Source organism: Durio zibethinus, chromosome 12 (genome assembly GCF_047325235.1).
Source record: "Durio zibethinus cultivar Kanyao isolate XHJ-2024 chromosome 12, ASM4732523v1, whole genome shotgun sequence".
In the NCBI taxonomy this organism is placed as follows: Eukaryota; Viridiplantae; Streptophyta; class Magnoliopsida; order Malvales; family Malvaceae; genus Durio; species Durio zibethinus.
This window is the reverse complement of record NC_143173.1, coordinates 18897170-18958117: the sequence shown is the minus strand read 5'-3', so window position 1 is coordinate 18958117 and position 60948 is coordinate 18897170. Positions and strand designations below refer to the sequence as shown.

Below are 60948 nucleotides of genomic sequence, written 5' to 3'. Positions count from 1 at the left end.
ATTTTAACATGCATTTAAATCAAATCAAACGAAATAAATCTCAAAATCTTACTTTTAATCGATGAAAGACCAAAAAACACATAATTTTGAAGTTAATTTGATGAATTTAAAGTTAAGTTGAGTTTGAGATTGAAGAAAGCAGAAGAGAAATGAAAGAAAAAAATGTTACGGGTATGAAGGAAAAATCAATTGTTGTGAAATGAGGTGTATTTAGTAATAATATGAAATTTAAGTTTGAATTTGGGATGTATATAGTGGTGGGGAGTATAGAGTAAAAATGTGAGTGTAAATAGAATTCCACTTCTTTTTTTGTACACACCTTTTTGATTGCATATGTATTCCCAAGATATTTAGCAATAAGCTTATCATGCAATACAAAGGAACAAACAATCTTGATCCTTATGAACTCGGAATTTGACTCAATTAATTCATATAATGGCTTAAAAAAATCTAATCGATCTGAAATTAAAATCTTAATATTATAATTTTTTCCATTCCATTATGAAAAAAGGATTTGAACCTTTTTTTTCAATAAAGAAAATCATGTCATCAAGTCAAATGGAGCCTAAAATGTGCATTAGGAGAAACTCAGGCCTAACAACAATCACCAGAAGAGTGTTATAATCAACCTGTGGTTGTGGAGTTTATTTAAGTTATAAAGGTCCAAAGAATGGATTTGATTCTCAACTCTTCAGCATAATGTTAAATTGATTATATGTATCTTGAAACCTAACAATCACAAAAATGAAAATCAGAACTAAGCAAAATATTTAACTTCATCCTAGAAGAATTTGTGAAAAAGCATGGAATAGAAATTAATTAGCTGAAACTTCCAGATAGAAAAACTCTTTCAACTGTTTGATAACATAAGCAAAATAATCATAATCTCAAACATCATAAACAAAACACAGTGTGATTCCCAAAATACAATATACTAATTCTAGATGACTACCCAATTCAGAGAGAAGAGAAATCAAACATGAAAACTCTCAGAAATTTGAGTTAATAGAAGAAGCCAAGTACTTTTCCACCAACATTCTTTCTTCTGGCTTCTTCATGATCCATGATTCCAGCAGATGTTGTGAGCACAATATAACCAAACTGCAACGATAAAACATATAAAATGTATAAAAAAGAACTCTCATTTGAGTTGAATAAACCTTCCATAAACTTATGTCAACCATCAAATCATATATAGTGGACTATGAAAATAAAATTAAGACATGCCACTCAATAGAAAGACAAAATAATGATGTATAAATCAAAGCGTATTTCCACCTTCAAATAATGGAATAGTTAAGGTGGCTGTCAACAAAACGGTCAACAGGTATTGACTTGGTGGCCAAGATGTTGACCAGATGACCGGGATATAACAATAACAAAATTAAGACATGCCACTCAATAGAAAGACAAATAATGATGCATCAATCAAAGTTGTTTCCACCTTCAAATGTATTTGTTTCTTAATCTTAGAATATACTACTATTGAAAGCCCTTCCATAAAAAACATATCTTATGAAAACATTATACACAGAGATTAAAATGTCAAGAAGTTTCTAAGCTAACCTGTCTTGAAGGAAGTAACCTAGCAGTCCAACCCTCAATTTCCTTGACTCCAACATCAAAACGAGGACTGATCACGCCGCACTTGTTCAGCCTTCCATTCAGTTCAACCACAATTTTACCAGCTCTGTGATCATCAACATACTCAAACTCTCCAATGTAACCTGCAACGCCAATAAAAAAAGTTAATGTATCATCAACTTCTTATTACCATAGATCAGATTAATACTTGAAAAAAAGGATAGAGATTATATAGAAACAAACCATGCTTCTGCATGACCAAAAGGAATTTGATGATAACTTTTGAGGAAGGCCTGATCATGACCTGTCGTTTGCCCCTCTTCTCTGCATTGTACATGCTCTTGAGTGCATCGTTCAACACGCTGACCCTCACCATCCTTCCAAATACAAGCTGCTGCTGCTCATTTTAATCAACAAATTAAAATTTATTTAGAGTTCTTTTTTTTTTAAATCAGCAACAAAACAAAATCATACAAAAAGCATATCATTCTTCCAGGTTACTTCTTGCATTATCTTCCATGAAACACCAATTTCCTATAATATCTTATTCAAATAGAAACATAAAAACTGAAGAATTTCGTTTCAACCAAAACCCACTTTTTTTCTAAGCTAGCATAGAGGCAAGCAGAGGAAAAAAGTTAAGGGCACGCATTTTAGAACATCACAAACAATGGGTTCCTAACTTGCCGATAAGCCCCAAAAAAAAAAAATCGTTTCAGATTCATTTTTGGACATTGAATGTAAATCAATAACATTCACCAAGATCAAAGAAGAAGTTTGAGGATCAAAGATTGGAGAAGAGATAAAAAAAAAAGAAAGAAAGAAAAGAGCGTTTACCGCACCTGAAAGCAAAAATGGCTGCTGCGTAGAGGGAGACTGAAGAAAGGAGCAATAGGAAGAACAAGCTAGGGTTTTTTGTTTTTAAGGCGGCGAGGCGGTTGCTAGATAGTAACTTTTTGGGGTTTACGTGGGCCTTGGAAACTAGGCTTCTGCTGTGGAGACACGGGGAAGTCAAGAAAAGCTAGGCCCAGTTAACCTCTTTGGGCCCGAAATAAAGCAATTGATTAAGCAGGAAAATACAAATATCTTCTATTTACATTTGTTTATTTTTATTTTATGTTGGGGAGGATTTGAACTTGAGCAGAGGTTTTTTTTTTTTAATTATAAAAATATTTATCACTGAAATTAAAAATTTATTATTCTACCAGGCAGACAAAATTTTCACATGACTATATTTATGTAGATGAAATAATAAATGATTTGTTTTAAAAAAATTAAAAGAAAATTAATTTATAAATAATAAATAATAAATTATTTATTATAAATTATTTGAATTATAAATAATAATTGATTTATTATAAATGATTTATGCAAATCATTATGTAGGGAATAGAAAATGTATTCCATAAATGGCAAAAAAATTGTAACTCATAGCTGCGTATAAATTTATTAATAGTTGTGTTATTTTTTTATAAAAAGTCAAAATTTTAATTTGACTAAAGAATATAAAATTTTTTTAAAATTATAATTAAAAATATTTAAGTTTTTATTTTTTATTATAATTAATTAATCCCTTAAACATTTATTTGCATTTTTGAGCATTTATTTAAATTAAAATTTAATGCTGTTAATTTTTTTATAAATTAAAATAAAATTTTATGTGATTTTAATAAATAAATAAAAATTTATCATATGATTTAATTAATATATGTGAAAATTAAATAAAAATAAAAATTTTATTTTCTTTGTCTCTCTGTACGAGATCTCTATAAAGATTTTAATTAATTATAACATAAAAATTAATTAATTAAATTTTATTACATGACTAGATTTATTTTATTTAAGGGTTCAATTAAATTAAAGTAAAAATTAAAAATTCAATTGATTCTAATAAAATATTAAAAATTTAAATTATTATTGAATTATAATTGCTTAAATTTTTTTGGATGCTTATTGTACTTTATCAAAATGATAAAATTAATTCCTTCACTAAATACAATAAAAATTGAATCTTTATACAATAATAATTCGTATAATTTAATAAAATTTATAATATGAGTTACTATTGTCGTTATTGTAGTTAATGTAGATGTTGACATTTTCGACGTGATAATTGACTTTGTACATGTGATGAACTTTTTTAATACACTTGGGCATTAAATCTGACGTGAAAAAAAAAAATTTTTTGGTTCCACTTGAGAAAAAAAATATTAAGGTGGTAAATTTTTTTGTCCATTCACTTAGAAAAACCAATCTATTATTTTTTTATACAGGTGGTAAAAAATTTAACGCCACATCAGCATTTTTTTCCACCGTGGATTTTATCTTTTTTTCTCTTTCTTTTTACCCGCAGGGGGTCATCTGACCTTTTATTAACTATAAAAGATATATTTTTTTTTTATCATTTCATCTCATTTTTGTAAAAAAAGAAAAGAAAAGATTCAACTCTATAAAAAAAGTCCCTTCTTCAAGCTTGAAACCCAGAATTTGGTCGCTTTTCCTCCGCCGACTGCCACTCACTGACGCCGGTTGAACCCTCAAAATACACCAAACGGTTCCTTTCAATATTCTCTTCACCTTGTCTATTTAGATTTCCCCAAAAACCAGCAAATCTCCCAAGATCTAAGTCAAGAACTGGCGGGTTTCGAAGCCAAGACCACCCTCCTCCTAGGCACCAAATCCCACCAGCTTTCAGTATTACCCTCGCCTAGATCTCCTTCCTCACCCAAAATCTGGCCTAAAAACCAACCTAACCCCCTAGAGTCGAAAATCCCAACGTTTTGTGGAGCTTTCTTTTTTAGTCTTCGGCGCTGCTTCTCCCCACTAGGGGATGTGTGGTTTTTTGTTTTGTATTTTTTTGGTTTGTTTTGGTTTTTTGTTGGTTTCAGGTTTTTTTTTTTTTTGGGATTTTGGGACTGTGGGTTAGTTTTGAGTAGTGTTGTGTGGTGGTTCTGATGGTGTGTGCTGGGTTGTTAGTTGCTGATGATGGTGAGTGGGTTGGGGTGGTGGTCTAATGGATTCAGCTATGTGGTGCGGCTATATGATTTTTTTTTTTTTTTGGTGGTGGATGGTAATGCAAAAGGCTAGACGATGATAATGATGGTGGTGAGAGTTCGGCTTTTCGGTGGAGGCAGGAGATTTCGTGGATTATGGCAGGGGCGGATTAAGATGCTTCTGGTAGAGTTTTTCTGAGTCTCAAAATTGGCCTGAATTTTTGTTAAGCCATGGTGGAAAAAAAAGGGAAAATGCTGATGCGGCGCTAAATTTTTTAACACCTGTACAAAAAAAAAAAAAGACGGATAATTTTTTTTAAGTGATCTCACAGCAGCATTTTTTTTTCAACTGGATAAAAAAAAAAAAACGTCAGCATTTGATGAAGTTTACCGCATATGCAAAGTTAACTGCCATGTTAGAAAAATCAACATCCACGACTGCTACATTAACGACGATAGTAACTCACGTTCTCAATTTTACTAAATTATGAAATTGTGCGGATTGTTATTATATAGGAATTTAATTTCTATAGTTTTTAGTGGAGGACTAATTTTACTATTTGGGATTAATTTTATTATTTTAATAAAATATAAGGAGTATTTGTATAATTTGATCATTATAATTCAAAAGTAATTTTTGGCATTTTTTTAAAATTTTAATGATAAATTTAATTTTTAATAATTTTCAATAAAAAATCATAGAAAAAGAACAGTTGATTTTTTTTTTTTGTTTATTGTTGAAATTAGAATAGACAAGTTTATTAGTATTTTAGATTCCTAGCGTGAATGCTTCATCTCTTGTGCCAAAAACAATTCTTTTCACCACCACACACGAAACTTCTCGATTCACTTTCCAACACCAATATTCTCCATTTTCAATCATGACGATGCCGCTTTTAAACCGTCGCTAAAATTAAAATCATTAGCAACGAAAAAAAATTACAAAAAAACCCAACCACAAAGAAAAGTTATAGCTAAAAAGCACCGCCCTTTAGCCAATAAAGTTAAAGCTAACCCTTTAGCCAGTACAGTAACCTCTTCAACTATCTTCTTTGTTTCTCATCTTTGACTTCCCATTCTCAACGCCCAATATCAGATCAGATCAACTCTATCTATCTATGTAATTTTTATAGAGGAAAAAGAATATATACAGTAAGGATTTTCGTTGAGAGAAATTTCAAATAAAGGCTTTCAGACCAATCCATGGGTTCTTTCAATCCAACCAAACCCAAGGTTTGATCTTTCTCCTTTTAAATTTTCTCGAAGAATAAAAAATCCTTTCTGGGTTTTTCTTAGATCTGTCTTTGCAATCGATTTCTGGTCTCTTTTTTTTTTTTATGATCTTCCAAGCTTTATGGTTCTGGGTTTTTAGGGCGTACAAAATTGGTTCATAAATTTGACCTAGTAATTAGGGCTATTGCTCAATTTCTGAATATTGGGAAGTTATAGTGTTTGATAAGTGGAAAGATGCAATCTAGAAGAAACGAGGAGCATGTTGAACTATCTCCGACTGTTAAGTTGCGTAGTCAACACAGGACTGCCGCTGAAGTGGGTACTCATGACCCTTATCCTGTTTCGCGTTGTGAGGTGATGAATGATCGGTCACCTCCACCTCGTGGACGGAGGAGTTGTAGTCCAAAAACCCTAGATGTGTCTAGGAGGGGGGCTTCGGTTAGGGATCGAATGAGCGGATCGATGGAGGGGAAGGATTCGTATGGTTGGCATTTGGGTGGTGGCAGCACTGAAAAAGCACGGTCAAGATCACCCGCATATGAGCAAATGCGTAAAAGGCCTCATTTTGATGATGAGGGATTTGTCAATAGAAAATATGATTATGTTGCGCATGTCGGTTTTGGTGATAATACAAACTCCACAGTAAGGGGTTCTTACAGGTATGATCATGGTTCTTCTAGGATGTGCAAAGAGAAGGACTATATGAAAAACAGAGTTACAAGTGTTGATGAACATATGATGGGTCAGAAATTGATCCCAGTGGAAGATTTTGCTAAAAGAGTGCCACGTCGGTTGCCACAAGATGTGGGTCCAAGCTTAAATTATGCAGAAACTAGTGGACAGTTACTGTTGTCCTCAGGTGGTATTGAGCATCGAGAAACTTTACCTTCAAATAAGGGGAAAGTTATGAATTCTTACAAAGAAGATAAACCCATGTTCCATTCTCAGGATGCTGCATATGGTATGGTGGCAGCTTCTCACTCAAGGGACTTGTTGAGCACTCCTCAGCTTAAGGATTTTGCTGGAACATCTTCTAGTATCCCTAGGACTGAGCTTCTGAGTTCATATCAGGATGATGCACCCTTGCCTGTTTCTGATGAATATCTTAGGAGCAACAGGAAGCTCACAGAAACTGTGGGATATAATAAATACAACCGAAGGCCACTTACAGATTCTGTGGGAGATCCTGAAGCTGCTAAAAGGAATATGTCATTATATCAGCAATGGACAAATAGTCCGAGCAGGGCTGAGTATGAGGAGTACCTTTACAGAAAACCTAGGGCAATAGGAAGTAATAATCATGGATATCTGGATGAGGACTTAACAAGGATGATGCCTTCTCAATCTCAAGTTAGCTATGAAGATGCTTCAATTGATTATGGTCATAGAGACATGTCAAAACCAAAAATTTTGCACCATGTTGTAGAGAGGATTGATAATACAAATGATTCTTATGGAAATTCAAGAAAGGGCATCATATGGGATGATCATACTCTGCAACCAAACTACATAGATATGAGAAGATCATATGCATCAATGCAAGGTGGGGAATATTTGGGTTCAGAACACACCTATGTTGAGTCTGGAAGAAGACTACCACAAGATTATGAAATATCACATTTGGATGCATCTCACAATCGTCAATTATCAAATTTGAGATCTGATTATGGTTTTGGTAGAGGAGTAGGTCTAGAGTTTCAAAATGAAAGATTGATAAATTCTGATGCATCTGAATTTGATTCTGAGCAATGCAGACTTGGTCTAAGAACAAAGAGAATGGAGGAAGAGCCTGACATGTTCTCAGAGAGGATCCTTAAAAGGAAGTATCTTATGGAGGAAGATGTTGGTAGGCCCAGTTCAAAAACTATTGTATCTAGCAAACTTCATTCAGCTGGTGACTTTGGAGGTCCATATGAAAGTGAAGAGCAGATTGATGAAGATAGGATTGCTTTACATGCATCTAGGACAAAAGGATATGGCCACAATGAATATAGAAAGGTTGGAAGGACATATGATGGGCAAAACCATCATGGAGATTTGGAATTGGATGACTGGTGTACGTCCCAAGGTTCTTTGGCACATTCACAAAGGGTTCCAGTCAGGTTTTACAAAAATAGTGGTAAATATATCAAGGGAAATCCCAGAACTGGTTCTTTTAACTGGCATACTTCACACAACAATGACAGAAGAAGTAACCTTCACAAACAAAACAAAGTTTGGAAAAGAAATGAAGATTATGATGAGGATATAAATGCGAATGAAGGTGACATGACAGAAGATTTAGTGAATTATGCAGAGGTTGAGCTGTCTGAGGATTCAGAAGAATTTAAGCAATTGGTGCATGAAGCGTTTTTAAAGTACTCTAAAAGGTTAAATTTGAACCAGTCTGTTCGTAGAAGATACAAGGAGCAAGGACAAGCTGGTAGTTTGTTCTGCATCGTATGTGGTAGAAGGTCTGTTTTCTTTTCTATGACATGCATTTTAAAGAGGGGTGGATGTTTTCATTTATTTCTTTGTTCGAATGAGGAGTTTCCTAGTGCCTTTTAAAGCTGCAATGAAGTAATCATGCACAGGCTCTATACGCTGTATTAATTGGTCTTTCTAGGACTTTTTTATGGCCGCCTGAACATTTTTGAAACTAACAATCTCATTACTATTATTTAGTTATTTAACTAATGAAATTCAGATTTTCTTCTTCTGGTGATACATTCTGTTTTTTAAATGGTAACTATGACCATATGATGGTTTCTCAGAAAGAATTTTATTTCAGGGTTCAATACCACTTCCTTTGCTTCTGAGCAGAAATACACCGACCTAAGTAGATTAGTGTCTTAGTAGTGATGATTTACTAACAATTTGCAGGTTTTGTATAATGTATAGTGGACCATCTAGTGAATTCAAGTTGGCAATTTAAATTTGGTGACTCCATGCGACGGTAGATATTGTGAATGCTTTTATGCACTAAAAGAAGAAAAGTAGAGAGGAAAGTTCAGAACATTTTAAATGTTTTTGAGTTTTGGCTTTTGTGGCCAAAAAAACAAATGCTGAATTGGCTAGCTTGCCGTGTGATGGGATCAAGACTTGCGGTTTTATCAATTTAAGCTTTATAACATTTTATATAGAAGCGTATCCAGTGAGATTGGAACTTTTCTGCTTTAGATGACATTTGCCTGTAAGTAAGCTAACTGCTGAAAATTGATTGATCTTGATATGTCAAGTGGAAACTTCTGAGGATTCCTCAAGTGTGCTTAATATGGACAACTTCTTGACTTCATTGTGGGTGGGACTTTTAGCATTTCTTGCTCATTCATGACTGATCTGTGAGAAATAGCTGATTGATTTCAGCAACAGGCATCTAGGACGTTTGGTTTGAGCCTAACCTGTTCATGCTCCTTAAGAATCCTTGAGTGTTGTTAAGGAGCAAGTTTAGTACCCTTGTGTCTCATAGAGGGGTTTTAGTAGTCTGAATGTAAGACCTATTAGAATGTTGTCATAAGGATTTCATTAGGTAATTTGAGTAACAACTTGAGTGGTGAGCTATTTGTATGTGGCAGATAGGATGATAGTGAACCACTGGCAGTCAGATATGCTGCTACTTACTTTTAATGCGGGGGGTCCTTGGTGCAGCAGGTCAAATGGAGGTGTAGACAGCCAAATTAATGAGTGTGAGATAAAGCTACATAATCTGTATCATGCTAGAGGTCAAACTGTTTAAATTTTGTGAACAACTTTGTGAAAAACATGTATTAATTTCTCTTGCAGTGGTTTCAGACTGCGATTTCATGTAGCAAGCTAATTGTTGATCTTAATTACCCATCTTGGTTCTGATAGAATCTCTCTCCTCTCTCTCAGTATTCGTGTGCATGTGTATCTTTTTTGAAGTTATTTTTGTTAAAGCATTTGTGAATGCAGTCTACTTTTTTGAAAGAAAAGTCAGGTTGCAGTCTAATATGATGCTTTGCTTGATTAGGGATATCAATTTTTATTTTTATTTTTTTTTTTTGTTCTTTGTCCATGCTTATATATGTTAATGATATGGTCCTTTATATGTTTAGAAAATCTTAAAAAAAATTAGTACCCCTGTTGGATACAACCATATCTGACTTTTGAACTGGGTTGAACAGCATTGGATATGTTTAGATATGTCACTTTTTGACCCAAGTAAAAGGTAAGGATCGGTTTTGAGGTACACTAGATGGTAATTGGATGTTACTGTCATGTTCTTGATTTTGATTTGAATCTCTCTGAGGAGGATTTTGGTTGTTTACCTTCTTTATGTACCTGAGAAATTTTTAATGGCTGTGAGAGCATCAATATTGTGAACATCAAGATTAATTTTTCTTTGAATCAGTATCTCCTCTTTAAAATTGATTACCATTGATGATTCTTTCTCTCACTATTATTCTAACGTCTGTCCTCTTACAGCTACTCAAAGGAGTTCATGGACACCCAACGCCTGGTGAGACATGCCTTCATGTCTCACAAGGTTGGGTTAAGGGCACAGCACTTGGGACTTCACAAAGCAATATGTGTGTTGCTGGGGTGGGACAGCGTGGCACCTCCTGACACTATAACATGGGTTCCCCACGTCTTGCCTCAAGCTCAAGCTTTTGCTCAGAAGGAGGATTTGGTTCTCTGGCCTCCAATTGTTGTCATCCATAATATTTCCATGGCAAATAACAATCCTCAAGAACAGAAGGTTCTTCCGATTGAAGGGGTGCAGGCCTTTCTAAGAGGTGAGTAGTTGATTGAAAATTTTGCCTGATAATTTAGTAAAGCGCTTAGTGTATTTAGTTTGTATTGTTTTAAGAGTGGAATAGAAAAATTGGATGTTTTATGCTGCTAATATAACAAATAAAAATGACAAGAAAAAAAAAAGGTTGACTTGAATCAGTTTGCCAATGTGCACTATGAATAATTGGAGTTAATCATAATGTTAAAAATTTTCTACTTATTGGTGAAGGTGAAGGACTTTTTTTTACCAGAACACAAGACTGATAATTTGTTTCTTTCACACATTGTCCTTTTTTTTTCTCTTCTTTTTCTTCCTCTTGTTGGTTCTTGGATGATGACAGGTAAAGGCGTTGTTGGGGGAAAAATCACCGTGTGCCTTGGGAGGCCTGCAGATCAAAGTATTATGGTGGTGAAGTTCTTAAGCAATTTTACTGGACTGGCAATGGCAGAGAGACTTCATAAGTATTTTGTTGAAAACAAGCGAGGGAGAGTGGAATTTCACCGAACAACATCAAACAATGGCAAAAGCAGCATTGAGGAAATGGGCATACAGGGTGACAAGTTGGAGGAACAGCTTCTGTATGGTTATATGGCTATTGCAGAGGAATTGGACAAACTTGATTTTCATAACAGGAAATGGAGTCTGGTAAAGAGCAAGAAGGAGATTCAGGACTTAGCTAATGATCCTGTTAAAATTGAAGAGAGGTGACTGTCTAAAAAAAAATCAGAGGCCGAGGATAGTGCTCTTGTTAGATCTGAATTGCCTCTTTATCTTATCCTTGAAAGAGCATTTATGTCTAAAACAATAGTAGATTTGGTCAACCTTATTTTCTGCTAGCTTTGTAATCCTAGTATCCTACCACTATTAATGTAAACAGAAATAATTGCGATGTATTTTTTTTTCTACTTTTGGGGGTGTCTGTGGTTAGATCTGAAAATTTATGTATTTTTATCGTATAAACTATCAATAATTTATATATTTGTATTATATTTTATATAAAAATTAAATATTACAATTTATGTAAATTAAAACATATGAAATATATATTTTTGCTTTTGTTAATTCAAATTTTTATTAAAACTTTAAAATGAGTGATATTTTTTATATTAATTTTTTCTTGTATTTTAAATTATTAGATCTACTTGATGTCTTTTATGTCGTACTAAATATTTGTGGAGACATGAGCATAGGAGAAGGATTCCCAACCCTTTTTCTCTCCAAAACATGCCTAGGTTCATACTCAGTCTCAAACCAACTTGAAAGAATACAATGCCTGCATGCATGTTAATTCAGGGGTTGGTTTCATTTCGTAGTTTATAAGTGTTTTTTTTTTTTTGTTTTTATGCTCTTTAATGGTTTTGACATCCAATTTTCTAAATATTTTATCATGCCAGCAAATAGCGGGAAGGAGAAAATCTTCTTCACCTTCTCATCTTTTGCTATTACAAATCCTTTCACTCGCAAAACAGGAATGGTTACATTGTAAGAGTAACTTGTAACAATGTTTAGGGATTTAGGTCAATTTATTACTTTATTATGAGTTCATATTGAATTTTATCATTATATTTTAATTTAGTTAAATTTTTTATTTTAGATTTTATTTATTTTGGACATAAAGATTGATGAATTGTTGCCATTTGCATTAATATATATTTAAATATTTTAATTTTGTTATTTTTTAAAAAATCAATAAAAAAGAAAGTATGATGATAAAATAGACTCTTTACACTAATAGAATAACTCCATAAAATATTTCAATTTCATTACTTTTTTTTTTCAAATTAAAGAAATGGAAGATAGAATGATAAATTTTAAATTAAAGCTTTAAAATTTAATATGGAGTCATAATATAATGGTTAATTTCACCTTAATTCCCGATTTTTATAATTATAAATCCCATCATACTTATTACTACTATTTTTTAGAAACGAATTATTACTACTTTTAATTAAAACTACAATCTTTCTTCAAATAAAAGAAAAAAAAATACAATCTTCTTTTTATTTAGAAATTTTTAAATATATTTTTAACATATTTTTAAATACTTAATAGTCTTACTTTATGTTATATTCTAAGTAATATTTCCTGATATTGATATATGTTTCCTGAAAGCGTTGACATGAAAGTTTTCCCTTCCCTAAGATATCTAACCAAAACATTATTGTTTAGGATTTTGTTGAATTTCAAAAGCTCGAATTTGAAGTTTAATTTAATTAATTTATATAATTAATTTTAAAAAATGATATTTTACAAATATAAAATTTAAATCTCAATATTTGTAACTTTTATCATTATTCTCAAATTGCAAACATTTTATAATAAAAAAAAAATCAAGCATTTTACAATTTTGCTGTATGGCATATTTACTCCAATATTCATGTTACATAAGCAAGAAAAAGTCTCTCATTCCAGAAGTAGCTCTTTGCTATAGTTGTTTATTAGATACAAGCTATTAGCTATAGAGCTAATAATCTGTGTATTTATGTTATATCTATTTAATATTAAATATTTGTAAAATATAAAAACTATCATATTAAAATTTATATTGATATATTAAATACAAAATATATTCTTTTATTTTTATTCAATATATAAATTATTTTTATTAAAATTTTAAATTATATTACTTTCGTATTTTTTTCACATAATTTTTATATCGTTTTATCAAATGGTGTTTAACATTTTTTTACTAGTATTTTATGTTATGTATGTATTTTTTGAACAGAAGCATGACATTTAAAGCTGAAAATTCTTGATTCTTTACGTGAAAAAATAGCAATAGATAATAAGCAATAATTATAATATTAATTATTTTTTGCGTGAAAGTAAATTTGAACGTTGAATCTTAATTTTTTTTGGACATGGACAACATCTCACTAAGAAGGTTTACATATTTTATTTCTTTTTCGCTCTTTATAAATGAATATTAAAGAAGAGAACACAAAAAATGTGGTAACCAATAATAACTGTCATAACGTATAAATTCGTAAATATATCGTTAGATATAATTTTAAAAGTCATTACCAATTTCGTTAAATATAATAATTTTACAACAGTTGTGACTATATATATACCCAATCCTTGAAAGTATAATTGCGATGTATTAGTCTAAGGATCTAGCATTAAATTATTTATACTACTTCAAACAAATCAAACATTAGGGATACAACCAATATATCTAAAGTTGTAAGGATGACTTGAAATAGGTGGTGTTATGCCCTAGATATTTTAGAATAAGCAAGTAAGGAAAAGGAAAAAGAAGTAAAAATAATAGAAACAAGGAAAGGACTTCTGTTACAATGCATCTAATAGTATAACACAAATAACCAACGACAGAAGAAGAAGCCTACAAGTTTTTAAAAATTATCAGGCATAGTAAATATAGTGTAGTGGACTAACTCAACAAAATGCCAACAAGAATTTCGTTGTTGTATCTATTGCGAAACTTTGAACCCTATAGAAATGCGTTACTGAAAGTGCTAAACCAAGTTTATATGGACCATGATATTTCAATTGAGAAAGTAGACCATCTGGTGGGAAGTATAATGGCCTCAAACTTTATAATGTTCAACGATGAAGAAATTTTGTCAAAAAGATGAGGTAGCACACTAGGGTGCCTTCAAGGTACTCATAAATAACAATATCGTCTCTTTTTTTTAGTGTGATTGAACTTGAGCAACTATATCTCAACACCTTTAGGGGTATTTTTTAAATTACCCTGTTATTTTTTTTATGCTCTATAAAGAAAGACGATTAAAAACCAAATTTATGATGTGACTATGTAATGAATACTAGAGCAAATTTCTTTTAGGAATAAATACGGGTCCTATTTAACTGAACACACCATCTTGCAACTGAGTTAGTAAAGCTGTCATAGAATACATATATCAATAGCTTTTCATCACTAGTATAGACGATCATTTTTTGACAGTATATAGTAACATAGGTTATCAAACACCGAATACAGTCATACTTATCAAACTCATGGACCTTGAATTTTGACGGGATTAGAACATCTAAGACCAAATAAAGGCTAGATGTGTACATGGAACCATAAAAATCCATTTTTTCGATAGGTTCAACCTTTCTTCTAACAAGTTCATCTTCTCTTTGGCTTTTGAGTTCTTTGAAGTCTCAATTGCCTTCAACTTTAGCTTCTCTTGCTTCTTTGGGTTATTTAAGTTAGGGGCTTGAATTGATTTAGCTACTTTTTGCATAAAGACAAGATTAATAAAGTTTTAAAATTGCTTCTATGTTGATGCAATAGGCATCTTAAGATAGGTATATCCTGCAAGAAATGTAAATTGTTATGAAAAAATTCCTTGAAAAGCCTAGGCCTAGTGGGTCCTGAAGCCATACGAGTCTGAAACTTATGTCTCGACTTGTGATAAGTGGTATCAGAACTTGATTTTAGATTTGATAGCAAAATCTAATACCAAGTGGTATTAGAGCTTGGCTTAGGTGGTGACCAAAACTATTGAGTAAAACACCTTGCTCTTACTTTACTTTCTATTTTTTTTAGCCTTAGTTCAAGCATTTTCTATGCCTTATCTTTTGTAGCATTCTGGGCAACCAAGCCTTATAGTCTTAAGTGTCCAAGCTCCATTTTGAGTTCAAGTTGATTTAAGATGCGAAAAAGTCCATTTTTGGATCTTGGAACAGCGCGAACTTGGAGCTTAAGTCTCAATCCGTGACAAGATACTCAGAAGGATATAAAGGATCGACAACATTTTATGATGGATTGTCTTATGGAGTGGAATATTTTTCTATAACTTTCCCTTTATTCAACTTATTCAAAGCCTTTAATATTTTGTTTAGTTATCTTTTAAGCTCTTTTTGGACCTTTTTCATTTTTTTAAGGCAATTAGCATTCTCTTGCTCCATGTGTCTGGCTAGGCTTAAGTGCTATACTAATAGCGAGTGGGTTGAATTAGAGTCTTTGATGGTCAAGCTATCTTTGTACATTTGTTACTACAATTAGCATGCTTATGTTATTAAGTGTTTATGTAAAGAAGTTTACAAGAGTATCCTAACTTGCTTAAAAATCTTATATGTATGAATAAATATATAAAATGAATGCTTGACATATAATAAATTATGATGCATAAACATATGAATGTATACAATGTATGAAAGAAAAAAATGGATGCATGTACTAATGTTTGCCACATTATGATGCATGGTGAATGCATTTGTTAATGATGTTGCATTAAAGTCTAACATATAACAACTTAACAATAAATAAGAGAGTAAATAAAATTTTCCAACCATTTATAAGGTTGATACAAATGAAACTTAAAAAGTCCACTTATTTGTCCTAACTAGGATTACATTTTAATGATGGGTGGATATGACTCTAACCTAAGGTTGGTTTCTTATGTTTTACTACATGTGGTTTGAATTGACAATATAAAGGTTACCATATTGTTTCTCACATCTTTGTCTATGACTAGTAAGGTACCCCAATTTTTGTCCATCATAGGTTATATTTAATTTGAATGGGAGTATTATACTCTCTCTTAAAAGACAAAAATCTTACAAAAGCATAAGTACTCTATTTCCTTCTAAAAGATAGAGCTCGAGTATAAAGTTTATGTTATGCAATGCATAAAAATGACATAATAATGCATGGTTGAAAATAAATAAAATATAAAGAAAAAAATCTTTAAAGAAAATTCTTAACTAATTAAGTTAGGCTTCGATAATGTAAATTCATTTATTGGCTAGACTTTCGACTATTCCTCAATGGAGTTGACACCAATATTTTTTGTTTAATTGTGATTAGCTACCTAATTAAATTTATCTTCCTTTAGAAAGAAGTTCTAAACTTGACTCGAGTATCTTGTAAAAAAATAGATTTAGTCTATTGAACTAGAATTAGATTCGAAAGTATGATTATGTGTGAAAAAAGTTATAGCACCTCATAACGCTCATTCAATGGATGATACCAATTAATTTCACGTTATCTAATTCTCAGAATCTTACTAAATAATTAATTATTGAAAATAACCCTTAAATTACTCCAGTATGTTAATAATTTTAAAAAAATGTCTCACCTAGAAATTTACATGAAAATTGCTATTTGCAATGTTTTTAATAATTCTATCATCGAAATTGCAAAATCAATTTTCATTTTAAGAAAATATCTTCCAATATGTTAGACAAATTTTTTGTCAAAAAAAAAAAATCCTTCAATATGTTGATAGGATTTCAAGAATTTAATTTTTAAAATTTATTTTTAAACTTATGAAAATCTTACAATATGTTGGTAGGATTTAATTTTAAAAAAATACTTAAATTTTTTTAAAATAATTACCAACCTAAACAAAAAAAAATATTGTAAATTTTAGAACACATTTCTAATTTAGACAAACAAATAAATAGTAAATAAAATTACTAAAAATAACAAAATTAGACTGTTCAAAGGATGGTCAATAAGTCCGATTTAGTTCGAGCAGCTCGGCCTGGTTAGGGTAGGCGGGTACATCTTTGTTTGGTTAGTGGAAAAGGAGGTAAAGGAGGATTGGTGGTGTCCTAAGGTATTGGCGGACTAGTACTGCTGTGCAAAAATGAAGTATTGATAGACAATGGTGGTCTATAAGGAGCGTATATCTTTGTTAACTCTTACTGCTGTGCATCGTTCTCCCCGATTGCTTATTCTTTGTGAATTGTGTTTGTAAAACTCAATCCCTTAATTTTCATTGTTGATGTTATTTTTATAAGCTATCAACCCTGATTATGACAAGAGATCAAGTTAAAACAAGATTGAACTTCAAAAATTTTGCATTTATCTTTGAAAATCAACCCAGAATTCTATTTTCAAAAGAATACCACTCCATTTCAACAACTTCATAATTATCTTGCTTATCTAATTTTTCCTTTTTTTTTTAGAAAATAAATAACCATTTAACAAAAATACTAACAAGTGAAACACATATTAAAAAGAAAAGAAAGAAAGTGGGGCTTATCAAGTAAAGCTAAGCCTAATGTAATAATCAAAACCCAAACCCACATTGATTATCTAAAGCCCATTTAGAACCTTAAAGCCTAGAACATTATGAATTAATATCTCAAAAATAATCCAAGACTCGAAAATATTTCAAATGATCCCGGACAATATAAAATTGCCTATAATGATAGAACAACTCTAATTGAAATGGAGATCAATGTGAATACCCAACTATTCAAGATGTACAAAACTTTTATAAAAACAAAAAAGAGACATTAAATCCCCTTTTGACACAATGATTCATGCACAATCAAGTAAAAAAGGAACATGTTTCCTCATCTCCTTTGGAAGTTAAGGAACTTGATTCCATAGGCAAAGACAAATAAGAAGAGAAGGACCCAGCCAATATGGGCTATAACAACAGCCGGAAGGAAATTATAGTCAAACCCTAGGTTTTTCACAAGGAAAGCTTTCACTGTCATTGGAAATTCTCCTGGTATCTCAACAAGATCAAGTTTATCTCCCAATTGGGAAGTCACGAGGCCATAGATCGTCCATGCCACTGGAGAAGCCCAGTAGTACCACCTCCACCAAATTGGAATTTCCTGCAAATATTCAAATGATAGAGTTCAGTTTTTTCTCGTCATATAAGTTAAGAAAAGATAAAAAATGAAAGTTTAGCATTAAATTGAAGTGAAATTAAAAAAATAAGAGTGAAAATTAATAGAACGTTTGACGAATAGTTCAGGAATAAGCTTGGTTTTTTTTTTTTTGTTTATTAAACTTAATAAATGAATATAAATAATATTTTAACGTTTGTTAATCAAATGAACAGATTATGAATATAATAATACTCATTCATATTCAATTCATTAACACCTGAGTATAAAATAATAGAATGTTTGACAAATAATTTATGAATATGCTCGATAACTATTATTTTTTAAATTTAACAAATGATCATGAATATTTTTGTATTTATTAATTAAACAAATACATCACAAGAATACAGCAAAGGTAAAATATTTAAAAATAATATAGCGTTTAATGATTGCTTTTGTCTTTTAATACGTACCGTTCTAGGGATAAGGAAACCAGAAAAGAGGTTCCAAAAGCTTAGAAAGAAGGACATAACAATGGCAGCAAATTGATGATTAGGAGTAACGGCTACAAGCAGCATCCCATAAAGTGTGAAGTACATGAAACACATCGATATGAAGTAGTAGAACAAAAAGAACTTTCCAACATCCTTGTGAAATCCAATCATTGTGTAAAGTAGTAGACTATATACAAATGTCTGGACTGAAACATATATTGCCTCTATTGCTACCTGCAAGACATAAAACAATGTTGGTTATATCAACTACATATGCTCTTCTGTCTTGAATTTCACCCTTGAATTATATTTAGTGTGTATTTAAGGAATGAGCTGTCGATTATTTTATCAATTTGATGCAAAGATTTCAGCTTATGCATTTACCTGAGCAAATGCATAAGGCAATGGTGAATACATTCTTGCTGCTCTTTCACGATAAAAGACTGTTCTTTCAATTGCCACAACCGATTGCACTGATGTAGTGTTAATGGCTCCCAGGAAAAGGACAGCAGCGTACATAGCTCCCAGCAAATTCATTAGATCTTGTTGCTTGTGTCTGTTCCAATTAAGGTTTACAAAATTATCCTACATGAAGTCCAATAAACTAGACATGAAATTATCCAATCCCACAGATATATGTTATTGGCTTCCCAACGAACAAGAAGAACAAGACAATGTTATGACAAAGTAGAATTACATAATATGACCAGCTGACATCGAATTTGATGCTTTCTTTGAACAGTTTTTAATGATTTCCAACCTTCCTAGAAAACTAGCAGAAGTGTAGAAAAAAACATGCCCACTTATCTGGTATCTTTAACTACTATGCATTGTGTTAATGGAGTATTAACTGAAGAAAGGAGCAGAAGCACAAATGTTTCGGAAAACACTGCACGTTAATGCTAGATTCTTTGATACCAAAGTTCAGTCAAGGTCATTTTCAAAGTATTGGGTAACGAGAGAAGACCATTTGTATCTATAGTATTTTTCGAGTGTTGAACTGTAGTTTGTTTATTACCACAATGATAACTAAATGAGAATTTCTGGACTTACATCTTATCTCCTTTCCCCCAGCAAATCATTCCAAATATGAAACCAACAAAAAATGTCATGAAGAATCTGATGGCATTGTATTGTGGGTTCCTCCAATACGAGTGGTGCTGCTTCCAGAAGCAGGCTTTGCATTGAGTAAAGAAGTCTTGAGAGTATTTAGTAGGAAAGTGAAGGTCCTTAGTTCCAGGGACTGGGGTGCTTAGATCTTTGATAAGTTCCTCGTTCTTGCTGGTAAAATTACAACCTCATTTCAGAACCGGCAGAGAGAAAAATGGGGAAAAAAATAGGGTAAAAAAAGGCAGGAATCAATGAGATAGTAGCTTCAATTTCAGTTACCTATAAAGTTCAGATTTGGCATAAATTTCATTAAAATCTACATCAAGTTGAGCCTCAATAGCAGTGGAACTAATTTCCAGCATCCATGAGGCAGGATTGCAACCTTCTTTGATCTTGGGAACCCCTGGAACAGCCTACAGAAAGTTATTAGACGTAAGTTGTGACCAAGACCTCAAAGATATCTAACACCATTGTTAACATGTGTGGAGTGTGAGAGAGAATTGATTCTCACTTCGAAGTATTCTATAAGTTTGTGAGAATGGCGACCAAGAGGTCCAGCGTAAATAGCTTGTCCTCCTCTCTTCATCAAGAATAGCTGCAGTCAGAAGGGAAATTAGTAAGCAAATGAAATGGGAACAAAAAAAAGCCAGAGGTGGGAAAATTTAAGAATACCTCATCAAAAGCTTCAAAAATGTCTATGCTTGGTTGGTGAATTGAGCAGACCACAGTTCTTCCTGTATCCACTGTATTTCTCACAGTACGCATGACAATTGCTGCTGCTCTAGCATCAAGGCCTGATGTTGGTTCATCCATGAAGATGATTGATGGATTAGCAACCAATTCTACAGCTATTGTGAGCCTCTTTCTCTGTTCAGTCGACAAGCCATCAACTCCGGGAAGGCCAACTAGAGAATTCTTGAGAGGATTTAGCTCAACCAACTCCATTACTTCTTCAACAAACATCTGTTACACAAATCAATTGTAAAAATCTTTAACTTTAAGCTGCAGCTAGACATAGTATATACTTTAATTGACACATAAGAATCGAGAGGATTGAAGGATTGTATGCATTTCATGATGAGTTGACTGAGCTGCTTTGAGAAGATCAAATACAGTAATAAAAATCTGGGTTAAAAGAAAAACATGCCTTTCGTGTTTGTCCATTAACATCCTTTGAAAGACGAAGCCAGGCAGAGTACACAAGAGATTCATAGACAGAAACATGTGGAGAATGGATATCATTTTGTTCACAATAACCGCTAACCCGAGCAAAAGTTTCTTGGTTCTTTGGGTAGCCAGAAATGCTGATACTTCCTTCGATATACCCACTGGTTTTTCTTCCTGCTAGCACATCCATCAAGGTGGTCTTTCCTGCTCCACTAACCCCAACTAATGCTGTTAGCACACCAGGCCTAAAAGTACCACTTACATCTCGCAGTAATTGAAGACGAGTCTCTTCAATTCCTTGGATCTTCATTTCCTAAAGAGGGTGCCCAATTTTTACTATCAATATAGCAATTTCCTTCTTTGGAAATACATATTGTAAAAAGTAATCACTATGAAGCAACATGGATCAACTGTTGAAAAAGATTACGATACAGTCATAGGACAAAAGTGAGAGGTTGAATGTGTTTCACTGCCAATACTTCTGATTAAACCAAATCTTTAGATCTCATTTATTGAATGATATTCATATTTGTCGTCTCATGGTAAAATTGCTTGACAGAAGTAGAAGTATGGAGAAAGGACTCACAGCAGGCATGTCAACATAGTAATTCACATGGTCAAATGCAAGTGACAAGGGTTGGAAAGGTAACACCATTCCTCTCCTTGTAGGTGCTTGGTTTGCAGGACTAACAATTGGGTTGTCAGGTTTATTCTTCACTGCCATATCTGTTCCTGCAATCATTCACTTAAGCCTTTCACCACACGCCAAAAACATGTCTGATTGTAATACTTATTCTTCTCGATATGTAAATGTAATGTTATCCACATGCTAAAACCACAAAGTAATGAGCCATCTTTAATAATTGTATTTTTAGTATTGATAATTTTCAGAATAGAAGTGTCATGTTAAAACATGTCAAACGTTCAAAAAATGGAGCAGTTGTTGGTGAACGCATTTCTATGGATTTCAATTTATGTTGTCCATCGGAAGATGAGTGCTTCTTGCTCTTACTCTCTTCATGTTCATCCAGAATAACAGATTTGGAATCTCCCAGAGCTGCATTTGATTTTCAAATTATTTTCAAAACTGGAATCGCACTTTACAAATTAAAATGAATATTAGCATGAGTTTGGTAGCTCACGATTCAAATAGGTCAATGCCGCGATAAAACAGAGATTAAAAAGCAGAGAAAATCCAATGAGTGCTGCAACACAAACCCAATACATGAACTCTTCTGTATACATGCTTCTGGATTCGAGAAGCATCTTCCCTACTGTGGTGGATTTATTAAATGGCAAATGAAAAGGCTGCAATAGTAAAGTAGGGAAAATATCAAGATAAACTAGTTACATTTATATTCTGTCTAATAATAGAGACATTATTTGCATATTCTTAGGAGATCTTACAGCACTCCATCTTTTGTCAAGAAATTCGGTGATGACAATAGCATTTTGTCCATACGACATGGGAGAGGCGTAGTAGCCCCATATCATCCATGGCTTGATGTCATCTGTAAAAGAAGATTAGAAAACTCGCTATGAGACCAATAATATCAATAACTACAAAGCAACCTGAGTATCTATATCTGTCATTAGTCATTTTACCGTTCATGGAACCATAAACAAATGCATTGGACCAAATATGGAACTGGCTCATTTCAGCTAGACAAAAGTATAACCAATTTAAAGATAAAAAGTGCTAACCTTTGGCAACAACAAATCCACCAAGGACAAAAACAACCAGCAGGGCAAAAGTACCAAGTGTGCTAGCTACAACCTGTGTTCTTCCAACTGCAGCGATGAAGCGGAAGAGAGAGAGGGCCATTTGGTGAACACTGAAGAATGCCAAGAATTGGCGAAAAAACCTGAAACGTTGTTGATGTGTCAGTGAATACACTTACAGATTGACATAGGCCACAGGCAGTAAAATGGTAACTGTAGTTCTGTGTAACTTAATATTGTGCATTCCCATACCTGCTAGCAGCTGGAGCAAAACCGATAGTGTAATATGTGAGGAAGATCCATATCCCTGACTCTAGCAAAGAAAGGGGGATCCTAAGGACCCAAATGGGCAAGGCAAAGGCCCATGCTGGATAGAACAAGAAAGCCCTCTGTTTAAAGAATACTGGAAGCCTAAATATGGTCAATGCAAGCTCTGCCGATCCATTAAACATAACGTTAGTGAGACTGAAGAATAGAGCACCATAAAATTTTCCTCCGTTTGATATCTGACCAGTCTTCATTGTTGTCCTAAAAAACACTGTGAAAGCAATGACAGACATAATGGTGATTTGGGTAGTCTTGAATATATATAGAAAAGAGTTGCGCTTCATCAGTAGCCATTCTCTTGAAAAGCAAGCCTTGAAAAGTTCCCAGTTTGAGATTCCATATTTGTTTTTCACCAAAGCAGCTGGGTGAGTTCTAGACTTATCATAAGGAATCCTAAGTTCATCATCAAGCTTTTGACCAATGTGGAAAGATTTGAAATGCTCCACGAACTCAAGTACAGATATATATTGATAAGGTTCACTTTTTCTGTACCAATACTGCTGCTGGTCCTTTCTGGAAGTAACTTCTTGTAAGAAATCTGCTACTCCTTTCCTTTCAGGACATTTGAATCCCACACTTTCAAAGAATTCAAGAACATTTTCTCGTGGTCCTTGATAGACTATCTTACCCTCAGAAAGCAAGATAATGTCATCGAAAAGGTCATAGGCTTCTGGTGCAGGTTGCAGAAGAGAGATTATCATAGTTAAATCCATGATATGAACCATCTGCTTCATAAACCTTACAATCTGCAAAGTTGTAGAGCTATCTAAACCAGTTGAAATTTCATCCATGAAAAGAGCTTTGGCCGGTCCAACCAACATTTCTCCTGCATTTTGTATAACTAGTTCCGTTTAAGCTATTCTTACAAAAGTGAAATGGCAACAACAAGGACTTTTACAAATGACAAAATGCTCCAAATATCAAAGAAACACTAAATAAAATATATGGTTGATGTCATGGTGTACTTATTATTAAAACATGGTGGGCAAATATCCTTGAGTAATACTTAAGTAGAAAAATAGTTCAAGTCCCTTCACATTTTTCTGTCTGCAATTAGTTTACCTGTAGTTACACGTTTCTTTTGTCCACCAGATATGCCCCTTCTCATTTCATCACCCACCATAATATTAGAACATATATCCAGTCCGAGAATCTATTATCTCATCATAGTTAAGAAGTTAATCTTCAGAATATTGCTGGGCAGGAAAGTAAAGGACTAGAAACTAGTAAGAAATGGAGGCCGCAATGAACAAACCTTGAGAACATAATCAGTAACGAGACTAGTCCTTTGGCCAGCCATTGCTGTAGCTTTCATGAAAGCATCAATCTCAGGGTCTGGTTTGATCCCTGCTTGTTTTTCTCGCCTCGACAACTCAGCCAAAAGTTCATATCGAGTTCCAACTCCCAAGCACCGCCCTGAGAAATCAAGTGTCTCCCTAACAGTCATCTCACCATTGTGAAGGTCATTTTGACTTATATAAGCACTTGTCCTTTGAGGGATAAATTCGCAAAATTCATGACCACAATAAGTGATTTTTCCTGATACCTGTTCAAAGATTGAAGATTGTTCATCAGTCCAAAAACAACTTCATTAAGGATTTATTACAGGAACCAGCAATCAAAATGCTAGAAGAAAAACATAAATTCGGATGCAACTTCAGGAATGGATTGAGCAAGGCAAGCGACAAGGAAAGAAAGAAACAAATGAGTTTTTTTTTTTTGCATGTACATTAACAAATATATATACAGAATTTGATAACAAACCCTTGAATCAGTGTCTGTCTTCCCAGCAAGTGCCTGCAGCAATGTAGTTTTTCCAGAACCTGGAGGTCCTAGAAGAAGTGTCATTCTGTATAAGAGAAAGAAAATGAATTAAATTGTCAGGAAAATTCGAATTAATTGAAGTCCATCTAAAAACTCGACCTGTCAAATTAATCATCTTGAGAAGTGAGAAGTTTGCCATGCCGCGGATAAAATTTTTTATTTTGTTATCTTTATTTATTGTATGTTTTTATAAAATTTATTAGAGAATTAAAAAGATAAAAATAAAATAAAATGACATGTGGATATCTTAATTATTTTTTTATAAAATTTATCTAATAAAAAAATAAATACAAAAAATGAAAAAAAAAAAAAGCTCACAAAGGATTCTACATTAACACTATATTGAATAAAATATTAATTTCTTAAATTAAAATAAATATGATAAAAGGGACATTGAGATAAGTATGGTAGGGGATATTATAATAATAATTTTGGCTAATGATGGTAGAAAGACATTTTTGTAATTATGATTATAGAGCATTATAATAACTTTGACCAATTATTATAAAAGTAATATTTTAGTTATTATATTAAGAGGCATTATAATAATTTTTAGTTAATTATAGAAAAAAAGGTATTACAGTCGATTTAGATATGTGTCATTCAATTATCAAGAATATAAGGGCATTATGATTATTTCCAATGGGATCATTCTCATATAATTGTATGAATGTTAAAAATGAATATGTAATTATGAAGCAATAAAAATGATATTTTTGTAATTATGGTATAAGGGTATTATACTAAAATTTTTTAAATTATCATATGAGGGGTATTACAATTTTCATAATTATGAAAGGAGAGGCATTATAGTAATTTTGACAAATGATAGTAAAAGGGCATTTTTGTAATTATGATTGTAGGGACATTATATTAACTTTGGCCAATTATGGTAAGAAGGGTATTATAATAAATATGTTAAGAGAGGCATTATAATAATTTCAGTTACTCACAGAAAATGGGTATTACAATCAATTTGGATAAAAACAATTCAATTGTCAAGTAATTAAAAGAACATTATGATTATTTCTAAAGGGATTAATTTCATATTATTGTTAAAATTTAAGGTGTAATTATGAAACAATCAAAAATGATATTTTCATAATTATGCTTAAAGGATATTATAATAATTTTGGTTAATTATAATATGAAGGGTATATTTGTAATTATGATAGAAAGACATTATATGAAGTAATCAAAAGGATATTTTTTATAGTTATGGTTAGAAGATATTATAGTAATTTTAGACAATTATAATATGAGAAGTATTTACATAATTATAGTACAAGGACTTTTTCATAATTATGATTATAAAGTATTATAGTAATTTTGACAAATCATAATATGATGGATATTTTTATAATTATGATAGTAGAGGCATTGTAGTAGTTTTGGCCATGATGGTAGGAGGGTATTTCTCTAATTTTGTTTAGGGTATTACAATAACTTGGACTAATCATGGTTAAAAGGGTATTAGTAATTATGTTAAGAGGGGCATTATCATAATTTTAATTATTCATAGATAAAGAGGCATTGTAATCAATTTGGATTCATGTAATTCAATTGTCAAATAATTAAAATGACATTATGATCATCTCTAAGGAGATTAATTTTATATTATTGTATAATGTTAAATTTTAATGCATAATTATGAAGCAATCAAAATGATTTTTTTCGTAATTATGCTTAAAGGTCATTATACTAATTCTAGCCAATCATCATATGAGATGTATTTTTGTAATTATGGTAGGAGAAGTATTATGAAACAATCAAAAGAACATTTTTTTTGTAATTATGATTAGAGGGTATTAGAGTAATTTTAATCAAATATAATATAAGAGATAGTTTTCTAATTATAGTAAGAGAAGTATTATAGTAATTTTAATCAATTATAGTAAAGGGAAAAAAAAAACAAACATGTGACATACAATTAGTATTAAGTGGGTTCTACAAAAAAATTAAATCTAAAAAAGTTTGTATTAAATATTTTTTAAAAATTAAATATGAAAAAAATAAAAAAGGTAAAAAATAAAAAAAAGTTTGATATAAGTTAATCTCAAATATATAGAAATCTTTAAAAAATATAATTTTATAATTTTGAATTATTTATTAAATAATTTTAAAGAAAAGTAAAGAAACAAAAAAAAAAAGAAAAAAAGTAAAACCAAGAAAATAAAATGCGATAATAAAAAAAAGACTGTAGAATGCACATCATTCAAGTGTGTTCCAAAATAATAAAAAAAACCTAATTACTTTTTTATTTAAAAAATTAAAAAAAAAGATAAAAAGGGAAAAGCATAAAAGAAAGTTCGGTAGAAGTGAATCTCGCACGTAAAAATACAATTTTTACAAATATATTTTTTTATAATTTAAAAAAATAATTAATTTTTTAAAAGAAAAAAACAAAAAAAAAGATTGGAATAAAGGTAGGTCTAACTTTTAAAAAATTTAAATGGAAAAAATTATTAAATATTAAAAAACCAATAAAAAAAGTTTTGCAAAATTTTCAAAATAATAATTAAAAAAATTTGAACGCCACGTGGCATGAGTTAAAAATCCGTACAAGAAAAAATTTTATTTAATGGTGAATTTAAAAAAAAGAAAAAAATTGATAAAGTGGACTCATAAAAAATAATTTATAAATATATTTATAAAATTTTTTAAAAAAATGAAAAAAAATCTGAATAAAAAATAATAAATCAAAATTAAAAAAAAAAAAACTTGAAGTAGCACGTGATACAATGTGATGAAGGGGGTGGGCCGTACATTTGCAAAATTAATGGTAATGATTGGATTTGAACTTAACGCTCTAGTTATAGGAAATGAAAACAATACCTTGATGGTTTCACTATTCCACTGACGTCACGGAGTATCTTGACCACTCTCTTATTAGAAGGGAAAATCTTGATTAATCCAAGAACTCCCTGTTTATCACAATTTAAATCATAGCTGCAGAGAGCTTGAAACATATATATAATTTCCTCAAAAAAATTATCCAAGTAAAAGAGAATGTTAAAGATAAACCGAATTTGAACCCAACATAATTCTAACTTAACAGATTTAAAATTCAAACCTTACATTTATAATTTATTCTTCGATTTCAAGTTGCATGCAGTCTCTTTTGTACTAAAAAAAAAATGGAATCCGATTTAGTGGAGCATTTTGGGAGGGGAGAAATCACCTCAATTGTGTTTAAGGTTGCATTGAGCAAAGTTGGAAGAGCCCTGGCTCCAATATAAGCATCTCCTTCGATGGATAAATGCTCAAACCTAACTTCAATCTTTGGTACATCAATTCCCACCCTTTGGATGAAAGATTAACATATTTTACTAGGCTATTTATATTAATTCAAAGAAATAATGTAATCCAAAAAAGAAAAAAGGCTAGCATGCATGTATAGAAAGTCACCTATCAGTCCTCTCTCTGACTCTAAGAAGAAACATCTCATTATCTTCTTCAACAACCCCTAATATACTTTCCATGAGATTCCTCTTTTGCTGCATGTCAAGATTGGTAATATCAATTTCTTCGTATCCAACTTGTCCTTCATCCAAAACATGCTTCAGCATTCCCTTTCTCAAACGATCATAAGTAGGAAGCCTTTCAATGGCAGCCCATTTCAGCTCCTCCTCATCTTCTTCCCTCCCACTTCTCTGGAAAACATCTGTCTGACTATTCCATGCCTCCCGAATACTAGCTGAAGCCCAACTTCTTCTGCTTCCTGATCCAAAACTCCGGCTCATTGACCGGCTGCTCATCGACCTGGAAAGGTCCTCTCCTGAGAATTGTGATGCCATGATCGATGCTTTTTCTTTCTTCTTTTTACTGCTTTTACAGCTCTTAAGATTATTCCCAAAAACGTTTTACAACACAAACTTCAAAAGGACTAAACTTTATTATGAAGAAGGTGAACTTAAAGCACAACTCCAAGAAGTGCCTGGATAACAGGAAAATGGTGCTTGGTGAATTCTTCGGTGGTTCAAGGCATGGTTTTTGTAGCTGAAGATGGTTACAAGGAGAGTTTTTTACTGACAGAAAAGTATATCCCAGAGCTTGAAGAAAGTTGAAAGATTTTCTTAAAATTATCCTGATTTTTGTCAAGTTTCTACAGATTTTAGTTGTAACATTTTTTTGGTATATTTATTTCTTGAGGATATTTCTTTCAAGGAATCTTCGACCTCTCGAAGAAGACAATAACAAAATATTGATAGTCAGAAATGGAGTTTTTTCTTGTAACAGGATACATCCATTGTAGAGTCACTTTCTCTTTTTTTTTTTTTTTTTTGGATAAATGAAAATTTTTTATTTAAAAAATTCAAAGAAGCAGAGCAAACCTCTGCTAGAAGAAATAACAACAAACATAAAAAAAGGGAGTACAATCAACAATTATTGACTTATTCTCCGATTATTACAAAGAGTATTGTTTGAATGCTTAATGACTATATTAGAATAAAATCGAACAAAAATGAACCCATCGCAGCAACTTATTGAAACACTTCTTCTGGAGTTTGTTTGTATGGTTCCTTAAATTCTTCCGCCTCCAAATATAATAAATAGACGCTCTTCATGCAAGTTTGCGTAGAATAGAAGTCTATTCAGCAAGTGCTTCAAGGAAAAAAATTCAAATGATAATCCAAAACTTTTGAAGGTAGGTGAAAATTTGTTGGGAATGAGAGAAGGATTTTAAATTATTTTATGTCGCAACAAAAAGATTAAACAATAATTATTAATAGAAGTGGCGACGGAAAGGCAAAGTAAGAAAATGATAAATTATAAAAAAATCATAGAGCCAACTTCCACGTAAACAACCATACACGTGTACACTATGACTTGTAGTGACATGGCTTTTAGTACTCTGTCTAGGGAAAAAAGATGAAAAGCGGCTTCCTTCCTAAAAGCAGCTATATATCCTAATCGATTGTGCTAAACATTCCATTTTCTGGCTACAAACAACGGCTACATTCTATAAATATTTATTAGTTTGATTACATATAATATTAAATTCCTTACCTGTTAGATGCGTGCACGCATGCATGGCTACTGTTTATCCTGTACCATTACAACATTTTTGGTTTTTGGCTTCTTCAATTGTTTTCTTAAAAAAATTTATTTATTGATAATTTCTATTCTTGGATTACCTAAATCATTTCGCCACTTACTTTGCCATTTTATTTTTATTTGAAGTTAATATGACGGAATCAAGGTTAACCCTTGTAGGTTTATATTCTAAGATTTCATGTCATCATTTTGTGACATGCAGCAAATACTTGTCACTATTGTACAAAATGATAATGTGGCACCAAAGATGATGGTGGAGTAATGACATGGACTTCCCATATGAACAACAAATTATGTCATCATCATTTCATGTCCTCGTTAGATGTACAAAATGATGATATGACACATAAAACATTGGAATATTGACTCATTAGTCTTTAATATATATGATAGAAATATATAAAAGCAAATTTTTTTGAAAAAAAAATAATTTTCTTATTTGGATAGCATAAGTTTTTAACAAGTGGATAGTTTGGAGAGTGCCGTTATCTAACAACAAATTTTTAAATCTTATAGAATTAAAAGAGCAAATTAATTACATATATTTTTCTATTTACAATCCTTATTAAATATTGATTTTCGAATGGTTAATAGAATTGATTAAAATTTAACTTGGTATGTCAGACCAAACCAATTCCATATAATTTACTATCATTATTATACTAATTTCAATTTTTTTTCTCACAAACACGTTAAATATACATTGTTGTTTTTAAAAAATCATATACATGAAAAATTGTTACTATTATCCATTGATCACTATTAAAATTGTATAGCATAAATTACTCTCAATTTAAACTAATATTACTCTTAATAAAATTCTTAATTCAATTTTTACTTAATCACTCAAAAACTATAAATCATTTTCCATAATTATACCCAAACCTTAAAGTAGTGTTTGATATTTTTTGTAATATTATCATGATAATATAATCACTACGGTGATCTTATTATTAAGTTAATTTTATTACTCATAATTAAATTTCACTTTGTTTAGTTAAAAATTATTAATTCTTAGACATTAAAAATCATTTTGTTTGATATTAGTAAAAATTAAAAATTATTTTATTTAAAAGTACAAAAATAATCATACATATTGAACAATTAGATAAATTAATAATTTTAATATTATTTAGAAATAATAATTTGTAAAATATTAATAATATGTTTTTATTATAATAACATATAATTTTAATTATTAAAGACAGAATAAGAGACGTTTAAAAGACAAAAAGGGAGCACTGTATTAAAGTTTTTTTTTTTGAAATGAGCACTGTATTAAAGTTAAAACAACAATGGAGTTAGTATAATAAGAATCTTTTATGAAAGGTTCTAAGCACAGTCCTATATGTGATTTTCTTTTGATTAAATCATCATTTGAGATTGCATTATAAGATGTGACAGAGAATTAGGTAGCAAACTTATTGTCCAGTTCTAAAAGTAACATATTTATGTTTGTATAAAAGAAAGAAAAACAATAATAGAAAGAACAAAGCCGAAATAGATTTTGCAAATAGTTATGCAGTTTTTATGTGTTTATAGTTACCAATAGATCGTATATAAATATATATGTAGTCATCAGTTGTGGAATGTAACTGACACTTGATTCCTCTAGCTTCTTTATGATCATGAATTGTCGTACGAGCAATTTTCTTTTATAAATGTAAGATTGGTGCATGCTCCGCCGACTTTCGTGATTGCCTAATCTAGTTGACTTCAACCCCCATCTAGTGTTGGGAAATCAACACGTACACGTAGAATTTACACACAAAATAGTAAGCTCAAATCAAGAATAAAAACATACAAATATATTTATTTTGATCTAACTCAAAATTGCCTACTTCAAATCTAATTCACTAACAAATAAATTTTTACAACTATGAAATTTTTAAAATGAGAAAAGTCATCAAAAACTCTTTACTCAAAACTTAACCCAAAACTTAATTATATCCTTTTAATAGCTTACTCATTTAGCTATTCTCTTAGCATTTAACTATCTGAGATTACCAAACTAAAATCACAATATATTCTTTATAAGGGTGAAACTCCTTATACCTTTACTAAACTCTTGATGTGAAATACAAAATAAATTCAAACTCTTATAACTTCACTTAACTTTTGATGTGAGATTATGAGATTCAAAGCAAATCCCAACAAACCCTCCCTTGACTTGAATTTTCAAATACTTCAATAGTATCTATAAAGCTAACATCCTTGCCTTTTTTCTTTTCTTTCATCATAGGAATCCCAGCAACTAAGCCTCCATTAAACATGTACAAGTGATTTTTGAGCCTATTCCTTTGTAAAATCACACTACCATTCTTATGCACTTCAATCAATCATTATTATCATAATATGTGTACCCCCGAGAAGCTAACTTGCCCAAAGCAATCAAATTACAGCTATAACTCGGTACATATCTTACATGACAAAGCGTCTTAACAATACCATTGTGAGATCTAAGATGAACACTTCCAATGCCTTAAATCTACACATTTTCATTGTCGGCAACCACAATATCCCCATAGTTCACATACTCTTTCAACTCTACAAAATAACTCTTATCATTACAGATATGAATTGTAGTAGCTGAATCCAAAACCCAACCTTTATCATCTTTCAAAGTCTGAATCTCATCCATATAAGTCGTTAAAATGATATCATCATCATTAGACATAACAGTAGCAATATCACTCTTTCTTTCATTTAATTTATTTCATCATTTTTTCTTTTAAAAGTAGTCATATCCGTTCTCAGCTTCTTACATGCACTTGGATATGTCTTTTTTCACCATAATAATAATATTTGATATCGCTTGTAGACACTCAATTTGATCCAGACCCGGATCAATTGAGCCTGGTCTAAATGGGTAGGCCCGTTTTATTTTTTTTATTCTGGTATTTTTGTTTTTTGTATCTTAGTTACTTATTATTTATTATTTATTATTACTATCTATTAATATATATATATTTTTTATTTTCATTTTTATTATTTATCTGTTGATATACATATTATTATTTATCTATTATTATTATTATTATTATTTATCTATTAATAGTTTTATTTATCTAATTATTTTTTTTGGTTATCTATTAATATATTTATCTTTTTATTTTGATTAATTTTTGGTTAAGATTAGGATAAAAAATTTGGAATGAATTTGGCTGTGATTTGAGAATTGGCAGAGTTGGGATTGGATTCAAAGATTGAATCCAAATCCCAGAAAGAGTTGTGATTGATTAGAAACTTTTCTGATCAATTCCTATAAATAGGTGCTGAAAGAACAGAAAAAAAATACAAAAAAAGCAGACACAGAGAAGAAACAGAAGCTAAAAAAAGGTTTTGGTGTGTTAGAATCTCGAGCCGAGTCTCCGAGCTATTTTTCTTCCTTAAGCCGAGCCGAGCCGTTCCCATGTTTTTTTTTTTTTTCATTTTTTTATTTATTATTATTATATTAGGATTGTTTAATATTTTTATTTTTTTATTTTTATTTTTATTTTTATTTTTTTATTTTCGTTTTTTATTTTTATTTATTTTATTTTCTTTAAATAAAGTTAAAAAAATATTTTTCCTTAAAAATAAATTTTCAAAAAAAAAAGGTTTTGAGGAAAAGTTGAAAGTATTAATTTTCCTCGAAATTAAAAGTTTTCAAAAAATATTTTTGAAAAAAAGTTGAAAGTATCAATTTTCCTTAAAAATAAATTTTCAAAAAAAGTTTTTTTTGAGGAAAAATTGAAAGTATCAATTTTCCTCGAAATTAAAGTTTCCAAAAAATATTTTTGGGAAAAAGTTGAAAGTATCAATTTTTCTTAAAAATAAATTTTCAAAAAAGGTTTTTTTTTTGAGGAAAAGTTGAAAGTATCAATTTTCCTTGAAAATAAGCTTTCCACAAAAAAATATTTTTGGGGGAAAAGTTGAAAGTATCAATTTTTCTTAAAAATAAGTTTTCAAAAATGAATTTTTGAGAAAAAGTTTAAAGTATCAATTTTCCTCGAAATTAAAGTTTCCAAAAAATATTTTGGGAAAAAGTTGAAAGTATCAATTTTTCCTGCATAAAAGCAATCATTTTTTTTTCTTTTTATTTTTTTTTAAATAATCCGACGATAGAGCCTCTGCAAGTGAAACGGTAGTTTTCTTGCATACTCTTGAAGTGAGGAAATTTTCTCAATTTTTTGCTAAAAGTATTAGAGTCAATTGAGAATAATTTTCAATAGTTAATTACTTGGTAAAATTTTAAGGCTTATTGGATAACACAAAATTATGCTGGTACCATCTTTTGATAGGCGTGTGAGGGTGCTATAACCTTCCTCACACGTAACCGAACTTTCGAACTCTGTTCTGGTTAGTAGACCCGAACCTATTCTTTTAGGGACCCTTAAACTTAGGTGTTCCCTAAAAAGATAGATTCCTTAGGTGGCCAATCGCACCTAGATAAAAAAAGATTGGTGGCGACTCCTTTAAGTCAATGTCTAACGATAGATCTCCGGATCTAGACGTTATGACATCGCTGTAATCTCTATCTTTGACTTGGATCTTCATTTTGATCTATTAATCATCTTTTGAGTCCTCTCTTGATCAAAACCCTTTATAGTTAGTGTATTCTCTCTAGGTGATGAGTTTTGTATTTTTATAAATCTTTCATTCTCACACGACATGGTAGCTACATCATCCAAATTCAAAATAGACGTACCCACTAACAAAGTTTGAACTAAAGGTTATAAGACTTGGGTAAAAATGATAGCAAAATTAAAACCTTCATCTTTTAACTCATCAACAGAAATTGTCAACAATTGAAAAATCAATCTATTAAACTCATTCAAGTTATTATAAAGACATGTACCTTCTTCCATCTTCAAAGAATATAGATCCATTTTCAAATATAATCTATTAGTCAATGACTTCGATGCGTTAATACCCTCAAGCTTATTTCACAAACTCTTAAGAATACTCTCAGTCAATACTATACTTTATCTATAGGGCTAACGCCAATTTAATAGTACTAACAGTTTTTTCCTAAATTTTATTTCAATTATTGTCAAACATCCCCTCATGCTTACTACTTTCTAATGCCTGATCCAACCTTTGTTGTATTAACAAATCTTGAATTGTACTTTATCATAACATAAAATTACTCTTTTCATCAAATAATGGAATCTCAAACTTAGGCATAGATATATTAGACATACATTTTTTAGACATCTTGAAATACTTACTTCATAATCTCTTGAACCTATTTCTTCTTCCCACAAATCTCAAATCTCAAATCTCAAACCTCGAACTTCGCTTTGATACTACTTGTTAAGGATCACTACAACTTCAATACCACTTGTTGAGAAATCAACATGCATACATAGAACTTATATACAAAATACCAATCTCAAATGAAGAATAAAAACATATAAATATATTTGTTTCGGCCTAACTCAAAATGACCTACTCTAAACCTAATCTACTAACAAATAAATCTTTACAACTGTGAGACTTTTAGAATGAGAAAAGTCATAAAAATTTTTTTATTTAAAACTTAATCTATTAAGAGTTCAATCTCATCCTCCATTTATGCAATGACTTACACTAGCATTCTAAATATTTAGAATGAGTTGATTAGTATTTACAAGCACATAACAATAATTTATTGTTACCTATTAAACTTTATAAGTAGAGATTACTAATTCAAAGTTAGGTTCCCATTATTGGTGTCTAAAAGGAATTATAAACCCATTCCACTTGTAGTGCTTCTTACCAAATTTTTAGGTAACGTCTTGGTAAGAAGATCTACTAGGTTGCTAGTAAATTTAACATATATTATGGTAATCACCCCATTTTTTTTTATCAATTATCTGATATAATCATGTCTTAGATTAATATGTCTAGATTTTTCATTTTAAATTTCACTATAAGCTCTAGACATAATAGTTTCACTATCACAGTACAAGAAAATGGTGGTCATTGGTTATGGCTACAATTCTATATCCATTAATAAATTTTTTAGTTATTCAGCTTCTTTGTCTACTGTAGCTAAAGCTATAAATTCATATTTTATAATTGAATATGAAATGCAAATTTGTTTCTTGGATGCCTAACTAATTGCACCACTTTCAAAGGTAAATATCCATCATAAAGTGGATTTATTATTACTTATACTAATGATCCAACTTACATATGAATATCTTTTCAAAATAGCTGGATCTCTGGAATAAAATAAACCAAAATCTTTAGTTTTTTTTAGATAACCTAGAACTCTTTCTATGACTTTCTAATGACTTATACTAGGCTTACTTGTATATCTTGATAACTTGTAAATGGCAAAAGGTATATCTGACCTAGTACAGTGCATAACATACATAATACTTCTAATAACACTAGCATATTCAAGTTGTGCAATTACATAACCTTGATTTTTTGTCAATTTTATACTTATATCATATGGAATATTAGCTTCTTTTATATTAAGATACTTAAACTTATTAAGCAATTTCTCAATATAATGACTTTGATTAAGTACGAAACTCTTGTTATATCTCTTAACTTTAATTCATAAAATGGTATCAACTTCATTTAAATCTTTTATTTTGAAATTAAAAATCAGATACCTTTTAGTTTCATTTATGCTAATTATATTAGTGCTAAAAATTAGCATATCATCCACATAGAGACATATTATATCTTCATATTCTTTAGTAAATTTTGAGTAAATGTACATATCCACTCCATTATGTTTAAAACCATTGGCTATTATAATTGAATCAAACTTTTCATGCCATTGTTTAGGAGCTTGCTTTAGCTAATAAAATGACTTAATTAATTTACAAACTTTATTCTCATTACCTGGAAGAATAAAACCTTCTGGTTGTTTCATGTATACTTTTTCCTTTAAGTCAACATTTAGAAATGTTGTCTTAACATCCATTTGATGCACATGTAATTTATAAATGGAAGCCAAAGCTATAAGAACTCTAATGAATGTTATTCTACTGAATCATATGTATCAAAATAATCTATGCCTTTCTTGTGTTTAAAATCTTTTGCAGTTAATATAGCTTTAAGGGTTTGTACAAAACTATCTGTATTATATTTCTTTCTCAACACCTATTTACATCCTATAGGTTTAGAACCTGAAGGTAAATCTACTAAGACCCATTTATTATTGGACATGATTGAGTCTATTTTATCATTAATAGCTTCTTTTCAAAAAGCAACATCTCTTGAAGTCATAGCTTCATTAAATGTTTTAGGGTCTTCATTTACATTTAGTAGAATTGATGTTTTATTAAGCATTTTGGTTCTATTTTCTTATACTAGAAATACTATAGAATCTGGAGAAACAAAATCAGAAGGTAAAAAATTCTCTTTTCTAGTTCTTTTGCTCTTTTTAAGTTCAACAAAATCATTACTTTCTTTTCTTTTATTTTCAGTCATAGGAATCATTTCAATTTGTTTCTCCATATCACTTTCAGTATCACATATAAACTTATTTTCAAAAAATTTTACATGAATAGATTCAGCAATAACATTAGTATTTAAATCAAGAAGTCTATATGCTTTTGAATTCTGTGCATAACTAACAAAAATACTTTTAATATCTTTAGTCCTAATTTTGATTTATGAGGATAAGGTATTTTATAAAATGCAATACACCCCCACACTTTAAAATAATCTAAATTTTGTTTTCTGTCATGACTTCAAAATTCATATGGTGTCTTTTAGAATTTTTTTGAAAGAATTCTATTATGTATATAGCATGCTATAAAAAGTGCCTTTTTCCAAATATCTAGAGCTAATTTAGCATTTAACAACATACTATTTACCATATCAACCAAGATTCTATTTTTCATTCCGGCTAAACCATTTTGTTGAGGTGTATAGGGGGTTGTCTTTTGATGAATAATTCCATTATCTCACAAAAAAAAGAAAATGAATCTAAAAAATATTCACCACCCCTATTAATTTTAAGAATTTTAATTTTTTTTCTTTTTTGATTTTTAACAACTGATTTATATTATTTAAATTTATCAAAAACTTAATCTTTTGTTCTCATTAGATACATAAAAGTATAATGAGAACTATCATCTATAAATGTTATAAAATATCTTTCTTCTCCCATTGTTAATGAACCATTTAACTCACAAATATTAGAATGTATGAGTTCTAACAAATTTGTATTTCTTTTAGCTTTAGGAAAAGGTTTTTTAGTCATTTTTACTTTGACACAAATTTCACATTTAATGTTATAATTTTTCTAGTATGTTATATAATCATGCTTAGTTATATGATTCATATTTTGATCAGATAAATGTCCTAATTTAGCATGCCATAAAAAAGGATACTCAACAATATAAGCAGAAACATTATTTATTTCATCAATGCTTAGTTTAAACATACCATCATGGGAATATCCTTTTCCAATGAATATACCATTTTTGGATACTATAACTTTATTAGACTCTGGTACAATCTTAAAGCATTTCTTACATAATAGATTTATAGATACAAGGCTTTTTCTAATCTCTGGAACATGAAAAACATTAAGTAAAGTTAGTTTCTATCTTGAGGTGAATTTCAATTCAACCGTTCCTTTTTCAATCACTTTGGTAAAAACATGATTTTCCATAAGGATGTTTTATGGTTGTATTCTTCATAAATCTTAAACTGTTATTGGTTGTCTTAAATATGAATTGTTACACCAGAATCTAGCCATGAATCAGATGACTTATTTGTAGTAGCCATATGAACTTTGATGATCATTCCAATTTGTATGTCAGTCACCATTGCAACAAGTTTATTAATTTCTTGCTCAACTAGATTTGTTTTGCTTTCAGAACTAGAACCAATCTTAATTCTAGCATTTTTAAATCTGTAATCTTTAATCAAATGTCCTTTCTTTCCATAATGGAAACACATTTTATTCTTATTAAATTTGGATTTCTTAAATCTATTCTTCTTGACTTTAAAATTATTTTGAAATTTACTAGAAGACTTATGAGTTTTTTTAGAATTTTGTCCATTCACATAATTCACATTGAAACTTCAAAAAAATAGTGCATCATCTCTTGCACGATTTTTTGCTTCAATCTATATATGAGTATAAAATTCTTTAATAATGAAAGTATCTATTGAATGTAAAACTTTATTCTTATATCCATTCTAAGAAGAAGAAAGTTTTGACAAAATAGCTCTAACTTGAAGTGAATTAGAAACCTTAATTTCTAGCTCACTTAACTTAGAAACTAGAATTTGTAACTCACGCACTTGGTCCATGATTGGTTTGTTATCAGTTATTAAAAATTAAAAGTATTTCGAAACCAGAAACTTATCCACACCTTTCTTTTCGTTCATGTATTTGTGTTCAAGAGCAGTCATATCTCTTTTGGTGTTTTCATATTTCTATATAGGTCATATAGATGGTCAGATAATGAATTCAAAATATAACCTAGACAAACTAGTTCATCTTCTTCATGTTTGCTTTTTGTTGCTTTAAGAACATTAGAATCTTCAGGAGTTATTTTTTGAATTGGTTCTAAATTTGGATCAAGTACATAAAACATCTTTAATGCAATCAACAGAAAAATCATTTTGTCTTTTCACCTAGTGTAGTTTAATCTATTAAAATGATCAAGTCTGATTACATCTTGATTTTGAAATGAACCTTCATGCTTGATTCCAAATCCATAACAGTAGTAAGGACAACAGTAGATGTAGTATCCATAATTGACTTTAAATTTTTAGAAAATTTAAGAAAATAAAAATAATAAGAAAGAAAAAAAATATGGCTTTGAGGTGTGAAAAACACTATCTTAAAGGCAATTATGCCCTATAGGATACAACAAAGCCTTAAAAACTCTCTAAATCAAAAATAGTGAAATGGGTCAGGTAGAAAGATCTATTTATAATAAATGAATAGTCGCCTATCAAGCCAATTTAAAAAATTATGACATTCTGTATAGTCATGTTTTTTTGTTTAAATAAACTTTATTTAAATAGTCATGTTTTTCTATTCAGATATATTTATCAGAATTAGTAATATTTCAAAATAAATAAATTTTTTTAAAATTTAAAAATTAAATATATTTGCCAAATAAGCCCAGGTGCCTTTTGTGCTAAAGTGCCTATCTTTGACTTTTAAAATTGTCTGACCTACTAAGAAAACTCCTAGCAAGCCTAAATGACTTAGTCCACTCCAACACTTAGCTCAGTTACTTAAATAATATAAGTAATCTCTTTTAAACCAAATATAAATGATTTTTCTACTCAATGTGGGATACACCACATTCTAAACTACCAACAGTTCACATAACTTCCAAAATAAAAATACCCTTGAAAATGTCATTCTATATGGTATGTATTATTATCGCAAGGCAAGTTTGAAATTTAGCTATGCCCTTCAAAGTGTACAACATTGCACTTTTTTTTTTAATTGTGCCAAAATAGAATATTTGTTTATTATACTCTTTAGTATCAGTTCTACAATAATTTTATTAAAATAATTAAAATTTTTGTTTGAATATAAAAGTCTCTTATTCATTACTTCAAAGATAATTAAAATATTAAGTACACTAAACAATCCCAAATTTTAGTGATCATATAATTGACAAATTGACATCAGACATATCATAAAATTTGCATTATACATAATCACAAATTGACACTGTTTTATTTCACTTATAGTTATAGTTGGAGTATTGACTAGAGCCAACTCTTCATGTTCCTATCAAAGATCCATAAGTTGACATAAAAATCTTAACAAAAAGTGGAAATTGCAACCAAACGAAAAGATGCACTAGAAATTCTCTAACAAATCAAAAAGGAAACCACTTAACTATTTAGTAAATAAATCTTTTTAATTAGTTTATCATGTAATTAATAAAGAAACCACTTAACTTTCTTACAAGTAATACATCAAAAAGGCAAAAGATCTTATTAACGTTTATTTCAAAAAAAAAAAAAAAGAAAACTAAAAAGATTTAACTTAGAAATTTGATTTTAAAATTCTCCAACAAAATTTAAATATATTTTTAAAAATTTAATTAATTAAAATATTTAAACTAATAGAAATCAAAATTAAAAAAATTTGACCAAAAAATTAACTGTAATAGTTTAACTTGAACAAAAGAAATACAATTTTTAATTATTATTTATTAAAAGTAGACTTGGACTTGAGTCAAGCCCAAGCAACCCTTTCCTAAGCCTTAATATATAAAAAAATAGGATTCTGGGTGCATTATTGTTATAAAAGTGTAACCCTCCTACATAACACTCTTATAACACCAACTTTATTAAGTTTCTAACTTTTCCTCTTCATTTTTTTTTTTTTAATCTTTTGGGCTTTTGGGATGCTTCAATCGTTAGCTTCTATAATATTATCAGTTTGGTCAACGTTAGCTTCTTATAATGTAAAAAAGAAAAAAAAAACTATTTGTTGCTTCTAATGCATAATAATACCTGCAAAATTCATTGATCAGCATTTTCATTGCATCAAATGTTGAGAATTTGGTATTTAAATTAGTTAATTCATATAATTATTTTTATGATATGATATTCAATAAATTTAAAATTTAAATATCAATATTTATAATTTTTTTATATATTTAAGCTGCGATCTCCTTTATACAAAAAAAAAAAATCAAATGGTGATGACAATTAGCCGTTAGGTTGACAAAAATGATTATATTCTTTTTTTTTTATAAATTTAAAAGCTTTTTATTTATAATAGAAGTCTTTTTAATAATGCAATGTAATAAAAGTACTTTATCTATCCAATTTTAAATGTCCACCCCTTTTTTTAATGTCTTTAAATGATTTTTTTTTTCATTTTTAAAGACCTTATACTGTTATTTTTTATATTTAAATTTATTTTTTATGTTTTACTTTTTATAATAAAAATATGGTTCACATTCATATTATAAAAAATTGTATTTATAGTATTAAATACACAAAAATCAAAACTTCTATTTTAATACGAGTAAAAAAAAAAAGAAAGACATTAAAATAGGAGGAAGGAAATACCTTATTTACATGTCTCACTTCTTCTTTTAGTTAGTTTTTTTTTTTTTTAAATTTTAAGAAACACCTAAAGGATATGTGTTACCCCTTTAAATTTGCTTGTGGACTTAAAAAACTATACTAACAATATATTTGATAATTTCTCATACAAAAATCCTAAAAAAAAATATTCAACTCATCAATGAAGAAGTCAATCTTAAAAATTCTAAGATTAGCCAACATATTAAATCTCAGTCACATATTAAGATATAAAAAAATTTAATTAAAGCATTAATTATTTGAAAAAATAACCTACATAAAAATCAACTAAAAAACCTAAACGAAAAATTAAAAAAAAATTTCATTAAAAAATTACCAATATAGAATTTAAATATTTTTTTTTTTAAAAAAAAGTCTCATGAAAATGAAAAAGTAAATTAAAAAACTAAAGACACTAAATTTGAGAATTTTTAATAAATTTCAAAAGAAAAAAAATTAACAACAATAACAACTAAAATAACCATATAAAAAACTTTTAGATATAAGATTTTTATTTATTTTTAATCTCAAAAGTCCAAGAATTTAAAAAGATAAAATTTTAAAATTATTTTATAAAAATTAAAAGAAAATCCCCAGGTGAACCATTTTAGTAATGATTAATAAGTAACTTTAAAACTCTAAGGATTAAAAAATATTCAATTCGAATTTTGAGGATAAGGAATGCAATTTACTTTTTACTTGAGGCTTTTGTTGTTAATTATTTATTTTCAAAAGCAAAAAAAAAAAGGGACCGTGTTTGGCTATAAAAGCATAATATTTTTAAAGATTATATAAAAAATATGTAATTATTTTAAATAACATTTAAATAACAAGATGTACTCTCCTTCTTCTAAATCAGTGGTGGATTCAAGATTTTTTTAAAAATATGTTCAAGATTTTTTTAAAAATATGTATTTATAATATGTATATATATAATTATTAATAATAAAAAGATATTGGAGACAAAATTTTGGAGTATTTTTCCAATTGTTTTATTTTTCATTTTTTGATGAATTTATTAATTTTATTGATTGAAAAAATATTCAAGAGAAAATTTCGGAGATATTTTTTGAATTGTTTTATTTTTCAATCTTTAGGGTGAAAATGGACGCCCTATATATATACACGTGAGTCCGTCCGTAAACTGATTATGTCATAATTGGTGACAGTGGCTGCGGTTGTTGAACGCACTGACATTTTGGCCTTGATCTAGTCTAGTAACAGAAATGACTTGAAAGCTACAAATCGTCTCTTGAAGGCGAAACCGCATTTAGTGAACACCGACGTATTTATGTCCACTGTCCGCAGGCCGATTCATTTAGCAGTCACGGTAGGTAACTTGGAAATAGTTAATGCATTGCTGCGCCACATGTCAGAAGAAGACGTGAAAGCACAAGATTCCTCCGGTCCCAAGATTTCCGAATGCTTGATCGGAAAGAACAAGGAATTGCTTACTTTTCCAGATAACAATGGGCTTATTCCAATTATTTTCGCATGTAATAGGGCCCATAAAGATATGACTCACTGCCTTTATAACGAGACTACACTAGCATATCTACTCTCACCAGAAAATCAAACTCATGCAGCCTTGGTCGTCGGTCTGTGTATTCGAAGCAAATTGTTTGGCAAATACTAATAAAACCCCTTTCTTTCTTATTTAATATATCTTGTGGAGTTTTTAACTTATACACTCCCTTTGTGAAAGTTATTTTAGACGTGGTTTAATTATAATCGTAAAATCCTTACTCATTAATAAATAAATAAATAAATCTTATTTAAATATTTTAATTAGATAAATTTAATTTTTTATTAATTAATTTGATTTCAATTGAAATTTCGTAATTGTAATTAAATCACGTTAAATTATTATGTTAATTCCCAAAAAACTGAATCAGTGGAATAACATCCCATATTTTGTGACGGCGTATAAAAGTTTTTTTTTTTTTTTTAATATCTTCTTTTCATCAGATGTTGCTTTGGATATGCTCCGTCGATGCCCAAAGTTAGCAGTCGCTAAAACCGAATGTAATGCTGTTTTTCAACCGTCTCTTCTACCTTCTATGTTCCTTAGCTGCAGTGGGCTCCCATTTTGGCAACGCATGATTTCTTCTTGTCAGTATCACTACTCTCTTTCTCACTATCAAATTTGCTTTCTACCCAATTTCTTGATTCAAGATAGTCTTTAAAAAAAAAAAAAAGAATAATGCCCAAATATATCATCTAACTTTACTTAAAAATAGAAATAAGTTTATGATATTTTATTGCATGAAATTTTTTATTTTATTATAATTAGAATCTTGACTATATAAAATAAATTTTTTGTTAATTTTTTAAGTTAGATAATTTAATTTGTAAAAAATACTTAGATTTATTTTGAGCTTTGAATGACAAATATTTGAGAAAATGTTGTCTTGAAAATTCTATCAATTGGACATTATTTATTATTTTTAAGATTTAATAAGTATAATTATAATTAAATAAAAGTTTATAGTCTTAATTTTATACAATAAAAGATTCAGTGTTTATTTACATTTTGGAGTAAAATCTGAGGATTTAATTGGATATTACGTATTAAAAAAAAAGATAATCCTTTTTTACGAAATATATTTCCAAAGTATGTATGGGACAAATAAGTGCCAGGTAAAGTTTTCTTTTCTTGGCTAAGATCATTTAATAAAATAGATGATAGTCAAGAAAACTCAAGTAAAGCATCAAAGATGCCATACACATATATCTTATAAAAAAAGAAGCAGCAAAAGCCAAAAAATTTGACAATAAAAACCAAACCATTATTAATCACAACACACTATACAATGAATATCATGAGATCCTAATTAAAGTTAAATCTTGGTGTTTTGAATTGTTATTGATATAACATGAGATCCTAATTAAAAGTAAAACTTGTGCAAAGTTCAGCCCCAAAAGTTGATTTTAGCCAAAAATAAATAAGTGCAATAAACGCTGAAAGAATAAATGAGTTTGCAACTGTGGGGGGAGAGAGAGAGAGAGAGTATTCATTGAACTTGATTTTGATTTTGATTTTGATTTTGATGGGCTGAACTTGCTTGTCACCTTTGCATGGATCATACCTTTGCATTCATGACCTCATATTGCATTATGAAATCACCAGAATTATTCTTGCATTCATTCTAGCAATTGGCCAAATATTTTTTAAATCCAAGGATTCTTGATTTTGATTCTTGATGGGCTGGACTTGCGTGTCATCTTTGCATGGATCATACTTTTGCATTCATGACCTCACCTTGCCACCTTTGCATGGGTTGCATGGGATTTGGTGTTAATGTTCAAAGTAATAAATTTCTTTATGCAAACTTGAACATCACCAATTTACATCATTATTGAGCAAAATTCAAGAAAATTTAAAACTTTAACTCTCAATGATTTATAAATATCTATAAATCATAAGGTTATCACACCCCCACACTTATCTTTTTACTTGTCTTTAAACAAAATCTGCAAGTTATTAATGCCAACAATCACATAGATGTGCTCACAATCAAAATTTCACAAGTTATCAATTATGCACTATAGTATAATGTCAAGATAATTGCGAACATAATTAGACATAAAACTTAATCATAAGTAGCTGCCACTTTCACACATGTGAAATCAATTTATCTCTAGTTTATGCGTGCAACCTAAGTAATAAGCATGTAAACCATGCCATCACATATTGAATCATAGATAAAGCGTACTTCATATGTTTACTTTTCTCATTCTTTCTCTACTAATGTAAGCTAACATACTTGACTCAAAATCAATACGTCTTTATTGGGTTGTAATGTAAGGCTTGGGTTAAGGTAGGAAAAAAAAATTTTAGGCATAAAACCCTTTGCTTACTTTAACTTGGACTTGAGAACTTTGACAAGTTTTGAGGCATTTTTTTTTTCATATAGCCTTTTGGGCTTTTTCACTTTTTTTTTCTTTTTTTTTCTTCCTTATGCCTTCCTACCTTCCTAATATGATTTGTTATCTTATCTTGTCCCTAATATGCGTAGGCAACTTGGGTTAGGTAAGAAAAAGAAGTAATTCATAAGAAAAAGGCTTATGCTTATTGGATATGGGTAAATCCATAAGAAAAAAGATTTATTAGGCTCAAAATAAAGGTACTAAAAATGATATATTCATGATGGGCTTCAAAAAGGCATAAATGGTCTAAAGATGGTCTAAATCATTCTTAAATCAAGTATAGCCCAAGATATAACCTTAGAGGTGAATAGGCAAATTCTAGAGTCATGCTTATGCCTCAATTCTATATACAATTTTATAGTCGTATAACTTTTTACCAAGACTCATGCATGTCAAAGATAAATATGACAATTCACAATTCCACAAATAGTATACCCATGATTTCATTTCATGTTTTTACTATGCTCATACTTGTCTCAATGTCATATATAAGTTACTTATGAATACTTGTAAAAAGTCAACTAAGATTGCAACATAATGATAAAAGTCATAACAACTTTGTTTGAAAACAAAGATTTTAGGGTAATCTTTTGAAAAGTGTCTAAAACTATTTCAGCATAAAATAATCAAAATTGTTTTCCCTCCCCTACACTTGAATTGCATAATAGTTCAAAATAATCAAAAGTTTAAGGTCAAGGCAGACTCCCCTATCTTTGTTTCATTGAGGTCGAATGGGCTAGACCCCATTATTCATCATTTCTCTATCTTTATTCCTAAAACAAAATGAAACAAACAAAGTAAGATCAAGGTAAACCTTTTCGAACAAAATAAAGAAAACAAATAACAAAAGCATCAACAATGATAATGAAACTTGGGTTAGCTCCCAAGTAGCGTCGATTTTAGTCAAGCTGGATAACACCTAAAGATCTAAAATGGTTATATGACTACAACACACTTAACACCAGTATCAACCTACTTTTAAATTATAATTTTAATTAATTTTTTATTTTAAAATATATTTTAAAATGTATTCATTAAGGTCGAATGGGCTAGGCTCCATTATTCATCATTTCTCTATCTTTATTTTAGTCAAACTGGACAACACCTAAAGATCTGAAAAGGTTATTTGACTACAACACACTTAACACCAGCATCAACCTATTTTTTAATTATAATTTTAATTAATTTTTTATTTTTAAATATGTTTTAAAATGTATTCATTAAGGTCGAATGGGCTGGGCTCCATTATTCATCATTTCTCTATCTTTATTCCTAAAACAAAATGAAATAAACAAAGTAAGATCAAGGTAAATATGTTCTAACAAAATAAAGAAAACAAATAACAAAAGCATCAACAATGATAATGAAATTTGGGTTACCTCCTAAGCAACGTCGATTTTAGTCAGGCTAGACAACACCTAAAGATCTAAAAAAGTTACATGACTACAACACACTTAACACCACTATCAATCTATTTTTTTAATTATAATTTTAATTAATTTTTTATTTTTAAATATATTTTAAAATGTATTCATTGAGATCGAATGAGTTGGGCTCCGTTATTCATCCTTTCTCTATCTTTATTCCCGAAACAAAATGAAATAAATAAAGCAAGATCAAGGTAAACCTCTTCTAACAAAATAAAAACAAAAAACGAAAAAAAAGGGGCCCTCCCCTCTGCTTTTCACTTGACAGCTATTATTGTTGGAAAAAAAAATTCATAGTTACTTTTATTTTTATACTATTTTTTGTTTGGAATCAAGCTTGAAAGTAACTTTCTGGTGAATGCTCATGTCACCATCTTCGTTACTTATCCAACTCACAAAAAATCGAAGCCTTTCGTATTTAATATTTCCACTTCCAATGTCTAAGATCTAAGAGATAAATTTGATAATCTAATATAATATAATGATATAATAAAAAATAAAAATAATATTTATTTGCCGATTCAATCTTTTCTTTGTTGAAAGTTGCAATTTCCATTTCCCATTAGCCTATGAATAATCAACACATCAAAAGGCACCATGGAGACAGAAAATAATGTTGGCGTCGAAAGTATATAAGACGGTATGGCCTACAACCTTCTGTTTTCTACGTGCCTCTTTTGCTTTGATGATGGCATGAGATTCTTTCATCTTTCACTGAAAGTGAAGTGGGGTATCATTGGAACGTTACTTTTATTTTTGGGTTAAACGTAAAAATGGTCTGAATTACATTTTTTTTGTTAATTTGATACTTAAAAATAATAAAATTATCCAATTGATACCTAAATTTTTATTTTTTATTATTTTAATATTTAACATTAATGTTATTAATCAATTTTACTGAAATGATATAAATATTTAATAAAATATTGATATGTGTCAAAAAAATTTAATCAAGGCGATATCATCAATGTCATATTAGTATAAAAAGAAATTTTCAAAAATAACTTTGAAAATTTTTTAAAAATTTTAAAAGTTTTTAAAAATTCAAAAAATTTTAAAAAATACAAAAATTTTTAAAAAAATTTAAAAATTATAAAAACTTTTAAAATTTTTTAAGATGTTTTAAAAACTCAAAATAAAATTTATTATTTTAAAATTTTAATATAATAAATCAAATTTATTATTTAATATTAATAAATAATTTTATATAATAAATATATTTTATGAATGTTAAATAATTTAACATTTTTTATACAACTTTTAATTTAATATTCTTAATGGTTTTTTTTATTATGATTTATTTCATCATCACTACTGTTTTTGCATCAAAATATATATTTCATCGCTGATTTTAATCTCATTGCTATAATAATCAATTTTACCTCCACTATTATCTTATCAAATCCAATTTCATCGCCTATCCAAATTGAGTCTTAATCGAACATATATATTTTAATATATATTTTATTATTTTAATAAAAAATTACTATTTTCCTTATATATATATATATATAAATTCGAGGTCGAATTTGTGTTCAAATATAAATAATTGAGTTTGATGTCGAATAAAAAAATTTGAAGGTTTATTTTCTCCTAGACACTTTCAAAAATTTTCTCTAGACACCCTAAAATTTATGATTCTTTGTTGAATGATTGAGAATGATATATTTGATAGTATTATTTGTGATGTAATTATCTCTTTTTTTTTTTAAGATATGAGAATTTGTTGTGAATAATTGTAATATTATAACAAAATTTTATTTATAATTTTTTTATATATTATAATTAGGCACTTCAAAATTTTTTTTGAATATGCATTGATTGGATTTTTTATTGGAACATTTGATTGAACTAAAAATCATAAATATATTCATATTAAATAAGTAAAATTATTTCATGTATTGCATGAGTTATAGTTTAGTATATATATTATATTACAACATACATAGTTACCAGATAAGGTTTGCTAATGTGAATGCTTACATAGACAATTTTTGTTTTTGACACATAAGAAAATTACTAAAATTTCTTTATAATTATATATAAGATATTTTTTAGTTTAGGCTCTTTATCAAAAAATATATTTTAAAATTTATTTAATTATCCAAAACTTTTAAAATTTAAATGAAAAACCAATTTAGATATAAAATTTATTTAAATTTTATATTAACACATTTTTTCTCCAGTAAAAAAAGTGATAACATGAATTATACATATGAATATTAAGTCACAAAATATTATTTTTCATGAAGGTAATGATAGTAAGTTTTGCTTAGTCAATAAATATTTTTCAATTCAAGAATTTCTAGATTATTTTTTACTGTTTTGTAACTTAAGTAGATTTGTATATATTTTTGTAATTTAAATAGGTCTCTTACACTAATTATTGATTTTGGAATCACATATATTTAAAAGTGGGAATCAAATATATTCCAAGGAAATTTCGTTTGAATCCAAAGTAATTTTTTAATGTATTGATTACATAAATATTTTATTGTAAATTGATATTTAATTGTTGATAAATATTTTAATATAATCTTTTTAATTTATTTGCAGTAATAAATTTTAATTAATAATTTTATAAATTTAAAATATTTTAATTAATAAATAAAATTAATCCATACATCACATGGCTTACAAATTAATTGATAAAAATTGTTAGTACGTTAGAAGTTCTGGGTCTAACTCCAATGGTGTGTGTACGTTAATTTGAACAGAGGATTGAGTGTTCAAGAAAATATCGTCATAGTACTAGAAGGGCATTTTCCACATTTGCTGGTCCAAGCATGCCTATCGTCATAGACATTAGACAGAACGATTTAGCTGGATCGTTTGATTACCTTACCTATTCGCAAGTTATTGATAAAATCCCTTCTTTCATCACTGAAATCAAATATGCTATTTGGGTGAGCCTTCAATCTTCAAAATAATGAAACCCAATGTCTTGTTTCATGTGTCTAGCTAAGATCTGTAATCTGTTTTCTAATCTTAAATACAGAATATATATAATAGGGGAGGGAAGAATTTCTGGGTACACAACACTGGGCCACTTGGATGTTTGCCTCAAAAACTTGCTGTGCATGGCCAAAATGCTAGTGAACGTGATGAGCATGGCTGCCTTCAGCCTCTCAACAATGCTGCAAAAGCATTTAATGCACAGTTGCGTGTTTTATGTGAACAACTGAGACCTCAACTAATTAATGGCACCATTGTCTATGTCGACATGTATTCCATCAAGTATGATCTCATTGCCAATGCCCCTAATTATGGTATGGTCTCAGTTCTGATCAGTTCTGTTTCATGTACTTTAGTTATAACCTTAAGGGGATATCTCATGTTGATGAATTGTTTTAATTGACAGGCTTTCAAAGTCCATTAATGGCATGTTGTGGCAATGGGGGGCCGCCATACAACTACAATGCCAATATCAATTGTGGTCGGACTGGTCACACTGTCTGCAATGAAGGATCTCAGTTCATAAGCTGGGATGGAGTTCACTACACAGAAGCTGCAAATGCCATTTTCGCTTCCAAATTCTCTCTACCAATTACTCCACTCCTCAAGTTAACTTTAACTTCTTCTGTAACAAATTGTGAATTCTACCTACAAAAGAAACAAGAAACTTAGTTTTAAATTGCAGAGAGAATTAAGTTAGGTTATTCCACAGTATACCTGATTTGATCATAGTGTGATAAACTACAGAATAGTTAATTATTGCCATGTGAATTTCTTATCTCACAGTGTAATGTATTCTAAATCACATGAGGAACTTTCTGAAAGGAACTACTTTTTCTTAAACAATTTCCACTTGACATGCAAACTTTTTTTGTTTATAACTTTTTAAAGATACATTTTATTGTTATTACAGTTTTATTCTTTAGCAAAATAATATTTTTTCAATTTATTTTTTCTTCTTTCACATATTTTCCAACATTTTTATGAAAAAAATGCCATAAGCAGTTTACAAACCAATAAAAGAAATGGAAGGCCGCCCAACTTTTTTCTTTTTTTTTTGTTAATGCATAATACATTCAGCCATTTACCTGAGCTAGAGAAAATTTATTTTCTTCACAACATCAAGAACAAAAAGGCTTTAACAAAAGTAGAGAGAGCAATCTGGCAGGTATTGAATAACTCTTAGTGAGAAATTTTTACATTCGATTTGAAGAACTTACGCTGTGGATATGAACAATTTTCATATTATGATCTTATTTAATGACCAGTAGTTCAAGATAGGTTTTCACTTTTGCTTCTGCTTAACAAGTAAGTATCACTATAGCAAAATGACGTATTAGCGGCAGTTTTGTAGTGGCTTTTCACTTACAAATACCACTAGCGCTATGTTTTTAAAAAACTTCATGCGTTTATTATCCAAACGCCACTAAATATTCAAATAAAGCGTTGTTACTTATAAACGCCACCCAATACTTGATTTTAGAGACGTTTCTCGACTAAAACGCCTTGAATATTTTTTATTAAAAGTTTCAGTGAATAGTTAAGGCATATTTTTGGCAAAAAAAGCATTCAATAATAATATCATAAAAAATTGTATGATTTTAAAAAAGACGTTGTCTACAAGAAACGCCTTTAATATTTAGACCCCAGGCTTATTAAATTTATTTTCTTTAAAACCCCATTGAATATTAAGCTTATCAAATTGTTTGGATCGTACGAATGTTTAATTACCATAAGATTGTTGGTTCGATCCGTCTTTTAGGCTTTTTTTGGGTTTAGGCACATATTATTTGTTATTGATTATTCTATGTATTTTCTTGGCATAAACGCCTTTACTAATTGCTTTAAAAAAATTTAGCATAGAATATTGAAGCTGTTTTTCGTTGAGAGATGCCTTTAATAAAAATTAGGAAAAATATGGGATCGATTATTAAAAACGTTTTTGGCCCAACTCGCCTTCTATAATCCAAGCAGTAAATTTTTTTGGATTGTTAAAGGCGGTTTTATAATAAACGCCTTCAATATTCTATACACAAAACTTGGATGGGATGGTTGAAGGCGTTTTTGGCTCGAAAAGCCTTTAATATTCTCGAGGTAATTTTTAATGGTCGGATTATTGAAGGCGGCTATATCCAAAAATGCCTTCATAAACATTTAGTTGAGATTATTGAAGGCGTCACCCGTAGGAAAATGCCCTTCATAATCCATTTGATTTATTGTTATTTGGTATTAATGAAGGCATTTTTATGCCCAAAATGCCTTTAATATTCCTGACAATAATTTCCTAGAGAAATTATTGAAGGTGATTTTAGTAAAAAACGCCTTTAATGTTTTCTGTTGGGGTGAATAAAGGTGTTTTCTTGCTAGAAATGTCTTCATTAACCCAATAAAAAAACATAATTGATACTTTATATGTGAAGTCAGTTGTACGTTTATGCCCAGAAAAATATTTGTTGTTAGTTGTATATTTATGCCCAGAAAACATTTGGTTTATATATCTGATACTATGAATTACATTTTGGAATTTGCATAATGGACATAGTTGTATTCCAAAAAATTTACCACACATCCGAAATTATTACTAATAACTTTGCCATATTAATATACTTTTTTGAAATAACCGTACTTAGTAATTTAATAATTACACATAGTGTATTCATATTAAGTATAACAATAATATTAAACCAATACCCCTAATGTACAAACTTAAAGTTTCCATTCAACATTGCATGTTAAAAACATTATAACAATTTGTTCCATATATATTTACAATCAACCAACAATGTCTAACCTGAAGGTTTATCAACATTGATAAATGACAATACATAATCACACCATTCTTTATGGACTTCATTCACCTCATTTATTGTGAAGCTTTCTTTACCTTCCCACTAAAAAAAAATCATAAGTAAATGTTAAGAAATGAGAACATAATGTACCATTTTATTTTTTTGAATATATAACGAGTTTATGAAATTTATACTAACCTTGAATGGTGTGGTCATAAAATCATGTAACATAATTTGTCGCATAAAACGAATGACATAATATCCACATTCAGTATTACTAGGTTAATGAGGTACCTGAAAATTAAATTGAGTCGGTTTAAAAAATAGTTATCTACACAAACTCAGCATTAAAAGAATAAATTTGACATTTACCGGTAATGACACCTATTTTGGCTTTCTTTATCTTTTTATTGAATGCAGATATTACCCTAAATTGAAAAGATAAAAAATTAGTAAGAACATAAATAAAATTTACAATATGAAGAAACAGAACATATATAATATAATAAAGTACTATAATACCTTTTAATAAAAGTTTCAATATCGGGGTTAGGCATCCCTGTTGGATTAACTGAATTAAGAAGGTATGGCGTTAACGATTTTGTGTCAATCACAATAAGCACCCAATGACGACTGTAAAATAATAATAATGATATAATCAGAATAAGCATCAAATCATAAAATGGAGTAGGTTGGAGTAATTAAGGTTTGAATATAGCTTACTGCGCATTATATGAGAGCAAATAATAATTAGTCGATCTTTTCATGCATTGGATCACATGATTAGCATGATACACGACTGTGCTACTCTACTCACTAATAAAGTTGGGGTCAATGAATTGAAATCTGTTTGTCAACTGTCTCCCCTTCAGCTCTCTATATAGGAAACTACACGATAACAATCAACAATGATCATTAGTATTACACCCTAATACTAACTTATTATATATTGAATGTGCATATTTGTATTTATAAGCTTACCTCATATAAGTAACGATTTCAGCAGTTGATAATTCATCCATTTCACCAAATTCTTTCACCTCATCCACACCAATGAAAGAAAATGATTGTTTATCAAATAAGTCTTCCTCAGACTCAATGGATATGAAGTTTTCATCGGTACAATTCTTCAGTGAATAATTTGTTAACTCATTCATGAAAGCCTGGGCAAGAGACAGACGTTAAGGTTGAACATTCTCCTATAATATTAAATTTATCTATAAGTATTAAAACCAAATCAATCAATATAATAAACAAATTAATATTCAAATTATAACAAAAATCTTACTTCTTATGTGGTATCAGATGATGCGATTGCTTTCTTACTTGTAACGATAGCTTCTGGCATGAGGACGATGCTATCAGGCTGAAGTACTGGCATTACTTGCTGCATTGCTACCAACATAGACTTCAAAGTAATGAGTCTTTGTTGTTGGTCATTGAGGCATTGCTCCTAGTCATTAATTTGTTGTTGTTATTGCGAAATTATGATTCATATTTTGCATTTCTCATTCATGGGGTTTTTGGTTGTTTACCAAAATACGTTGATGGCAAGACAAATTTACCAACCCCAAGAACCCGACCAGGCTTTTTTTTCGCGCCTAATGCTAAAGACAAAGGATCTTCACCATACTGGGTTGCCATTTCATAAGATTTTACTTTCACAGCATAATTATCCTAAAAGATAATAATAAGTTAGGCTATTAGAATAAATCTACATAAGCTAGTATACATTCATGCAGACAACCACATTGTCAATCATACATTATAGCAAAAAAATAGTTATACATACAATTTTTCTTGACAGTTCCTCGGTTGCTTCATCTACGAAGGATCCATCCTTCCGTAGATGTCCTTGTTTCCAAATATCCCATCTGAAAACTTCTGTATTTGAGCTCATTGATTTCTATTAAATTATCGTAATAAAAGAATCAAAACGTATGAAATGAATGTTCATAAATATTCATTAATGAGTATAAAATAAGTGTGTGAATACATACAAGCTCATACTTCATAATTGTATATCTTTTTCTTGTTGTCCAATGGTGATATTGTTGTTTGGCCCAAATGTCTCAATGTTGTTCTTTGATTTTCTACAAAATCAAAAAATTATGTCAATCACATATGAAAATCAAAGGCTATATTGTATAAAGACTTATAAACTTGGTTTAATTTGGTAATGGGTTTGCGTATCGAGAAATCTTCTGAAAGTCGATATTGAACAAAATTTATCCAGTCTTCCACACTTATGACATATGCATATACCGTAGGTGGAACAGTCAAAACATCACCTTCACCAGCCATCGGTAAAATAGATTGGGTTGTCAATCTGCTTTTAAAGTCTTTAAAAGCTTTTCCAATGGATTACAACACAATCTTCTTACACTCAATTGAGACGTCAAACCGTTCCTAAATAAGTTAACACAAATAGTATCAACACATTAAATTTCATTTAAATGACCATATAACAAATTTTACGATACAGTGGCATAAACATACCACAACGGACTGCCATATCTCATCCTTTAGATCATCAGGAACTCATCACCAATTGGTGTATGTAATTGAAATCCTTCGATGGACTATGGCTCTAATATGAGTAACCATTTTGGCAGCTCCTTTGGAAACAAGCTGTCCACTTTGATTGAAGTCAACATAAATTTTTGTGTCTGTCAGTTTGATTTGTTTATTTGGGCCTCTTCTTTTTTTTTTTTTGGCCTGCACTTTTTTTTTGCATGTTCATTAGAATGAGAATGATATTGTTCGGAGTCCATATTACCTGTAATATTGATCATAATTATATGAATTACATAATATGACCGTTTAAATTGATCATTGTACTTAATTTAATACAACTAATGCCATACTAAGAATAGAAACATCGTTTAGCACACCATTCAGCAATGTGCTTATACACATCCTTCAGCAAATCACTCAAAAACACCCTTCAGCCCCCATTCAAACCCATTTAGCGAAACAATATCAGATAATAAGTTCAGCAAACCATTTGGCATGAATTATTATTCAGACCCCCAATATCATACAATATCATTTAGTAATATAATATCAGTCAACAAGGTTTAGTAAACCACAACCTAGAGGAATGTGTACTACATAAAAACTGTATACTTGCCAATATTAATGAAAATATATAAATGCATATGTCAATATTAAGGAAGTAAAAAAAGTAAAAATTCTATATTGAAGGCGTAAATAATACAGTAAACAAAAAAAAACTTACCAACTTAAAATAGAGGTTCGTAGCGATGATTTGTTGAAAGTTGAAGACGAGGAATTGGAGAAAGAAAGCAATGGTCTGGTAGAAATGTGTTTAAGGGTTTAGTTTGTTTGGTAGAAAAACGTAGCTTTTAATCGTTCTGTGTACCAGGCCTCTTTAACTTCCTATGTTCAAGGTAGAGAAATGAATATAAAATTAATTAATAAAGGCATTTCCATAGAACAACGCCTTCAATAATCACTTTAAAATTTTATTGGAGATTATAGAATGTATTTCTTACAAAAAAGATGTCTTTAATTATAAACCTTTAAAATTGTGCATCCAACTTATTAAAGGCATTTTTCTTTATAGAAAAACGCCTTGTCTAAATCTTAAAAATTATAAAAGGTGTTATGCAGTAAAAAATTACCCTCAATAAGTATGGATTTCCAAAGTTTATAATAAATTATTGAAGGCGGCTTATAATAAAAGATGCCTTTAATAATCAAAATTTTTTTTTTTGAAAATTATTAAAGGCATTGGTATCTGAACCGCCTTCAATAATTATATACAAACTGTGATAAGAATTATTAAAGGCGTCTATCTTAAATACACGCCTTCAATAACAATCTTACAATTTGTGTGGTGGTATATAGAAGGTATTTTACAGTAGAAAATGTCGTTACTAATTTCCAAAATATTTAGTGAGAAAATTTTAAAGGCGTCTATTATTAAGAAACGCATTCAGTAATTGAAGGCACATTTTCTAATAAATGCCTTCCATTAACTATTAGCTATATCGAAGGTGTTTTATAATAAAAAATACCTTTAATAAGCCTGAAAATTTTTATTAGAGAAATTATTGAAGGCATTGTTTTCTGAAACCACCTTCAGTCATTATATAAAAATTGTAAGAGGTATTATTATACGCCTTCAATAACAATGTTATAATTTATGTGGTAGTATATAGAAGGCATTTTACAATAGAAGACGACGTTAGTAATTCTCAAAATATTTAGTGAGAAAATTTTGAAGGCGTCTGTGATTAAGAAATGCCTTCAATAATTGAAGATGCCTTTTCTAATAAACGTCTTTCATTACCTACTAGCTATATCGAAGGCGTTTTATAATAAAAGACACCTTTAATAAGCCTGAAAACTTTTATTAGGGAAATTATTAAAGGCATTGTTTTCTGAAACCATCTTCAGTCGTTATATATAAACTATGAGAGGAATTATTAAAGGTGTCTATCTTAAATATACGCCTTTAATAACAGTTTTACAATATGTGTAACGGTATATAAAAGGCATTTAACAATAGAAGACGCCTTTAATAATTGCCAAAATATTTAGTCAAAAAATTTTGAAGGCGTATGTTTCTAACAAACGCCTTCTATAATGGATTGCTAAGTTTAAAGGTATATTGAAGGCGCCTGTTCAAATAAACGCCTTCCATTACCATCGTGGTATATTGAAGGTGTGTTATAATAAAAGATGCCTTTAATAATCAGTGAAAATTTTTTTAGTGAAATTATTGAAGGCATTGTTTTTTATAATCGCCATCAGTAATTAACTACAAACTGTTATATGAATTATTCAAGGTGTCTTTCTTAGATATACCCCTTCAATAATAGTGTTAGAATTTCTGTGATGATATGTTCAAAGCGCCTATAATATATTCAAAAAATATTTAGGAGGCAATTATTATTGACTTTTTGTTAGTAAATGCCTTCCATAATCCTATCCAATAAAATTTTTCCCAAACTTAGCGCATCAAATCACCAATTTCAAACTTCATCTTCATTATTATATCTTTTCAGACCAAGTACAATTTACTTTCCTTTTCCTTTCGCTTTTAGTATTCAAGAATTGTTTTTTAGAACCCTATTTTGGCTATTCATAACTTATTGACTTTAGCTTTTACTTCATTCAACTATTCCTTCAGCTCTTGCAATTCGTAATTTTTTTTTTTGTGAAAAAAATTTTCTACAAAACCCACCTTATTTCACCTTATGCCAACCCCAATACTAAATATTCTTAGGTTTTGTCTATATTAGCAACAGAGTTTTAACAATCATAATATCTGGTAGCTAATAAATTACTTCATATCAAGGAGTTATCATTTTGTGTAAGTATTGTTCTTGTTATTATCTTTTGTTTAAAACGTAGTAAACTATGCAATTGTACATGTTCATTTTCATATTAATTATTTTTATACATTTGTTCTGATTATGTAGCAACTAATAAATAGATAAAAGTTGGATGTAAAAGTCTAGATTAAGTTAAGAGTACAGAGATAGAATAAATTTTTTTTTTAATTTTGCATTTGAGAATATGAGATAATATGATATTATGCCCATGTGTGAAATGTACTAATATCGAGTGGCAAATGCATCAAGTTGTTTATGAGCATTTAATTTGTATTAGATTTTTATCGAGATATGTTAATTGATATTTTCATGGAGACTTTGTACCATCAAAGTCTTTCACTACAGTTCCTTCAATATCAAAGGCACCACATCATAAATATGATCCCTTTATAACAGATGACATTGAAGGCATGTTGCGAGATGCTTTTAACATTCATAACCAAAATTTTTATAATCTTTCTCATGAAAATGAAGGATTTAATCAGTTTAATGTTGAAATGCATGAATTTGGTAAACATGGGATAGGTGTACGTGACCAATAACCTAGAAGAGAAGCATCGAAGTTTTATAGGTTGCTTGAGGAGATGAATGAAAAACTTTTTGAGGGATCGAAGCATTCAAGGTTGTCTTTCTATATTCATTTTTTTCACTTGAAATGCTTATGTGGATAGACGAAAAACTATCTGACTTTATTATTATAATTTATGAAAGAAATATTTTTTTTTGTAAAAACTCCTGAATCTTGTAAAGAATCAAAAAAGATGATCAAGGATTTAGGTCTTAGATATAAAAAAATTCATAGTTGTCCTAATGATTGCATGTTGTATTGAAGGGATAGAAAAAATCAAGAATCTTGTCATTTGTGTGGTATTTCTCATTGGGTCGACAAAAATCTCAATGAAAGGTTGAATGATGATGGTGATGAGGTACATGTAAAAAATAAGCCTGTTAAGGTTTTATGTTATTTTTCATTAATACCAATACTGCAACGACTTTGCATATCTTCTAAAACTGTAGATTCAATGAGGTGGCATTATGAGAAGCGGACAGATGATGGATCATTAAGACATCTTACAGATTTAATGGCATGAAGTCATTTCATTCTAGGTTTTCAAAATTTGTATCTGATCCTCAAAATGTTATACTTGGACTAGCATCTGATGAATTTAACTCGTTTTAAATAATGAGTACTTCTTATAGTACTTGACCAGTTGTATTGATTGCTTATAATTTACTATCATGGATTGCTATGAAGCAACAGTTATTGATATTGTCTATGATAATTCTCGAGAAAAAAAGTTTAGGTAATGATATAGACGTATACTTACAACCTCTTATTAAAGAGTTAAAGTAATTATAGGAAAGAGTTGAGACATATGATGCATCAAAAGTAAATAACTTCAATATGCATGCTACTTTATTATGGACTATTAATGATTTTTCTACTTATGCAAATTTATCTGGTAGGAGTATAAATGGTCATTATCTTGTCTATGTTGTGCTATACAGACATGTTCGACGTGGTTATGTAATGGTAGAAAATTCTGTTATATGAGACATCGTCGATGGTTAGATGATAATCATCGATTTAGATTCTAAAAATATCTCTTTGATAAAACTAAAGAGTTGAGGAGATCGCCTTTATCCATTAGTGGGTTTACTATCTTGTCAAAGTTAAAAAATATCAATTTCACATATAGAAAAATGACTCCATCAAAGAAAAGAGTGAGGGACATCTTTGAAAGTGTCTGACCTCGTATTACGTAAGTTGATGATAGTTATACAGAAGTTGATGATCTTGATGTTCAAAGTGATGAAAAGGACGATGAAGTAGATGACCCCAATAAGTATGAGTTGTGAAAAAAAAGAAATATATTTTTTGAGTTGCCTTATTGTGAATAAAATTTATTACACCATAACCTTGATTTGATGCACATAGAGAAGAATGTTTACGAAAATTTTATCAAGATAATTCTCAATATGAATAGAAGATCCAAGGATAACATAAAAAGTCAGCTTGACCTAGTTGATATGAGGATTCACCTAGACTTCCATCCGATGTTGCTTCCTAATGGCAAATATCGATTACCTGCTACTTGTTTTGAGATTTCTAAAGTCAAAAAAGATGTGTTTTACAAGGTTTTAAAAAATATCAAAGTTTCGGATGGCTATGCGTCAAATATATCAAGACGTGTGAATATCAAGGAACGAAAATTGTCATCATTGAAGTCACATGATTATCACATTTTGATGCAAGACTTACTTTTAATTGCTTTACACTCATCAATGTCAAAGTAAGTGACTTCTATGGTAATTGAATTGAGTAACATATTTAAATCTCTATGTCAAATGTATGAATGTAAAAGAGCTTGACAAAGTTCAAGATCAAGCTTACTTTATGCCATTTAGAGAAGATCTTCCCTCCAAACTTTTTTACTATTATGATGCATTTGGTTATCCACCTTCCATATGAAGCAAAGGTTGGTGGGCCAGTTTATTATCGATGGATGTATCCTATTGAAAGGTATTATTTGTTAATATATTGATTACGTTTTTATTGATTCTCAAGCCATTCTACTTAAAATAACATATGAGTAATGTTTTATGCTATAAGTTTTTGGAGAGGTTAAAGTTTTATTGTTGCAACAAACACTATCCGAAAGGT

General features: G+C 29.6%; 3 protein-coding genes and 1 pseudogene across 6 annotated transcripts; 2 read left to right on the top strand and 2 right to left on the bottom strand.

Moving 5' to 3' along the window:
- Positions 1–790: 790 nt before the first annotated feature.
- Positions 791–2559, bottom strand: LOC111296189 (small ribosomal subunit protein uS8z/uS8w). Of its 3 annotated transcripts, none has more exons than XM_022890320.2 (4): positions 2427–2559; positions 1828–1981; positions 1567–1727; positions 791–1101 (listed from the first exon to the last, which is right to left on the bottom strand). In XM_022890320.2, exons 2-4 carry the CDS (start codon positions 1958–1960, stop codon positions 1003–1005), a joined length of 393 nt encoding a protein of 130 aa, XP_022746055.1. In that variant the 5' UTR covers positions 1961–1981; positions 2427–2559; the 3' UTR covers positions 791–1002. The 3 variants fall into 3 exon arrangements, with proteins under 3 accessions (XP_022746055.1, XP_022746056.1, XP_022746057.1); XM_022890321.2 differs by having other exon boundaries at positions 1828–1984; positions 2427–2539; XM_022890322.2 differs by having other exon boundaries at positions 1828–1978; positions 2427–2494.
- A 2916-nt stretch (positions 2560–5475) lies between these two features.
- Positions 5476–11532, top strand: LOC111296036 (uncharacterized). Its single transcript, XM_022890047.2, has 3 exons — positions 5476–8263; positions 10236–10546; positions 10886–11532. The coding sequence occupies exons 1-3, from the start codon at positions 6045–6047 to the stop codon at positions 11251–11253; spliced, it is 2898 nt and encodes a 965-aa protein (XP_022745782.1). The 5' UTR covers positions 5476–6044; the 3' UTR covers positions 11254–11532.
- A 6194-nt stretch (positions 11533–17726) lies between these two features.
- On the bottom strand, positions 17727–29465 carry LOC111296517 (pleiotropic drug resistance protein 2-like). Of its 2 annotated transcripts, none has more exons than XM_089740965.1 (20): positions 28149–29465; positions 27922–28042; positions 27576–27664; positions 24681–24765; positions 24172–24462; positions 23979–24069; positions 22842–23742; positions 22572–22732; positions 22275–22378; positions 22010–22175; positions 21842–21924; positions 21454–21606; positions 20848–21180; positions 20373–20663; positions 20212–20295; positions 19980–20113; positions 19644–19871; positions 18975–19146; positions 18570–18824; positions 17727–18099 (listed from the first exon to the last, which is right to left on the bottom strand). In XM_089740965.1, exons 1-20 carry the CDS (start codon positions 28535–28537, stop codon positions 17830–17832), a joined length of 4401 nt encoding a protein of 1466 aa, XP_089597091.1. In that variant the 5' UTR covers positions 28538–29465; the 3' UTR covers positions 17727–17829. The 2 variants fall into 2 exon arrangements, with proteins under 2 accessions (XP_089597091.1, XP_089597090.1); XM_089740964.1 differs by having other exon boundaries at positions 21454–21601; positions 21891–21924.
- A 13642-nt stretch (positions 29466–43107) lies between these two features.
- LOC111297289 (GDSL esterase/lipase At1g09390-like) lies at positions 43108–50769 on the top strand (annotated as a pseudogene).
- The last annotated feature ends 10179 nt before the right edge of the window (positions 50770–60948 follow it).

Bases quoted from the DNA above. Each gene is read 5' to 3' on its own strand.
- LOC111296189 (XM_022890320.2), bottom strand. From the start codon at position 1,960: ATGGTGAGGGTCAGCGTGTTGAACGATGCACTCAAGAGCATGTACAAT. The intron at 1,728-1,827 runs GTTTGTTTCTAT...TTGGCGTTGCAG, and splicing joins TTTGGTCATGCAGAAGCATG to GTTACATTGGAGAGTTTGAG. The intron at 1,102-1,566 runs GTTAGCTTAGAA...TTATCGTTGCAG, and splicing joins GGTTACTTCCTTCAAGACAG to TTTGGTTATATTGTGCTCAC.
- LOC111296036 (XM_022890047.2), top strand. From the start codon at position 6,045: ATGCAATCTAGAAGAAACGAGGAGCATGTTGAACTATCTCCGACTGTT. The intron at 8,264-10,235 runs GTCTGTTTTCTT...GTCCTCTTACAG, and splicing joins TGCATCGTATGTGGTAGAAG to CTACTCAAAGGAGTTCATGG. The intron at 10,547-10,885 runs GTGAGTAGTTGA...GGATGATGACAG, and splicing joins GGTGCAGGCCTTTCTAAGAG to GTAAAGGCGTTGTTGGGGGA.
- LOC111296517 (XM_089740965.1), bottom strand. From the start codon at position 28,537: ATGGCATCACAATTCTCAGGAGAGGACCTTTCCAGGTCGATGAGCAGC. The intron at 23,743-23,978 runs GTAAACTAATTG...TACAAAATGCAG, and splicing joins AAAGAAACGTGTAACTACAG to GAGAAATGTTGGTTGGACCG. The intron at 21,181-21,453 runs GTGAGTCCTTTC...CACCCTCTTTAG, and splicing joins ACTATGTTGACATGCCTGCT to GAAATGAAGATCCAAGGAAT.